We start from the raw sequence: 69,395 nt of genomic DNA, 5'->3' as shown, positions 1-69,395 counted from the left end.
TGATAAGCCAGAAGTGAAGTACATCCTAAAAGAACAATCTATGATTGAAGAAATACAATTAACCCACATGATTCTGAAAGTCTCACTTGGAAGTTCACAGTGGGGCCTGGTGTGCTAGCCTAGCGTCTAACGTCCTCACCTTGAATGCACCACGATCCCATATGGGCGCTGGCTCTAATTCTGGTGCCCAACTCCCTTCCCTTCTCTTTCCCTTTTTCCCCTTCTCCTGCCTCTCCTCTATCCTCTATCTTGTCCCTTCACCTGCCCTGACAGCCCCCACCATGGCAGGAAACATTTCCCTGTATATTCTCTGCCCCTCCTCTGCCCCTCCTGTTCCTACTCTGTTGAAATAAAGGAAATTGAAAAATTTAAACAAATAAACTAATTCTGGTGGCCCCACTCCCCATCCAGCTTCCTGCTTGGGCCTGGGAAAGCTATGCAGGGTGGCCCAAAGCTTTGGGAATGTGAACTCACTTGGGAGACCCAGAGAAGCTCTTGACACCTAGTTCTACATTGGCACTGCTCCAACCACTGCAGCCATATGGGAATGAACCAATGGATGTGAAGATCTTTGTGTCTCTCCAATTCATAACATGTAATCTGCCTTTTCAATCAAAAATAAATAAGTAGGGCCCGGCGGCGTGGCCTAGCGGCTAAAGTCCTTGCCTTGAAAGCCCCGGGATCCCATATGGGCGCCGATTCTAATCCCGGCAGCTCCACTTCCCATCCAGCTCCCTGCTTGTGGCCTGGGAAAGCAGTTGAGGACGGCCCAATGCTTTGGGACCCTGCACACGCGTGGGAGACCCGGAAGAGGTTCCTGATTCCCGGCTTCGGATCGGCGTGCACCAGCCCGTTGTGGCTCACTTGGGGAGTGAATCATCAGACAGAAGATCTTCCTCTCTATCTCTCCTCCTCTCTGTACATCTGCCTTTCGAATAAAGTAAATAAATCTTTAAAAAAAAATGCAAGCCGCTCTGGTAGTTGGGTCCCTGTCTCTCTTCTGGGAGACATGGATTGAGCTTCAGACCTCAGCATTACCTAGTCCCAGCTGCAGGGAGCTCATGGCAGAGGGAACCAGAGGATGGGAGATCTCTCTATGTGTGCTTTTCCAACCACTATCCTTTGTCCAGTAACTGACCATAGAATAACCACATAATGACCAAATGTAATTGATTTCAAAATGTTTGTATATATGTATTTATTTTTATTGGAAGGCAGATTTACAGAGAGGAGGACATCGAGAGAGGTTTTCCATCTGCTGATTCACCCTGTGAATTGGCCCTAAGGTGATCAGAACCTCTTCCGGACCTCCCATTCAGTGCAGAGCCCAAGGTTCTGGGGGCATCATTTGCTACTTTCCCAGGCCAGAAGCAGCAAGCTGCATGGAAGTGGAGCAAACGGAACAAGAACAGGCGTCCCATTAGGCTTGTTTGGGTTTTTTAAAGATTTATTTTATTTATTTTTATTGCAAAGTCAGATGTACAGAGAGGAGGAGACACAGAGAGGAAGATCTTCAGTGCGAAGATTCACTCTCCAAGTGACCGCAACAGCCAGTGCTACACCAATCCAAAGCCAGGAACTCTTCCAGGTCTCCCACACGTGGGTGCATGGTGCCAAGTCTTGGGTCCTCCACTGCTTCCCCAAGGCCACAAGCAGGGAACTGCGTGGGAAATGGAACTGCTGGATCTAGAACTGGCGCCCAAATGGGATCCTGGCACGTTCAAGGCGAGGACTTTAGCTGCAAGGCCACCACACTGGGCCTACCCTATCGATTTTTCAATGCTCTTTGTTCAGTAGCAGGCTCAAAGAGGTGACCTGGTGATCTAGTTATTTAGAAGGGAAGCAGTTGGATTTGGGGACCTGGCTTCATGGCCTGCTTTAGGAATCTAGGGCCTTGTTTTGCAGCCTATTCATGGGATTAGTATATGTGCTTTCAAAAGATTTGTTGATGGAATTACTTGAAAGGCAGGATCACAAAGTGAGAAGGGGAACCCCTGTTCACCTGTGAGGACCCTCAACGATCCTGGACTTCCTGGCAGCTCTTTCTTTTTCGCGGAAAGCCCTCTTTTCATCAGAGCTCTCTATGCAGGTGGCACGCAGGGAAAAGCAGTTGCTGCTACAACCAACCATCTTGTCTCTGCTTCCTTCCCGAGCCTGGACACCCAAAACCCTACACACGAACAAATGCATCTCAGCCTCAACCTGAGCACCCAGCTTGTAGCCAGAAGCCCCTTCTGGGCTCTCTACCCACATCCAAAAAGACACAAGCAAATGTAGAGCAAGGGATGTGCATCTTCCACAGCTACTTTTATTGAACATTTCTGCAGAGCTGAGGGGCAGGAAAGGGCTCCTGAATTCCAATGTCCCCACAAGGCCCAGACCAAGACTTGTCTGCCGATTTCAGCTCCACGCAGGAAGTCAGGCTTTCATTATGGGTCGAGAGAACTCCGGTGAAACAGAATGCAGCAAAGCGAATTCAAACCAAGGAGAAGCAGAAACCCAAGAGTAATGGCCAGGTTCATGTTGCTGGGAAGAGGAAGCTTGCTGAGGATGGACTGCCTTGCAGGTAAAACAACAGCAAGGTCGTCCTCAGTCAGGGGCCGGCTCTGGACACACCGCAGCATCTTGAGGCCTGGGGAGGACAAATCCGAAGCTGAGAGAGGGCTCAGGACAGTGGCACCGATGTAATCCAACACCCCTCCCTCAGGGACATTGTAGGTGAGAGAGCCGCCTTCTCAATGGCCTCCCCAGGTGACCCATGACCACCTGCCACCACCTTCTCCCTGAGTCCCATTATGCCACACAAAGACCTGAGGCCTTCCTGCTTCCCAGTGCAGAGCCAGGAGCAGCTGATTCCAGTCTCCAAGACATCCTCCTATAATGCCATGCAGCTCAGCCAAGAACCCTCCACCTTGCACAACTCAAACAGGGAGACCTACCTTGGGCCCGAACCGATGAGTTGGGGCTGCCCACTCTGCAGATCATGTCCATCACCCACTGGCGTGCACGAAGTGGTCCAACGACACTGACCCGTGTCCGTCCGTGGGCTGTGAACCACCTCTCCAGCTGGATGAGGGTGTGGCTGTTGACTTCAATGTGGTGAAGGGAGGCATCTCCGGGACCTGTGAATGTAAGAAGTGACCAAAGGGCTGAGTCATCCACCTGCACCTGGGGGAAGGATCCTCGGCCACCAGGCCATGGCAAGGCAGAGCAGGCTGGAAAAGCCTCAAGAGAGGGATGGGAGAGGAGGCTCACCAAAGAACACCTACCAAATATTTGCTCCTCGTGCTCTTCTTCGATGTAAAGCACAGACGGTTGTTCATAGAGCTCGGGTGCCATCCACCACCACGGCCTCTGGATGTCGACGCTCCTTTCCAGGTCATACATGGTTCCCAGCTGACTCTCCACAGGGAGAAATCCAGGAAACTGCCGCCTCAACAAAGCCTTTTATAAGAAGGGCCCACGACCTGCCTAATATATAGTCCTCAAAGAACCCACCCTTGGTCCCACCCTACAGAGACAACACATTCCTGCAGCCTCTCCCAACAAGATCCACTCAAGCCGGGCCTGCCTTCATCCTAAGCATGTCATTCCTAAAATGACAGGACCAATGTAACACCCATGTATATTAAACTCTGAATGTAAATGGATTAAGCTTAATCAAACATCATAGAGTAGTACACTTGATTAAAAAAACAAAACCCATCTGCTTATTGTCTGGAGGAGACACACTTCAACAAAGATTAGCGGAAACTACAGCACATGGGTTTTGTTATTCTCTGTTAGTTTCATCTCTTCAAAACACTTCCTTCTGATTAAATCATTCAATGACTCATATATCATACGGTAGCATCCTTTTCTTCAAGAAGGTTCTTAATTTTCATTTCTTCAGCTACACATTAGTCATTTAATAGCATGTTATTTAACTTCTTGGTGTTGTAAATTTCTTTTTTCTTCCTGTTGTTGATTTTGTTTTGCAGCTCTTCATTTAAGGGGATGTATAGTAGCTATGTAATGGAGACTGTCATATCTAGTAACATGTCATTTAACTTCATGGCATTGTAAATTTCCTCTTTTCTTTCTATTGTTGGTTTTGAAACATGATTTTTCATTTAAGGGGATGTACAGTAGCTGTGAAATGGAGACTAACATTCAGATGTGAGGATGTAGTGTGGTATGCATTTCTGCTTCCAGACAAAGATGGACTTACAATGAAACTGTTTACTATATCTTGACAATAGGATTCTGGACTCTCTGCCATTGTCCAGGCCCGCAATGATGGACATATGACTGAATATGAAGAACTATATGTTAGTAATGATATAGAGGAACTGAGGAGGGGGGAGGAAACTGGGGGGGGATAAGGGAATATGAAACTGTACTATAAAATAATAATAATAATAATAATAATAATAATAATAAAATGTATAAAAAAGAAAATAATAAAATAAAATTATAAAAGCGGCTAAAACAATTACATTTTCTATATTCCAAAAAATTGCAAAGACAGGCTAGCCTTTGAGGTAACAATAACTATATTTATTACCATAGCAGTTTAAGCCCTCATTCCCATCACTTGCATTAATAATTAGGATATTTTCAAGCCCCCTCCCAGAAGGAATGCTACATGTCTGGGCCAAATTCTGAGGCAATGGTTAAGTACCCAACAAGGTGTCCAAACATGGCATGGGCTTAATTGTGCCCCTGTGTGTAAATTCTCAAAGGTCCACTCACCAAGATATTATCAGTGACACTAACTCTCAAGCTGACATGGTTGTAAAAACCATCTCACAGGAGCAAACAACAATGCCTCAATAGATTACAGAATTCTTAGTGGAGTGCTTGAGTGTCCATGTAACCAGGGGGTGAAACAGCATCAAGGTGGTCAGAGAGACATCCACTGGGCCTTGCCAAACACCTGGAAGCTCCCCTGGGCCATGCCAAACAGGGGAGCTGTTCTCTTCACACCTTCATGTCATCGACACCTGCTGCTCAGACCCCAGCAACAGAGGTCTCCTATTCTGGCTCATGTCTCAGATAGCTACAATGCTACAATTGCTGAGATTGGAAAAGCAGAAGCCAGGAGGCAAGCGTTTCATCCAGGTCATTAGCAAGAGGATGGATTGGAACTGGAGCAGCTGGTCCACAATAGCATGCTGGCCCTGCAGGCAGTGGCAAAGCAGCCCATGTATTTTCAGCAGTCAGGTCATGGCAGGATTGTGATGCACCAGTAGGAAACAAGGCAATTCTGAAACTATGTTTGAAATCAGTAGAGTCAATGACACTCTGCAATCCAGACCTCATTAATCTTCCCATTGACTAGATGCGAGCACAAATGCCAGATGTTCCCATTTTTATCCGTGAATCTCAGCTTCCTTAAATATTGCTTGGAATTCATCAGTCAAATCCTGTAATAGACTTCCCTCATCCCCCACTGTGAGCCCTATGGTTTTGAGTTGTCTGGGCGCTAAGCAATCCCACATGTGTAGTCACTTACTGGCTGCTGCAAACTGTCCAAATCTAGGGAGCCCACTCTGGAGCCTTGCTGCTCCAGTGCCTTCTTAATCCCCTTCTATGGTGAGAGCAAAGTAGGTGAATTCCAAGTCCTTTGAAGTTAGAATGAAGTGGGACCAGATGGGTGCCAGATTCCGGTCCTGGAAGCACTGCTTCTTACCTAGTTCCCTGCTAATGTGCCTGGGAAAGCAGTGGAGGGTGACTCAAGTGCTTGGGAGACATAGATGAAGTACGGGTTCCTGGTCCCTGGCCCAGACCCAGACATTTTGGCCATTTGGGGAGTGGGTTAGAGGATGGAAGATCTTTGTCTCCACCTCCCCTTTGTAACTCTCCCTTTCAAATAAATCCATCACTCTTTTTGAAAAAAGTATGTAGAATGAAAAAAAGGTTTTGTCCTGGACATTAGCAAGGGCATCACTGATAAGCAAATTAACTTGAGATGAAAAGATCAAGCTGAGAACTGGCAACTACTTTCTTGGGTTTTGGGCGGAGCTGCAGTGATTGTATAGTCTCAGTAGAGTGGGTCAAGGGTGGGGAGTTTGAGGCCTATATAAAGGACAGTCCTGGGCCTTTCTTCACTATTGCGAGCCAGCTAGCTGTCAACTAGCTTCCTCTTCGCCTTGTTCTTTGTCACGTGAGAGCAGTGCAGGACGTGGGCATGAGCAACCTCAGCAGCCAGCCGTGGTGGATGGTGCCTGACAACTTTAATGCTCCAATGGAATTGTACATTGAAGAGGAGCAAGAGGAGCAAATATTTGGTAAGTGTCCCTTGTCCACACCTCCCCCTCTACCCAGTTTCCAAACTTCCTTTCCCCCACCCTGCTTGTCGCAGATTCCAGCCTTTAGACCTCTGTTTTCCCAAGTACTGGTGTTTTAACATCTCTTCTCCAATTCTGCTCACAGGTCGCGGTGACATGTACCTTCGCAGCATTGAGGTACACAGCCAGAGCCTCATCCAGGTGGAGAGTTGGTTCACAGCCCAGGGACAGACTCGGGTCAGCATCGTTGGACCCCGTCATGCACGCCAGTGGCTGATGGACATGTTCTGGAGCTTGAGGCATATAGACTCCTCCCAACAAGCACAAGGTAAGTGCAAATGAAATTGTAGTTGAGGTATTTTTGAAAAAAAAAAAAAAAAACATTTATTTTGGGGTAAGATGTATTTCTTTATTTTAAAGGTTTATTTATTTTATTGGAAAGGCAGATCAGATTTACAGATAAGAAGAGATAAGGGAGAAAGGTCTTCTATCTGATGGTTCACTCCCTGGGTGACCAAAATGGCTAAAGTTGAGCCTATCTGAAGCCAGGAGCCTCTTTCAGGTCTCCGCTGTGGGTGCAGGGTCCCAGGCTTGTGGCTTTCCCAAGCTAGACAGGGAGCTGGATCAGAGTGGAGCAGCTGGACATGAACTGGTACCCAAATGGGATTTTGGCACATGCAATGTGAGGAGAGGATTTTGTCCTTGAATCATTGTAGCAAGCTCATAAGATGTATTTTTAAAAAATTTATTTGAATGGCAGAGTTCCAGAGAGAGGAGAGAGAAAGAATCCTTCACCTGTTGGTTCACTCACCAAACGGCTGCAATAGCCCGAGCCAAGCTAGTCCAAAGCCAGGAGCTTTGCCTGGATTTGCCATGTGGGTGCAGAAGCCCCCAAACTTGGGCCCTCCTCTGTTGCTTTCTCAGGCCATTAGCAGGGAGTTGAGTGAGAAGTGGAGGAGCAGGACTTGAACTGGCACCCATTGGGGATCCCTGAGTACCAGGCATAAGCCTAACCTGATATTCCACATTGCTGGCCCTGGTAGATTTTATCTCAAAAGCAGAGATCCAGAGAGAGCAACAGAAGATCTCCATCAGCTGGTTTACCTCTGAAATGGCTACAACAGCTGAGGCCTGGCCACAGTGAAGCAAGAAACCAGGAGCTTCATCTGGGTCTCCCTTATGGGTGGCAGGGGTCCAAGCTCAGGCACATTGACAGCATTACGGCAGAACTGACACAGCCAGGACTTGAATCCTAGTGTCTCGGGTGGCATTTCTTTTAAGGTTGATTTTTTTTGAAAAGTGGAATTTGAGAGGCACAAGGAGACAGCGATCTTCTGTCTGTTCGTTCAGCCTCTGAAATGGCTGCCTGGTTAGGACTGGGGCAATCTGAAAGCAGCAGCCTGCAACTCCATCCAGGTCTCCCACAGGAGTGCAGGCGTCCAAGGGTTTGGTCCATCTTCTGCTGCTTTCCCAGGTGCATTGGAGGGCAGCTAATAGAAAGTGGGGCAGCCAGGACTTGAATCTGCACATACACAAGATGCAGTCGTTGTAGGCCATTCTTAAACGGCTATTCCAAAACACCAGCCCTGAGTTGAGATCCCGATGGTAGATTCCTAGCAGAGTTGTATGTTGCTGTATAAGTTGTTGAAGAATTCATTAGGTGACTGAAGCCCAGATGTTCCCTGAGTCCTTTGGGAAAGAAGGGGCCAGCAGCCAGAGGCATTCATGAGTCCAGAAATCACTCAGGGAGGAGAACATACAGAGCAATTACACAACTGGTCAGCTGGGAAGAGCACGGCTGAGGCAGGTCACTTTTCTGTAATGTCGCTGTGGCAGTGCTAGCCTGCTGTGGAGTGGTCCTTGTTAACTATGGGCTTCCCTTCCCCAGGCCTCCAGATGCTGCAGCGTGTCCGGAACAAACCACTGACCAAGAATGACTTTCGCACCTCTGTCAGGATGCAGCCCAACACTGGTGACTTCTCTTTGGCCTCCAGATTGAGTGGGACCGTCTCTCTTGATGTTCCACCAGCTTCCAGTTTCCCTTGGAGTTGTTGTTTTTGATTCCACTCAAGTTCATTGTATCCATTATGAGAAGTGATATTCCATAAGAAGCTGAAAGAGGGAGGGAAGGTTGTGGCATTACCCTTGGCCAAGATGTTTGATTTTTAGGTACTCCCTTTCCCGCTCTTATGCTGTGCAGTTGTCCAATAAAAGCAGCTATGTGATTTGAAGTGTTATGTGTTTGATTGGTTTTCAAAGCCTCAAAGAGGTTTCTGTGGACAAACTGACTTTAAAAATGAGTTTCCTGAATACCACAGAACCCTAGTGGGGCAGGAAGGGGTGAGAGAGAAGTCCAGACACAGTCAGAAGATGGTCCCAATCAACTGCCTGGTGCAGTAGGTCCCATCAGACCCACCACTCCTGGAGCTCATGGTCCCGGGTACCTATCACCTCCAGACTGGCATGGCCCACTTTACCTCAGCATTGACCAGAAAGTGCTCTAGCCTGGCTTGGTCCAGCCTGCCTCCAGTGCCAGCTCCTAATTGGTGCTGCAGCCTCTCCTGGCTCAAACAGCCCCCGTCCTGGCTTTGGTGTGAACTAACTGGTTGCGGCCCAACCTGGCCCCTCCTGCACCTCGTCCTGGTTCTCACATCTGCCAGTGGATGTTGTGTGCTGGCCTAGCCTGGTCCACCCTCCAGGCCTGCCCCACATGCATGCTGGCCAGTACTGTAGCTTGGTCTGGTTTGGGTTGCTCCCAGCCTTGGTTCTTGGGCTCACCTGCAGGGACTGTGTCCTGATAGGAGTTCCCAAAGCTCCTCTATCAGGTCATCTCCCTGTGGCACACATTGGTGGGTCCTTAGCCCAGGTTGACTTTGTCTACCTCTTGTTCTGGCAAAATAGTGTCCTTGCCCAACTTACCCAATCCCCTTCTAGTTTTCACTGTTGGGTGTTGCAGCCCAGCCATACCTGGTCCACACTCAGACACAAACCCTCATGCAGTTCAGCAGATGAGACGTAGCACGTTCTACAACCCCCTGGCTCTCATGAGTACCAGTGGGTGCTGGAATCTAGCCCAGTCTCACGCTGCCCAGACCCAGTACCCATCCATGCTCAGGGAGACTGCAACCACATCCAGTCCAGCCTGCTTATCTCCATTCTGGCTCTTGTGCTCACCAATGGGAATCCCAACCTAACCAGAGCATCCCCTTAGCTCTCCAGGCAGACCTGTTCACAGCCACATATCTTGCACATGCCAATGGAGATTGCTATCCCACATGGCTGAGTCCACCTGCCCCACCATGAGTTCTGCCCCAGACCTAATTCTCTCATGGACCAGCCTCACATTACCTGTTCCCTGTCCAGACTCTGACTGGTGGGTTCCATGATCTAGCCCTGCAAGTACATGGAAGTACAGTGGCCTTGTACATGGAAGATCCTCAGAAGTTGTTTCTCACCTGGACATGAACCCTCAGGTCTCTGCTTGAGCCCACCTGTGCCAATCCCCAGACCAAATGTAAGTTGTCATCCGCAAGTTCCTAGAGTACACCGCCAGGCTTGAGGGCTTTGTCTAGTGCCATTGGTGCCCAGGCTGTCCAGGGCCTCCCCTGCCCCCGCCCCAGGGAGTCACTCTGCCCAGCTGTCCGCACCTATACCCTGTTAAGTAGTTTTCACAAGAGTAGTTACTAGACAGTATTTAGCTGCTTCAAATTAAATGAAATAACTGGGAAGCTCATGGTGGTACAGTGTTGGTTTATCACTAAATATGAATTATCTTTAAACAAATTTTTAAATTTGTTTAAAACAAATCTCTCTCTGTCTAGGCCCTTCCCCAGGCCTCCAGATGCTACAGCGTGTCCATAACCAAGCACTGACCAAGAATGACTTTCGCATCTCTGTCAGGATGCAGCCCAAAGCTTGTGAAAGTTACAAATGGTGGTTTTACTGGCTACACCACAACATCTATCCCTCTCCTTTAAAAAACATTCGAGAGGCAGAGACCAAGATTCCAGTTTCTAGTTCACTCTCCAGTTATCCAGAAATGTCGGCCGTGGGCCAGGGTCAAAATTGGGAGCCAGGAATTCAGTCTGTCTCCCACTGCTGGAACCCTCCTACTTGAGTCATTAACAGTCTCTCCTCGGGCCTGCTTCTCTGTGATGTGTATAATAACAAAATGTACTTTAAAAATATCTTTGTATATAGCCATGCCCTCAAAATCTGAAATGTCTGGAATATTAACTGACATAATGTTTAAGTTGTATGTGAAATGTGTTTATCATTAGTTAATGAAATGTCACTGTATGTAACTTAAAGAGGCATGTCAGGACTTGTTTGTGAACTAGGACTGGTTTGTAAGGGGCTGTAAAACAAGATAATGGTGACCTCCCCCCTACACACACAAATTTGTAAGGATGGGATAGGAGAGAAGCTAAAGAAGAGATGAGCCCCAGGGAATATAAAAAGGGGCTCAGTCAAGCAGATTGCTCTCAACTGGCTCATTGAGCAGGAGTCTGCTGTGCTCTCACACCGTGCTCCAATGCCACCTGGTCCTGAAAGACACTGCCTCTCTTACTCCCTCCAGGGACCAGAAAGCAAATGGGCATGACCGCCTCAGGACGTGGCGTCAGGACGTGCGTGGCGTCAGGACGTGCCCTCCACCTGAGGCTAGGAAGTTCACAGGACCTTCAGGGTAGGGGGATGATAAGAGACTTGGTGAATGTGTGAATCACAGTGTGTGTGTGTGTGTGTGTGTGTGTGTGTGTGTGTGTGATGATGTGTAATTTGAATTGGTGTGCTGTTTGTGTGAGAATGAAGCCTTAAAATGGAAGATCATGCAAGTCTCTTTCTTAATTGTGCTCCAAGGTAATAAAACCACTCTTGACACTCTCATTTGGAATGCAGACTTAAAAATAAATAAATAAAACTTATTTGAAAGGAGACAGAGGGAGAAAAAGAAATCCATTTGTTGGTTCTCTCCCCAGTGAGCGCAACAGCCAGGGCTGGGACAAGCTAAAGCAATGGCCCGGAACTCCATCTGGACCTCCCTTGTCACTGCAAAGACCCAACAATTGAACAATTTTCTGCTGCCTTCCCACATACATCAGCACAGAGCTAGATCATTACTGGGGCAGCCAGAATAAAACCAGCTCTCATGAGATGCCAGTGTTACTGAGTGGTAGCTTAATGCACTGTGAGACAACATGGGCCCTGTGGAAGCAAACCCCGTCACAGTTAGGCGAAATGCCCAGCCTCTTCTTTCTTAATTGTACAATGAAAAATATTTAGTTTGGCCCTTTTTTTAAAAAAAATTATTTACTTTTATTGAAAAGGTGGATATACAGAGAGGAGGAGAGACAGAGAAGAAGATCTTACATCCAACTGTTCACTCCCCAAGTGGGCGCAACGGCTGGATCTGAGCCAATCCAAAGCCAGGAGCTATTTCGGGTCTCCCACAGGGGTGCAGGGTCCCAAAGCTTTGGGCTGTCCTTGACTGCTTTCCCAGGCCACAAGCAGGGAGCTGGATGGGGAGTGGGGCTGCCGGGATTAGAATTGGCACCCATATGGGATCCGAGCACATTCAAGGTAAAAACTTTAACCACTACGCTATCACACCAGGCCCTAGTTTGACCTTTTTAAAAAGGAGAATGAGATATTCCCCAGTGCAACAACAGTACCATGTTAAGGCAAGAAAGAAGAAGAAGAAGAAGAAAAAAAAAAAACACATGAAATTCAGTCCAGATTTTGACAGAAGACAAATGTAGATAATCTGATGTTGTTTTCTGCTGCAGAGAATAAAAAGTGGCTAAAAGATCTGAGAGAATAACTTGCCTTTAGACCAACTGTAGGGCCCAAATTTGAATACCATATAGATAGTCTAGCTCAAAAAATATTCTCACTTCTGGTTAATTATCATACCATGCAATGTTTCAAATCTCTTCCAAGTAAGCTAACAGTCCAGATATTTACTTTTGAAATATTTTCTGAAATCCTGAAAATGTTCCCTGTCACATTTTCTTTCTTTTTTTTTTTTTTCCTCCTTTGAACCCTAAGGCTGGGGAGGTGACAAAGCGGACACTCAAGGGGACGCGTCCATTGTGGTTAATGAAGGTAATCAGTAAATGCATGGAGAGCTGTGGAGAGGCAGGGCACAGGGCTCAGAGAACAATCAGGCACCAAGTGAGATTCCAGCTGGGTGAAACGCAGCTGTGCTGAGTGCTTGCAGATGCCTGGCCAGCGTGTACAAGGTCCAGCAAGTCTGGGCCAACCTTCCCCAGCCTTGCACTAGCTGGGTCATCTTCTTGGGTCCCAGCCATGCTGTGTGGGTCTTAGTGGCCATACTTTCCTCCCTCCTCACGTGCCTCACTGCAGGACATCCCTAAGATCAGAGGTTCCAAGGGTCTCCCCTTGCCCCACTGTCCCTTTCAGTGTCCCACACACCATCAACCTTCCTGTCACATGCAGCACTACTGCCAATTTTACAAATCCTTAGATGCATGTGACTCCCAACCAAGCTGGCAAGTCAAGTCTCTGCTGAGATTACAAGGCTTGCCCCATGCTGCCCCAGGGGCACTCGAGTCCACCAGGAAATTGGACAGGAGTAACCACACAGGGTCAGCCAAGCCCACTGGAGAGCCCTTTTCCTGCTGTAGCAACACACCTGCAAAGTAAGATACTTCAGGTAGCCCTCAAGATTGTGTACACATTTAAATGTGAATCTCTGAATCCCAGGGCAGTGACGGACCCCGAGGTAATCCTGGGACAGCCGAGTGGAGAGGCGGCTGAGCAGGAGCTCTCAGTCAGCGCTGGGTGTGCCACCCTGTCACGCTCGTTACTCTGGGACCTGAGGGTTCCACTGTGGTTAAACAGCCTTATTAAAAAGACTTTCCTGAACTATGCCTACCTTCCACTTCCTCTCCAAAACTCCAGTTCTACTGTCTGGTTACCTCTGGGTGGAGCTTCTCTTCAGCACGACTGTTTCCCATGACCATGGCATTTGCCCTTGGGTAAGTGATTAGATTTTTTTAAAAAACCAAACTGCTCCAAGACAGTTTTTGTTTCTTTTTTGTAATTTCAATACCTTTCACAAGTTTGTTTCTCCTTGCTGCTGAATGAAAGGTGGAATGAAACGTTTTCCATCACTGATATGCGTGGAATGCATGGCATATTACCGAATTTTACTTTGGCTATTTTCATTCACAGTCTCTACTGGAATAGTTTTCTAAAGAGCTCTGCCTTTAGGACAGAATACTGCATAGACTTAAAGAGCAAGGGCAGCATTTGTATACTAGGGTCACATCACAGAATCAGGAATCAGAAGTGTTTAGGTTACATTCCCACACACAGGCATTCAGTCACCTGGTTCTCTCAATGGTGCACTGCCTAAGGGTGGCTGCCACTGCTGAGTGCACAGAACAAACACAAGCAAGAGGGCCTGAGACACGGAGGCCTCACCTAACAGATCAGCCAAAACAAAGGAGGAAAGCAGCAGTCTCCTAGGCTGCTGCTAGAAGTAGCAGCTTTCCAGCACCTCTAAAGGCTAAGTTGCTAACATCTAGCTGGTTTCCCCTTTAGGACCAGCAATTCTGCAATTGGAAACAGCTATATACTTTCAAACTTTTTTTTTTCAAATAATGGCATCCCATGTATTCACAACAACTCTATGAAAGCAAAAGATTGGAATTCTAAGAGCCCTCATGTAAAAATTAAATGGAATGCCTGGGGCCAGTTGGATGGCATTAACAGGTAGGACCACCACCTATGATGCCAACATCCCAATATGGGAACCAATTGGAGATCCAGCGGCTCCAATTCCAAACCAGCTCCCTGCTGACAGCCATGGAAAAAAGCAGTAGCAGATAGCCCAAGTGTGTGGGCACCTGCCAGCCATGTGGAGACCTGGCTGAAGTTCCTGGCCTTTCGTCATTTGGGATGTAATCAAGCAGAAGGAAGTTTATGCTTTCTCTTTTTCTCTAACTTTTTCAAATAAACAAAAAAATTCGGGCCCGGTGTGATATCATAGTGGTTAAGGTCCTTGCCTTGCACCGGGATCCCATATGGTCGCCAGTTCTAATCCCGACGGCCCTGCTTTCCATCCAGCTCCCTGCTTGAGGCCTGGGAAAGCAGTCAAGGACAGGCCAAAGCCTTGGGACCCTGCACCCCTGTGGGAGACCCGAAACAGCTCCTGGCTTTGGATTAGCTCAGCTCCAGCTGTTGCGCTCACTTGGAGAGTGAATCATTGGACGGAAGATCTTACTCTCTGTCTCTCCTCCTCTCTGTATATCTGACTTTGCAATAAAAATAAATATTTTAAAAATTATTAAATAAATTAATTAATCTTTAAAATTTTTTTGAAGATTTATTTATTTTTATTGTAAAGGCAGATATATAGAGAGGAAGAGAGACAGTAAGTGGGGCTCATCCTTGGGTAACATTAAGCTAGTCCTATGGAGGGAAATTATATTCCCCTTTCTAGCAGCTCCTTAACCACCAGGAAATGAACCTTACCTACTCCAATCCCACTTTCCCTTTGGACGACTAAGGTGTGATTCAAGTGTCGGTGAGAAATGAAGGGGTCTGAAGGGCTCTCTTCTCCACATCCTCCGGTCTGCGTTCTGTGTTAACAGATTTGTGCTGATGGATGTCCCTTCAGCTTGAGGGTTTTGATTAAGGATCAAGCAGCCCCATCCCACAGCACCTCAAGGTTAGCTGCATTTATTTCCAACCCAACACAATGTCAAAGAACTATTCACTTACGTAAAACTTTATTCTTCGATTAACAATTTTGGAAAGCAATATTTGTGTCAACACCCAGAGCCAAGGCAAGGACAGCCAGAACAGCTCGTTTCTCCCTCAGGAGGCCCCAACAGGCTCGGAAACCCTGCCCCAATCACTCCAGCTCTGATTACAACCTCAGCTCTAACGCTGGTCCTAGTCATTCGGCTGGAAGTTGGCTTCAGTTCATCCAAGGACTTAGTTCCAGACAACTCATGGCTTCCTCGAGTTTGAGCATCCCTGCGCCAGAAAGAGCAACAGCAGGGTGAAGGTGTGAGGGGTGGGGTAATGGGGGGGGGGCATCAGGGAAGGAGCTGAAAGCATTCTCGGCCTCCTTTGGGGGTGCATTTCTGGGACCCCTGAGCCTGCGGTTCTTGGGAATCTTGGAACGTAGACCCAAGGTTCCAAAAGGCTTGAGGGAGGAGAAGTTAGATAACTTAGCCAAGGAGTCCTCAGCCCAGGTGTCAGGGAGGCAGGATAGCGGCAGGGAGAGGACGCCCGAGGGCAGTACAGGGTCACCGAATCTCTCACCACGCTCCTGCCGCTGGCGGTGCCACTCAGCCAGGGACTGCAGCATCCACTTGGTCCGGAGCTTGTAGTTATAGTTGCCATAAACCACCACTTCGGTCAAGTCCGAAGATTCCAGAGCCTTCAGCTCAAGCATGGCCTTGCTCACTTGCTCGAAGTAAGCGATTCGAGAACCGTCCGGGCCTGCTGAAGGGAAGGAGCTGAAGCCTCAGGTCACTTGGACCGAATGGCCTAGCTCTGAAAAGGGCACCCGGGACCAAACTGGGCACACTCACCAAATATGGCCTTCAGCAGCCGCGTCTGAACCTGCAACACCTCGGGGTCTTTCAAGTCGTCCGGAACCTTCACCCACGGAGGGATATCCTTACGTCTCTGGAGAGTTCCCATCTTGGCTTTGGAATCAGCCACTACGGGGGACCTACCGGAGAACTAACTGCGCCCCTCAGCCTCCATGCGCGGGAAGTCCTCACCCCTGCGGCCCCGCCCCTGCACGGCCCGGGCCCAATCCTACGCCCCCAGTGCCGTGTCCGGCCGGCCCCCTCCAGGCCATAGGGTGACCTTCTCCATCACTTTGTGTGACCTCGGAGACTCCGCCCCCAGGCCCAGCTGTAGCTGGTTAGCCTTGGATGTCCACCTGCCTGGAGCTCCTTAAGGCCAACTGAAGCCCGAGGCAGGGGCGAGGCCATGTCCACTCTTCCCAACTAGTTGGGCCTGAAGTCCAGAAAGCAGGAATGTAGGCTTGAGCATCCAAGAACTGCCCTGGAGCTGCCGATAGAAAGCCTGCCTCTCATGTTCCAATGGAAGGCCCCTCTGCCTTTGGCAACAAGGAACTGATCCTGGGCCTGCACTTGGCAAACAATCCTGACGCCTCGGGAGTGATTGAGCCACTTCGCAAAGAGGCAACGGAAATTCCAAAAATCCATTCTCTCACTTGAAGGGAGCGGTTGGGGCCCCAAACTCCTTCCTCCAAGCCCCTAGACCTGAAGCTTTCAAACTCACGTTGGATATCCAAGTCCATGGGTACCATCCTGCCTGACCACTGTAGCCCAACGGTCCACTCACCCAGCTCCCCTCTAAGCAAACTTAAGATCGTTCCTTTTTAAAAACCATTGTTTGAGGAGACTGTTCATGAAGGACATTCGTTGTAAAACTGGAGAGGAAACCAATGGGAAAGGCAAAGGGATGTTAGGGGAGGGCACGGGCAACCCCAGAACCTATGGAACTGTATCATAAAACAAAATGTTTAAAAATGAATAAATATATACCCTAAAACACAAAACAAACAACAACAAAACATTGTTTGAAGTGTTGAAGGTGGCCAGGATTCACTCAAGGGTCCCAGCTAGCTGGAGATGGAGCTGGCTTCTCCCAAGTCCCAGGACCATCCAACTTGCCCTCAGCTGACTCTTGTCAGGGATTACACATGCCTGCTAACATTCGGTGGGGGGAAAAAAACACTGTGTTCTTTTACAACCTAATCAATTTAGGAAGGCTCACCAGTGGCTAAAATTATAAATTCAGAAAATTGTCTTAAAAAATAGTTATCAGTGGCTAAAACTGTCAGATGAAGGTTGAGAAACTAGATGATTAGAGAGCCTGGAAGTCCTAGCCCATAGCAGATGTGAAATACAAAGGAGAAACTATTCCTTAAAGACTTAACAAAGACCAAAATTTGCATCAGCAGTGATTGAACAAATGGACAGTTAGTTTGTCCACCATGAAAACTAAAAAAAAAAAAAAAAAAAAAAAAAAAAGCTGGAACACTATTAATAGACAGCAATAGAGCCAAGTAATACTGATTCAGAGGACAGAATATTCCAGAACAGTGGGGAACATTTTAGTAAGGACCATATTGCAAATACTATTTTATTATTATTTAAAATCATCTGAAGTAGGATAACTCACAATTATGTACAAGAGTCTTTCTCAGGAGAAATGTGAAAAAAGTAGAGTGAGTTGTATTAGCTGCAATTTGCTTCCAAATAATTAAAGGCTTTCTCTCGGGCCCAGCACAATAGCCTACTGGCTAACATCCTCACCTTGCACGTGCTGTGATCCCAAATGGACACCAGTTCATATCCTGGGTGCTTCACTTCCCATCCAGCTCCCTGCTTGTGGCCTGGGAAAGCAGTCGAGGACAGCCCAAAGCCTTGGTACCCTGCACCCATTTGGGGGACCCAGAAGAGACTCCTGACTGCTGACTTCAGATCAGCGCAGCTCTGGCCATTGTGGCCACTTGGGGAGTGAGCCAGCAGATGCAAGATCTTTCTCTCTGTCTTTCCTTCTCTCTGTAAATCTGACTTTCCAATGAAAATAAATAAATCTTAAAATAAATGAATAAATATATATATATGTATATACTTACCCTCAAAAAAAAAAAAAAGGCTTGTGTATGGCCTTATAGAAAAAAAAACAAAAACAAAAAACAATGCGTCAAATGTCAACTGTTGGCTCCAAGTAAAGGACAAAAGATACTTACTCATGGAATATTCCTGTAGTTTTGACACTTAAAACAAATGCTATGTAATTGGCTATTTGGCAAGAAATCATAACTTTACTAATGAAAGAGATAGTACAAATTTCAAATAAAATTAGAATTACTGTTTTCAAAATCCAAAAATGCTTTTAAAATTTCATTGATATCATAATGGCATTTATATGTTATTTCTATTGTTCTTCGGGGCTCTGATTGGATCTGTTCTTGACGCATTTACTTGTAACATTGACTGTTCATTTTATTTTATTTGAAAGAGTTAAAGAGAAAGGGAGAGACAGAAAGATGTTTCATCCATTGGTTCACTCCCCCAAATAGCCACAATGGTCAGAGCTGGGCTGGTCCAAAGTCAGGAGGAGGAGCCTCCTCTTAGCCTTCTGTGTGGGCGCAGGGGTCCGAGCACTTGGGACCCCCTCTGCTGCTTTCCCAGGTGCATTTGCTGGGAGCTGGATCAGAAGGGGAGCAGCTGGAGTATTAAACCGGCACCATATGGGATCCTGGCAACACAGGTGTTATCAGCAAAGCTTAGTAGGTGCTTAGCTCAGCATAGAAATAAAAAGCTGGGGACCAGTTGCAGACAGAGAAGTTTTATTCACAAAGGAAACAAGTGAATGTGAAAAGAAGGAGGAAAGCACCTCCCGAGATGTCCCGACTACAGGACACCATGCTCAAACCCTGAGGGTGGACTGGGAATGCCGGGCTGGTAGCCCCAGGTTGCTGGCACAAGAAACACACGGACACTCGTACTTGGTGGAAAAAAGTGCCTTCTTCTTTATTTTTACTCCTCATATATATACCTTCTTCTCTAGGGGAGGGGGAGAAAGGGAGGGGTTTCCTGGGAGTAATTATCTTCACCTAAGCAGGGAAGGAACGAATCATCTATATTGAAACAGGGGAGGAACTAATCATCTGAACAGGAACAAGGGTGGAGGTTCTAGTCTGCTTGCTCTACAGAGGATGTTTTGGCCTAATATCCTGCTTGCTGTAGCCCTGCTTGGAGGCTTTTGCAATGCAACAGGCTGTCAGGTAGGCCAAGTCTAAGGCCCATAAGTCTGTGGCTCCTAACACCGAGAGGGACTGGGACATGGGGCATTTCCTGAAAGGAGAGACAGACACGAGGGTTTCAAGAAGCACCTTGGTTTTTAAGAGTGCCCTGCCTCCTCATGTCTGGTCCTTTAATCAATTAGGAAACAGCTGTGCCATTCCTGTGTTGCCCACTTGATGGTGTTATTTTGCTGGTCACCTGATGAGAGACAAGCAGAAAATGACACATGGTAAGTTTCCCAAAAAACAGTGCACATGCTGTTATGGGGTGCAGCCAGTGATAGCCAGCACCCATTGACAGTGGGCAAATGAAACTTGGCTGTGTCCCCCAACCTCTGTCCTGAAGGTGGGTCCTAACAGCAATGGTTAATTCCATCCTCAACCACTTCCCCCACATCCTAAATTAGCTAGGATATTTCAAGTCCAATTAGTCTAGGCATTTTTAGTGCAAGCCCAGTTCCTGTTCCTGTCCATCCTAATGAGCACTAATCAACTCTTCAGCCCACAACACTTAGGTATTCCCTCCTGCCCATCTGTGACTCACCTATCAACTGAGAGGGGACGGTATGGCATTGTGGTGCAACCACTCCCCTCACAAGCCCTTTCAAAAAGGCCCAAGAAGCAGGGGCTCTCACTCTTTCTGGCCAGGTGCTTCTGTTACTCTGGCACCTCGACTCTTGGCTGACCCAGGACAGGTAATCCCCTGAGCATGGTCCCTGTGTGCTGCTTAGATGGGGCAATGGTTATAATAATGTTGTTTCTGGTCTGTGTACTATCTGGAGTTCCAGGAGGGGTGAGGCCTAGCAGTAGTAGAATGTGGGCAGAGAAGCCAGGGAAAGGCGAATGTCTGCAGCTTTATAAGTGTGTCCAGGTTCTTTGTGAGTGTGTCCAGGTTATTCGTTGCATGTCTCTTAGGATAACTTATATTGTTGGGGAAGCTGGGACATAGGTCTTCAGCTTAATGGATGGACTTAAGGATGATGACTATTTGTTTCTTTTGGGATTATGATTGGTTGGATTATGATTAGGTAGATTGCTGTATGGACTTGTAATTTGCTATTGTGCTCTGTTGTCTTCAAGCTTGATTAATAAAGACTCCTTAATAAACCTTAGACATGTCTGGTGTGATCTTGCTCACACTCTGCAACAATGCAAACATGGGGCAGTGAGATGATCGCCCAGGGAGAATGGCCTCACAAAGTTTGGGCCCGGATCTAACATAAAACTTTGGTGAGCTTGGATGTCTCAGCAGGCAGAGGCTTAACGTTCTTATGCCACAACAGCAGCCCCCTACATGAATAATTTATGTCCTTAACCTCCATACATATTTCCTCAACCTCTTCCTCTTCACCCACCTCTCTGTACACTTGGGAACATTATGGAATCTTTTCCCTCCAACTCTAACACTGCTTCATCCTGGCTAGATTCTGTTCTAGATTCCATCCAAGCCTGGAGCAGGGATAACTCCTGCTCCCTAGGGAAGAAAGCTTCCGTGGCCTCACCCAGCCTGCATCCAAGGGCAGAGAACCCATATAGAGAGAGTGGAGGCTGCCTTATAATTGTCTTAAGAAAAGTAGATGAAGTATTAGTGTTAGCTGATAGCTCACAAACATAAGACTTTGTGGGGGAAACAATGTATCCAAACGCCACATGAAAAATTTCCCACAGGGCTGGCACAATGGCTCAATTGGCTAATCTTTCATCCACTAGCATCAGCATCCTGTATGGGCACCAGATCATGTCCTCACTAATACACTTCCCATCCAGCTCCATGCTTGTGGCCTGGGACCCTGCACCCTGCACCTCCCTTCTGGGAGACCCAGAAGAGCCTCCTGGCTCATCACTTCAGATCGATTCAGATGATTCAGGTCCACTTGTTGCAGCCACCTTGGGAGTAAACCAGCAAATAGATCTTTCTGTCTCTTTTCTCTATATCTGCCTTTCCAATAATAAGTAAATTATTATTTTTCTTTTTTCTGTCTTTTTTTTTTTTTAGGTACAGGGCACAGGCTTTTCTGAGGTGAGGAACATGACAGATGGGCTAAGGACTGAGACTGGGGGAGCTAGAATCCTGGAAGACTGCAGAGGGCTGGGAAGCCCCTCTGGGGGTGGCATCTGCTCCCAATCACTTAGACTAGCCAAGGACCGCAGGAACTGCAGGTGCTTTAAATCAGCTTTGTTTGAAAGTCAGAAGGAGGAACAGTTGTCAGTTTAGCCCATTGATTAAAGCCCAGTGTGTGAGTCAGATTTAGTGTTCATCTAGGTGGATATGCATTAGAGTTACCAAAAAAGCTTTAAAAAAAAATTTTCTTTATTTTTATGGAAAAGTCAGATTTGCAGAGTGAAGCAAAGAAAGGGGAAAATATTTTTTTTTTTTTTTGCTTTCGTCTCATTTCTTTTTTTTATTGTATTTTTGTTGACAATATTTACATAGTTAATTATGGTAAAAAAAAAAAAGGGTTCAGGGGGTATAGGGAAGTGGGTAATAGTATTACGTCCATATTGTTTCCATCATGTATCTGAGGTAAAGGGGGGTATTGACGGAGAAGCCCCACCCAGTTTCCCACCCACCCCAAGTCCTGGATGTGGGGTATGCTCTGAGAAGGGGAAAATCTTCAGTCTGCTAGTTCACTCCCCAAGTAGCTGAAATGGCCAGAGCTGAGCTGATCCAAAGCCAGGAGCTTGGAGCCTCTTCTGAGTTTCACACATGGTTGCAGGGTCCCAAGGTTTTGGGCCATCCTCCACTGCTTTCCCAGGCCATAGGCAGGGAGCTGGATGGGAAGCGGGGCAGCTAGGATTAGAACCAATACCCATGTGGGCTCCCGATGCTTGCAAGGCAAGGACTTGAGCCACTAGGCTACCATGCTGGGCCCAACAAAAAGTTTCTTGAGCTATTATCATTGTACATGCGAACATCCTATTTGGATGAGGACACAGATTTCCTCTTTGAGTGGTCACATGGATATTTTAAGTCATTTACTTTTGGGAGATTGTCTTCCTCAGTGGGAAAAATGAACAACAATCACCTTTCCCTCTACCTAGCCTGACATGCACATAACCCCCCAAATTAGAGACTCGGTATAAATGCTTTGCTTTCTTACCTCTTTCAAGACATAAGGCATATAAGGAGCTATTTATTAGTTTAACCTTTTGGGCAGAGGACCTGGTGGAAATGCTTTTGTTTCCCAAGTTTCTGAAAGGTTATTGTTGCATCTCTAGCCTTTAAATTTCTCTAATCCAGCTACTTGTTTACATCTATTAAAAAAGAGAGAAAAAAAATCCCTTACCATACAATAAATCATACCCCCTCCCATCTCTGATAATTAAATATACCCAAGTTTGATATTAATTAATCCATGTGAGAGACAACTCCCATGTACCAGTTCATGTCCCAAATGCATGAAAGCCACGGCTAGGGCCTGGCTGGCATCAGTGCTCTATCTAGGTCTCTGATGCAAGTGTCAAAGACCCAGCTGTTCTGAGGAATTTAACACATAAACACTCACACACACATAAGGTGGCTTTGGTTCTTGCCTCACATGAAAGAAGAATCTTCATGTGGAAATAGCAGTGAGCCAATCAAGGTTTATTAAAGGAATCTCCTGATGCAGCATGAGGCAGGAGGCTCCATGAGAGGAACACTGGGCAAGATGGTGAAAGTTGTATCTTTTAAGTACAACGTGGGTTTGCGCAACAGCTTATATCAACAAGAGTACAGGGACAGAACCCATCAGAAGGCCAGAATCGTAATCCTAACTTAGCCTGATAAAACTCCTCCTGCTTCCTGATGACAAAGCCAGGCAGCTTTGAGGAACCACAGTGTCCTAGCTGAGGTTGGTGTGCTTGGGGAAGCCCTGGAGACAATGGCTGTGTCTTGGCTGTGACTGTCTTAGCCACTTTTGTTGTGGCCTTTGCTGATGCCTGTGGCCATGCAGTAGTGCAGAGACAAAACTTTTTTTTTTTTAAGATTTATTTATTTGGGGCCTGGCGGCGTGGCCTAGCGGCTAAAGTCCTCACCTTGAAAAGCCCCGGGATCCCATATGGGCGCCGGTTCTAATCCCAGCAGCTCCACTTCCCATCCAGCTCCCTGCTTGTGGCCTGGGAAAGCAGTCGGGGACGGCCCAATGCATTGGGACACTGCACCCGCATGGGAGACCCGGAAGAGGTTCCTGGTTCCCGGCATCAGATCGGCAGAGCACCAGCCCGTTGCGGCTCACTTGGGGAGTGAATCATCGGACGGAAGATCTTCCTCTCTGTCTCTCCTCCTCTGTGTATATCTGGCTGTAATAAAATGAATAAATCTTTAATAAAATAAATACACTGACTACATAAAATGTTGTACTTAAAAAAAAAAAAAAAGATGCATTTATTTGAAAGGCAGTTACAGAGAGAGGAGAGCCAGAGAGGGATCTACCAGGCACTGTATCACTCCCCAAATGGCTAGAACCACCAGTGCTGGGCTGGTCAAGAAGTAGGAAGCTTCTATGCTTCCCATGTGGGTACAGAGGCGCAGGTATTTGGGTCACCTTCTGCTTTCCCAGGCACATTAGCAGGGAACTGGCTCAGAAATGGAACACCTTGGGCCTGGTGTGATATCCTAGTGGCTAGATCCCTGCCATTAAAGTGCCAGGATCCCACATGGGTGCTGATTCATGTTCCACTGCTCCACTTCCCATCCAGCTCCCTGCTTGTGGCCTGCAACAGTAGTCGAGGACGGCCCAAAGCCTTGGGACCCTGCACCTGCGTGGGAGACCCGGAAGAAGTTTCTGGCTCCTTGCTTCAGATCAGCACAGCTCTGGCCATTGCGGTCACTTGGGGAGTGAACAGTGATTTAAACATCTATCACTGCTTCTCTCTGTAAATCTGACTCTGCAATAAAAAGCAAGCAGCAAGGAAAGAAGGAAGCAAGGAAGGAAGCAAGGAAGGAAAAAGAATCAGCTGGGACTCCAACTGGAACCTACATGGGATGCTGTTGCTGTAATGGCTGCCTAACCTGCTGTGCCATGGTGCCAACCCACTCACTGCTTCTCAACAATTACCTGGACAGAATTAAAGCTTTTAAATAACTTTCTATTTCTTTTATTATTATTGTTGTTGTTGTTGTTGTTTTATGGCATAATTTAATAGGCACTGGGATTTCCTGCCCCCTACCCAAGATCCTTGCACCGCCCCCCAATTTCCACTCTAGTTTTACAATGGGCATCTTTCAAGTAACATTCGTAAGTTCATCATGCTGCCATTGAACTGCTTCCCTTTGAATAACTTTTACTATGGCCCAGTTACATTCAATTTAGATTTTGTCAACTTCTTATTTACAGTCTCTCTTGAAAACACCAGAATATCCTGGTTCATTAATCATAATTAGAAATATTTTCTTTGTGTAGGATAGATGCCAAGCGAATGAATTACAGGTAAAAAGACAAAACTTTTATTTATCTTTTAAAGATTTATTTTATTTTTATTGGAAAGGCAGATATACAGAGAGGAGAGACAGGAAGATGTTGTATCTGCTGGTTCACTCCTCAAGTAGCTGCAATGGCTGGAGCTTAGTCAATCCAAAACCAGGTGCCAGGAGCCTCTTTCAGGTCTCCCACGCGGGTGCAGGGACCGAAGGCTTTGGGCCTTTCTCAGCTGCTTTCCCATGCCACAAGCAGGGAGTTCGATGGGAAGTGATGCCCATATGGGACCAAGGCGAGAACCTTAGACACTATGCTTCTGCGCCGGCCCGAGAGAATTGTAATGCCCAGCAGAAAGCATCTCTCAGCAGGTAAGTCTACCAGATAGATTCAACTCTTCTCACCCCTGTAGAAGCTGGTCCTGCGGTGATTCCCGCAAGGTCGCCCCGCCCTCCTGGACTAAACTGGCTTCAGCCAAGTCCCAACTCCAGCACCCAAAGGAGAACAGCAGATTAAAGAAAGCAACGCTTTAAGCCAAAACTGCAAGCAAAAGAAGCGTCCTTCAACGGGTAACTTAGAAAAATGGAAGCATCAAGTTTTTTTTCCAAGGAATCCTCTCTGCATGAATTTATCTTGCATCTCTTCATCATGCATGAGTTCATCCAGGCACTTGTCCTTGCCAGTGCTTGCTGAGCTGGGGCAGGGGACCTGGAAGGAGTTCAGTGGCTAGGATAAGGAACTCACCTTAGTCCTAGAAGTAAAATACCTAGAGCCGCTGTTCTTATCCTTTTGAACGATACCATCTTGCTATTCTTTTCCTTCTCCAGGACTGCCTCATCTTCCCGATCCTACGGTTATGACTCCCACAGCTTCCCAGGAGGTGCCGGGAGCCCAGCGCCTGTGCTCTGCCCTTCTCGCCGAGCGCGCAGTGTAGCGGGGTGCGTCCGGATGCTGTCGGCGCCTCGGGAACTCTCAGAAACTCAACTGCCTCGTAAGGAAGAGCGGAGGTCCGGGGTCCAATGAGGAGGCCGCAAGCGGAAGGGGCTGGCCCAAGGCGCTAGAAATACAGCCCAGGCCCGGGTCGTAGCTCCAGCTGCTCGCTTTCAGCGCACCTCCGGGTTTGCTGCGCGCCAGCCCAGTGGACTCACTCCGCCTGCAAGGCTCCTGCGGCATGGCCACTTCCAAGCGCTTTGAGACGCTTCTGCAGCTGCAGCAGCGGGAAGGAGAGCTATCCCAGGTGCTGGGGAACCTCACCAAACCGCCCAAGTGGTTCCACTCCGAATTCCTCAAGAGTCCGAAGGCAGTCCGCCTGGAGGCTTGGTTGGTGGAAGCGATCTTTGGTGAGTACGCGGGAGGAGGGAAGCAGGCAACCCAAGCGGCTTCCTTCGCCCTCTCCCACCCACAACGCTGGGCCGCCGCAGCCTCACGCCCGTGCTCCATCCCACCCCCCACAGCCTCCGCGCTTTACCCTTCCACTCCCCAAATCCCAGGAGCCACCCCAGCTGCTCACTACCTCCCTGCTCCCCTCGCAGGCCCGGGCGGAGAACACATCCCGCACGTCGAGTGTGTGTCCAACACCCTCCTGCATGTGAACCAATGGGACCCCGAAGGCGACGCTGAGATCTTGATATGTGGACGACCTTATTATCAGAAGGACGTATCCAAGCTCATTATGAACTTGGCCGACTATCACCGCCAGCTCCGGCTGCAAAGTACGGGAATGGGCGGGGCTACTCAGAGCCAACCCCGGCTCCTAGGGAGGGATTCGCGTGCTTCCTGGCCGCAGCTGGCCTGAGAGGTCTCTGCCAGAGATGTAAAAGGCCAAATTGAATCCCGCGTCCTGGGATTCCGGCCCCTCAGACAGCTGGGTGACTAGCCCATGGGTGGAGAAGGGTGCTGGGGACACAGGTGCAGCCTCCCCACACGGGGTTCTCCTCCCAGGCTCCAAGAAGGCCGGAAGACCGCAGTCTCCTGTGGAAGTCCACGGGGTCGGAGCTCCGCCATCTCCCACCCAAGTCGGCGAGGCCAGCACGCGGCAGTCCCAGACCAAGGTCGATGAGGCTGGGACACAAGGGCCTCCCAAGTCTGTCAGCCGCTCGATTACCAGGTTATGAAGACATCTGGGGCCAAGAACGTGAAGCTGGGGAGAGCAAATGGGTGGTATTTCCCATCACATGCTTGTGAAAACGCGTTCAAGGAGCTCTAATAAAAAGTTGCATTGCCCGGGCCTCCATTAGTTGCACATTCCTCCAGCAGCCAAGGTCTGCTTCACGCCGCCCCTTCCCCACCAGGTGAAGCCCGTGAACTTCAGCCGCTCCGGGTTGTGGGTTGCCATCAGCTGTTTCCCTTGAGTCTTCTAACCCGCAGCATCTGACTTTTTTGGGGACGACGTCTTTCCAGCTTGTTCAGCCAGTGCTTTCTGGAAGAGCCGCCTCTTGGGATGCGAACACCTGCAGAATACAGGCTGCGTTCCTGTTGGATTTGGAAGTCCCTCCTGGGTGTCTAGCGGAGTGCCCGCCTGCTGTTCCCACTTGTGGCCACTGATGGGAGGTGGAGGAGGAGGGGTACGGGGGCTCCTTACTCCGCAGCCCTTTACCAATCCAGGTGCTTGGGCTTTTAAAAGGATGAGAAATGATGGGAGCTGCGATACAATAATATCCCATGTAATGTCTGTTACATTTCCCCAAATTCATTGCTAAAACAACTCAGGAAACTTAATTTTAAAACTCGGAGGGGGGTGGGAGTTGGAGTGACAGATTAAGCCACAGCTGTGATGCTGACATTTAACATCAGTGACCCAAACTCAGCTCCTTAATGCATTCGGGAAGCAGGAGTTGTTGACCCAAGTGCGTGTGTCCCTGTTACCTACGTGGGAGACACGGAGTTGCTAACTCAGCCTTGGCTGTTGGGCAGTTGGGAATGAACAGGAGGGCAGAACAGTTCCTCCTCCTTCCCCTCTCAGGAGAAAGGGCAGAGGAGTGATAGAGTGTCTCTCTGAAGATCCTCCCAGCTTTAAATAAGCAGTGTTCTTAAGAAGGAAATAAGGAAATTAAAGCCATAAAGTTGTATTTGCAATGAGTTAAGTGATCATCACTGCATTAAAATAGCTGACTTTAATTTTACTAGAAACAAGGGCAAAAGCCTCAGAGGGGGTGGCTGTTGTTTTTAAGGGCGTCCAGTGAGGCCAGCTCCCAGCAGGAATGGGGGGTGGTCTTGTTTCCCTCTAGCCTAGTTCTCCCGCCACATCAGGCTATCTTCTGAGAAGAGGTGAGTGAGCATGTGCAGATCTGCCTATTTGAACATTACGTTGAGTGCATATGCAGATGGAGACGATTTTTATGAAAACAAAGCAAATGCTACATGCAATTCCTTGGTTGGAGAACAGAGTGAGCAAAGAGTAAAGGTTCAATGTTAGTACTTTTTAATGTAAAAATCTGTATGCAAATACATCTAATTTTTTAAAAGATTTTGGGGTCCGGCGCGGTAGCATACTGGATAAAGTCCTCACCTTGAATGCATCAGGGTCCCACAAGGGCACCGGCTCTAATCCCGGTGGCCCCACTTACTATCCAGCTCCCTGCCTGTGGCCTGGGAAAGCAGTTGAGGATGGCCCAAAGCCTTGGGACCCTGCACCCACAAGGGAGACCCGGAAGAAGCTCCTAGCTCTTGGCTTGGGATTGACTCAGCTCCAGCTGTTGTGGTCCCTTGGGGAGTGAATCATCGAACGGAAGATCTTCCCCTCTACCTCTCCTCCTCTCTGTGTATCTGACTTTCAATTGGCAGTCTAGATCACTTTCAGGTAGAGCAATTAGTTTGGTTGAGACGGCCCAGCACAATGTCTCAGTTGGCATCAATTCACGCGTGGATCCCATGTGGGCACCAGCTCATGTGCTGGCTATTCCAGTTCCCATCCAGCTGCCTGCTTGTGACCTGGGAAAGCAGTGGAGAACGGCCCAAAGATTTGGGACCCTGTACCCACATGGGAGAACTGGAGAAGGCCTCCTGACTTCAGATCAGCTCATCTCCAGCCATTGCAGCCATTTGGGGAGCGAACCAGTGAATGGAAGATCTTTATGTCTCTCCTCCTCTGCAAATCTGCCTTTCCAATAAAAATAACTCTTAAGAAAAATAAGCCGGTTGAGAGAAAAATCTGTTCATAGATGATTTCCAAAGATTCTGTTTTTTTGTTTTTTTCTAATATTAGAGCTCACTATATACTTTGAACCACATGTGTTGTATTTACATGGAAGAATATATTTTGCAAATTAAGAAGATATAATGGGTGTTTGGCCCAGAGCTAAATTGCTGCTTTGGGCACCCCCAGGTGTCTGGGTGTAGACCCTACCTCTGGTTCCTGAGTCCGTCTTCTTTCTAATGCCCACTCTGGGAGGCAACAGTGATGACTCAAGTAATTGGGCCTCTCATATCCAAATGGAATACCTCGAGTAGCATTCCTGACGCATAGGAAATAGGTATGTCCTTGCTCCTCAGCCCACACACACGTGCCCTAATGGACGGAGCAGGCATTTAGCATGGGCGTAAAGAAGCCTGCTTCTCAGTATTAAGGGTAAGATTCTGTCCTCCTTCTTCTGACTCCAGCCTCTTGTCAACGTAGGTCCATGGAGGCAGCTGTGTGGCTCAAATAACTGTGCTCCTGCTTGCCTTGTGGGAAAGTGGTTCCTGCTTCTCAGCTCTGGTCCCAGCCCAGGCAAGCCCAGGTTGTTTTAGGCATTTCAGAAATGAATCAGCAGATGGAAATACTGTCCACCCCTTTTCCTGTCTCTTTGATTCTAATAATTTAAAAGAATTTATTTGAAAGAGTTGCAGATGGAGGGAGGGAGAGATATTGTCCACCCACTGGTCCACTACCTAGATGGCTGCAGTGGCTAGGGCTGGGCAAGCCTTGGCCCAAACTTAAGCCAGAAACAAGGCGCTCCTTCCAGTTCTTCCACATGGGTGGCAGAGATACAAGCATTTCTGCCATGTTTCCCAGGCCGTTAGCAGGGATCTAAATGGGAAGCAGGGCAGACAAGACTGGAACCAGCACATATATGTGGCATTCTAGCATCGCATGTGACAGCCTAATGTGCTATGCCATGACACTGACCCCAATTTATTATTATTATTATTATTATTATTATTAAAGATTGGCAATTGTTGGTTATGTGGTCCTTATTATTTAGTTCTCAGCCTGCATGATTTCTGTTTGGGAACAGAGACCTGAAGAATTGGTTGATTTTGTTGTTCTGTTCAGGGCAAGGAAAATGCAAAAAGCAAGAGAACTGGCTGCTGCAAAAACTCAACAGAATACTGAATTGCAGAGCAAGGTGATGGCATGAGACAGGTAAAGGCTGGTGCCAGGTGGGTAGGGGATCCCTTAGAGCAGCCTTGTACAGTAGAAATATGATGTAGGTCACATATGTAATTTTAAATTCTTTAGTAGCCACATTTTAAAGCATGAAGCAACAAGTAAGAATGCTTTTAATATATTTTAACCTAGTATAAACAAAATTTCAACACATGGTTATATAAATATTGAGATGCTTTATAAGACTAATCTTAAGTATAGGAATATATCTATTCAGACTAGCCACATTTCAGTTGCTTAGTAGCTGCAGGTGGCTTAGTGGCTGCCATTACAGATTTAAAAAAGGTCTTCAATTTGGGGAAGATCTGAAATGGCAGAACTAAGAATGGGGGAACAAGCTCCCTCAACGCCCACTTTGGGGGGGTTCTAGAAAGAGCTCTGGAGACTAGCTGCCACCACCAATAAGAAGCCACAGGGTAGAAACAGTGCAATTCCTCTGAATTCCAGTGGCCCAGGCCAAGTGACTCAGTTTCAGGGAGTTTCCACCTGAATGACCTGGGTGTTGAAGTTCATTGTTTGGTCTATTGCAACGGCTGCAGTTAGGAGAGAGCTCTTGCCAAAAGGAGCTAGCAAACCATGAGCTCCTTCTAAGCTGCTTTTCTCCATCGACTTCATCTCTACAAATCACGTGTTAGCCCCCAACTCCTCAGTCTCCAGGAATGACGTGAACTTTGAGACCTTGATAGAGGCTCAGGAAGCTAAGAGTTGAGCTTTGCCAGATGTAACCCATCCAGTGGCCCACTCACTTGTCTTTCCTCATCTCATCAGAAGCTGATGCAGGATTTTTCCACTCACATATATAAGACATGAAATCTACACTTGGAGCTTCACCTGTTGCTGCAGCAACCTTGGAAATGAAAACTCTATCATGCTGAAGCTGTAGAGATGATCAACCCAAGCCTGAATAGCCCTGTCAGTCTTTGGTAAGAGGAATCTCTTCATAACTTCAGCTGTTAATAGGCCAGAAATACAATAAACACTAAAGCCCAAGAGTCAAAGATTCTGAATATTTTCCATGTGTGTTTCACACCCTGACACTCAGCCCACCATCTTCCAAGGATACCCAATCCAAGAACCTAGTCATCTCTGTGCTCCAAATGATCCAGTTTGATCTCATCTGATGCAAAATAAGAACTGGGACACTTCTATTCTGGCCACTTCCTAGAGTCAAAAAATGATTTGGTCAATTAACTCTTCAAGTGCAAGAAGCTTACACAGAATAGCCAATTTCATATTGTCAGGGAACAAAGACAACAAGTACTTTAGTCTGGAAATGGTGACTGCGTGTGCATGCAGGATGTACAAATAGTTTTATTGTGATGGGGAAAAAAAGTCTTTCGAAGCTGGGGCCATCTTCTCAAATCCGTTTCCCAAATTCTGGAAACACAAAGCTTCAAAAAGGAAAAAATAGCATGCCAAAACTTGGAAAATTTGTTTAAAAGTCAGCCAGATAGCAGTCAGAATTCATAATGGATTATACTATTTATAAGCTTTCATATAAAAAAAATGATATTTATTGTGGGCAGTTGCTTGACACATCCCATATTAGAGGGCCTGGTCGAGTCCCACTTCTCACCCAGCTTCCTGTTAATGTGTACCCAGAGACAGCAATGGTGGTTCAATTACCTGAGTGGAAATCCAGATGGAATTTCTGGATCAGGCTTTGGCTGGCCCAGGCCTGGCTGCTGCAAGAATCTGGGGAGTAAACCAGCTGGTTAGAGATCTTCCTTGCTCTCATTCTGAGACCAAGAGCCTGGAACCCTATGCATGTCTCCCACGTAGGTGGCAGGGACCCAAGTGTTTGCTCCACCATCTGCTGCCTTCCCAGGCACATTAGCAAGAAGCTAAATCAAGAGCAGAGCAGCCAAGACTCTGATACAGGCCTTCCAAATGGTGACTTAACCTGTGGAGCCACAATGCTTGCCCTAATGGTGCAGGTTTTACACTTTTTTTTTAAAGGGGAGTATGTGCACTGAATGAGATTTAAAGACAAATTGGTACCGTGGTTATAAGTTACCTTAAAATTAAATTAAAAAATCAAAGAAGGATATTTGGCAATAGTTACACATTTGATTACTAGGAGGGCACAATGGTGTTAGAGCTGTGGCCCGGCTCACATATCTCTAGAAAATCATTGAAAGGTACATATTAGAACCTTTATTTGAAAGGGGTTGAAAAGGTGTTCTGTCTGCTGGTTCATTTTCCAAGTACATATAGCAGTGAAGCCAGGGCCAGGCAGGAAGCAGCATTCAGGAGTCAGGTCTCCACTTGGGTAGCAGACACAGCTGTCACAGCTGTCACCTACTGCCTGCCAAGGTGCACATTAGCAGGAAGCTGGATTTCAGGGCAACACCAGAACTCCAACCCAGGCACTCCCATATGTGATAATGTGAGGAGGGCATCCATGCAGCAGCACAATCAACCACTGCACCAAATGTCCGTCCCAACATTAAAAACCTCAGGAGACATTCAGTGGTCTTGTGAAATTCCCACCGGAAAAAAAAAGTTGAAGGAATATTTCTCAGGTTTCTACATCACAGAATACAGCTGCTCCTAAGCCTGACAGCAAAGAATGGGGATGCAGAGACAACAGAGCAAAGCAATTGACTTAACCACATTAAGTCTTTCATGTGTAAAAAAGTTAAAAACGTAGAAAATATAATGATCACTTTTTTTTTCTTACAATAAATCTTACATAAAGACTTCAGAGTAGAAAAGAAATCCTGATAGAAATAAAAGCAGGAAATTGTAAACTAAAATAATATTCAACGTCACCTGTAATCAAAGTAATACAATTCAAAATGTGAGTATAGAACTCTTGCAAAGGGCTAGACCTCATTATTGCCAGGGGATTAAGAAACAGCATGAGTCAAATCAATTCCAACCCCCCATTTTGTTTGAAGCTCTTGGCATCCTCTGACCCAAGAATTCTGGTGCCTAAGAGCAGCATTGGTAACGGTGGGAGCTCTTTAAGATTTATTTTTATTAGAAAGATTTACAAAGAAGGAGAGACAAAGATCTTCCATCCGCTGATTCACTCCCAAGTGGCTGCAATAGCTGGAGCTGATCTGATCTGAAGCCAGGAGCCAGGAGCTTCTGGTTCTGCCACATGAGTGCAGGGTCCCGTCCTTGACTGTTTTTCCAGGTCACAAGCAGCAAGCTGGGGAATGAGCTGGGAAGCTGGGAGGCACAAGAAGTGAAGCGGCACATGCAAGGCGGGGACTGTAGCCACTAGGTTACCATGCCGGCCTTAGGGGTAGGAGCTCTTTAGTACAGATCCATCACTGCTGTGCAATGGGTAAGGAGAGCAACCCCACCTCCAAAAGGCACTAGTGCAGCAACACAGACTGACCAAACAGCCAGCTCCAATGCAAGGGACCCTCTGGTGGCCCAGGGGCTCAAAATCCTGGCTCTTCAGAGGGAAAATGAAGTGCCAGCGCCTGGGTTGGTGTGTCGGAGTGAGGCTCCACGCTAGGGAAATGTACCTGTTGTTGAGGTCAAAGTCAGACTTCAGGGTAGCTTTAGCATTGACGGGCGAGCTTGTTAGAAGCATGAATGAACAGATCCTACCCAGCACAGTGAATCAAACAGTGAACAAAGGACACAGTACTGTGATACAAGCTGATCTGTGTAACATCAGCAACCCTTTCAGAGTGCCACTTTCAGCCCCTACCAGTTTCTGGCTTAGCCTCAGCCATTTGGGAAGTTAACCAGCAAATGAAAATTCTGTTTTTCACTTTCTGGTACTCAGGACATCAAGTGAATCTTCCTTGGGTTAAGGATCCTCCTGTGACATCAGAATTCCATTTGTGCCAGTTCACATCCCAGCTGTTCCATTTCCAATCTGGCTCCCTGCTCAAGTGCAGAAGATGGTTGGCCTGAGTACTTGTACCTGTGCCACATACATGGGAGACCTGGATGTTCGAGCTCCTGGCTTCAGCCTAGCCCAGCTCCAGCCGTTATTACCACTTGGTGAGTGAATGTGTGACTAGATCTTTGTTCTTCTCCATTCCTCCCTCTTTAACTCTGCCACTCAAATAGAAATAATCATAAGAGAGTTGGGAGTTGTTTTCTGTTTACGATTTATTTTTATCGGAAAGGCAGATCAGATTTATGGTGAGGAGAAAGAGTAAGATCTTGTATCTACTGCTTCACTCCCCATATGACAAAGCCAGAGCTGAGCCACTCCAAACCCAGGAGCTTCTCCAGAGTCTCCCACCTGCATGCAGGGTCCCAAGGTTTTGGGCCATCCTCTCCTACTTTTTCCAGGCCATAAACAGGGAGCTGGTTGGAAAGTGTAGCAGCCAGAACACGAACCAGCAACTGCAAGGAGCCCAGCATTTGCAAGGTGAGCATTTAGCCATTGAGTCACTGCCCCGGACCCAGGAGTTCTGAAATAGTAGAAACTAAAGGGGGAAAACCACTACTTTGTCAGACTTCTACCCACCCACATCAACGCATAAAGGAACACTCCATCTTTTGTAAATTTGCTTTATGCAAACAAAGATCTTTATGCCACTGGACAAAAAAAAAAAATTTGGTCAAATAGCTCTGTAATTACATTCACAACAAAAGTATCCATCAAGACCCGCGGGGGGGGGGGGATTTTCAGAGATTAGGGACACCTGCTTCTCTTCAACTTTAGCACCAGAAGTCAGGCTTGCGTAAGGAGCATGTTGCAGGGGGGGCATCTGTCCCTGAAGAGCGAGTCTTCAGAAACTCCTCCAGCTGTTTCATCTTCTCAGCTGGAAGAGAAGTCAGCGGTATCAGCCAGAGCCCAGGAAAAATGAGAGCGTTTCCCACCTACTCTGACTGCCTGTGGGGGAGGGGTGTTGTGATGCAAGGTAGCTTAGCTAAGGTTCACTCGGGTACTCAAAGCTTAAAGTTTAACGCCTTGCTTTCTCAAGGGTGGGCGCCCCCTCCAGAAGGGATTCCCCCAGGAAGTGTGTGTAAGGTTTGGAAGAGACAAGTTACAACTAAGGGAGGCTGGAAGCGAGCCAGGTAAAGCCAGAGAGGTCACCCAAGGTTTCCTCCGCAAGCAGGTTCTCCATGAGCCTCACCTCGTCCCGCGCGATACTCTCGGAGCCAGGATGCCTGGCTCAGGAGAATGCTCTTCACCCGGTTCTGCACACGCGGCCGTCCGTAGATCGTGACCTCCGCTAAGCTCCCGGCATCTAGGGTGTCCACACTCAACAGGACCTGGCTCATCCACTCCATTTCCGGAATCACAGCTCGGTCTTTCCCTAAACAGGAAAAAAAGAGACAGAAGAGTCACATGAGGTTGTATATCAAAAGGAGCTAGAATTTTTAAAATTCACTTTTATTGGAAAGGCAGAGCAGATTTACGGAGAGGAGAGACAATCTTTCATCTGCTGGTTCACTCCCCAGGTGGCCGCAACAGCCGGAGCTGAGCTGATTCCAAGCCATCAGTTTCTCCTGGTCTCCCACGCAGGTGCAGGGTCCCACGGCTTTCGGCTGTCCTCAACTGCTTTCCGGGCTACCAGCAGGAAACAGGATGGGAAGTGGAACTGTCGGGATTCGAACCGACATCCATATGGGATCCTGGCACTTTCAAAGATTTAGCCACTAGGCTATTGCACCGGGCCCAGAAGGAGCTAGCTTTAAAGGTAAAGATGGCCCGGGAATGAATTAGCCTGCGCATCTCAAAAAGACAGGAGGAGAGAGTTGGGGCGGGCCCCACACCCACCCACCCACCCACACACCCACCCACACACCCACACACACACCCACCCACACACACACACACACACACACACGGGGCGGGCAGGGAGGGGTGAGAGGCTCACCAAAGATTGCATCCGCCAGCCAGGCCTCTATGTAAAACACCAAAGGGTCGTCCAGTTCCTGTACTGGAAACCACCACGGCCGGATGCGAAGGCGCGGGGGCGGCAGACAGGGAAGCCTAAGTAGGTCATCCCGGCAGAGACACGGCTTCAGTTTGTCCTGCTGGACCTCAGCAACTCCTACGTCCGCGTCCATGGTCCGCAGAGCGCGTTCTGAGCGGCCGCAAGCTGCTCCAGTCGGTGTTAAAAGCTGCCTTTTACAGCCCGGGAGAGGTCCGCCCCTTCCGGCCGCAGCAGAGCCCGGAGGAACCTGCTTGGGCGTGAGTCCGCTCAGTGCCCTGACCGAGACCCCGGGCTAGGCTTCTTCCCCCCAAATTAGTATTGGTTTGAGATGTCTTTCGGTCTCAGATGCTCTGGGTCTATCTCCTCCGCCTCTTTCTTGCCCTGGGCCCACACCTGGTTAACCAGTTGAGAGTGAATTCTCAACCTTGACCCTGAGTCTGTTTCAACACCTGCCTTACCTTCCAAAGACAGGCTAGGCCCAAGCTCAAGTCGGTAAGGTTTTCTCTAATGCTTGTTATCTTGTGACTTTTGATGACTGCCATTTCAAAATCAGTGACATGTTTCTTTCTTTCTCTAAGAATTACTTATTTGAAAGATTACACACAGTGAGTCCTACCCACAGGGTCATTCACCAAATACCTGCAACACCTGTGGCCGGGTCAGGCCGAAGCCAGGAGCCAGGAATCCGTCAGGGCTTCACACATGGGTGCAGGGGCCCAATTACCCAGCCTGTCTTCTCTCTGCTGTAACAAGGAGCTGAATTGGAACTGAAACAGCTGAACTGGAACCAGCGTTCAGGGCATGCTGGTGGTACAGGTGGCAGTTTAATCTACTGTGAGACAACCCAAACTACCACCTTTCATATTTTTTTTCTTTCTTTTTTTTTTTTTTAGGGGTTGGGGTGGAGAGGTTATTTATTTTTACTTGAAAAACAGTTACAGAGAGGGAGGGAAAGAGACAGAGGAAAAGAGATCTTTCATCCATCAGCTCACTGCCCAAGTGGCTGCAGGGCCAGGGCTGGGCCAGGCCAATGCCAGGAGCTTCTTCTAGGCCTCCCACATTGGTATAGGGTCCCAAGGACTTGGGCCATTAGCAAAGAACTCGGCCAGAAGTGGAAGCTTTGGGACTTGAACCAGTGCCGGTAATGGGATGCTAGTCCCACTGGACAAGGCTCAATCTGCTACTACATGGTGCTGGCCCCTATTGCACATTTTCTACTGCTTCGCTAGATATTGTTTGGTTGTTTAACAATAAATATTTGTAACATCTGCTATAAAACAATTTTAGTATGACTATATATCTGTTTTTAAATCTTTCATATAAAAATTGTATGTCACTTACATAAGACTCTTCATATAGTGACTGCCCTCATCCAGATCCTCTAGGCTTCAGTTGTATAATAGATATCTGATGCTAATTTTAGTATTTAACTCCTATTTAATTTTTAAGGTTTATTTTTATTGGAAAGGCAGATCTGTAGAAAGACAGAGAGGAAGATCTGAGCTGAGCGTAGATGTCTTGAGCTGGGTTTATCTGAAGCCAGGAACGTCTTCCAGGTCTCCCACGTGGTTGCAGGATCCTAAGGCTTTGGGCCATCCTCCACTACCTTCCCAGGCCACAAGCAGGAAGCTAGGGAGGAAGTGGAGCACCTAGGACATGAACTGGCACCCATATGGGATTCTTTTTTATTTTTTTTAAATTTATATATTTTGGGGCCTGGTGCCATAGCATAGTGGTTGAAGTCCTCGCCTTGCACGCACCGGGATCCCATATGGTCACTGGTTCTAATCTCGGCGGACCTGCATCCTATCCAGCTCCCTGCTTGTGACCTGGGAAAGCAGTCGAGGATGGGCCAAAGGCTTAGAACCCTGCACCCATGTGGGAGACCCAGAAGAAGCTTCTGGCTCCTGCCTTCGGATTGCTCAGCTCCAGCTGTTGCGGCCGCTTGGGGAGTGAACCATTGGACAGAAGATCTTCCTCTCTGTCTCTCCTCCTCTCTGTATATCCAACTTTCCAATAAAAAGAAATAAATCTTAAAAAGAGAGAGAGAGACTATTGGAAAAAAAGATTTCTTTATTTTTATTGCAAAGTCAGATATATAGAGAGGAAGAGAGAGACAAAGAGCTTCCGTCTGATGATTCACTCCCCAAGTGACCACAACAGTCGGTGCTGCACTGATCCAAAGCCAGGAGCCAGATGTTTCTCCTGGGTCTCCCACATGGGTGCAGGGTCCCAATGCATTGGGCCATCCTTGACTGCTTTCCCAGGCCACAAGCAGGGAGCTGGATGGGAAGTGGAGCTGCCGGGATTAGAACCAGTGCCCATATGGGATCCCGGGGTGTTCAAGGCGAGGACTTTAGCTGCTAGGCCAGCCGCCGGGCCCCATCCATAATCTTCTGAATGATTGCAGGAGTTACTATTGTCACAGTGCATTGGAAGATTTGCTGTATAGGAACATGTAGGGCTTACTTTAGTTTAATCGACTTATTATCTAAATATAAATTAGCTGTAGATGTCAGGTGTCCCTGATGAGCTGGGAAACCTCAGGGGTGTCTTCATTGTTCATTAAGATAATTATGCATGGATATAGTTATAAAAATGAGATTTTTTCCCTTTGAATTTTTTTTAAAAAGATCTTATTTGTTTGGAAGGTGATCTGCTGGTTCACACCCCAAATGGCTGCAACTGCTGGGGCTCTTGCAGGCTGAAGCCAGGAACCTAGAGCTTCTTTCAGGTCGCCCATGTTGATGCAGACTTTGATAATTTTTTCATAATTTTTTTGGTTCTTACTTTTTGACATCTGTTAATTGATTGCTAAATTGGCTCTTGCATACTTACTTCCCTTGATTTTTTTTCCTATTTGTGTCTCTTTTGTTCTTCGAAATCCTTTTTAAAAAATTCTGCTGTAGAAAGAAAAAGGAAAAAATTAATAAAAAGAAAAAATCTGCTGTATGCTTTTTGAAATTCCCTTCTTCTCACGATATTGCTTCTTTCCTCCCACAGGTTTATTTTCCGTTAGAGATGTCTATAGAACATCTGCTTTTAAATATGGCAGCCCCTGGGGGGGGTAATGTTTAAGTTAGGATCCCTGCCAAGACACAGCCCACGTAGGAGCACACTCCTGGGTTAGAGTACCGGGCTGTATTCCGGATTGTAGCTTCGCTGCGGCTGTGCGGTGGTCCCCACGCCAGCCCAGCCCGAGATCCCAATGGCAAAGTGACGCCACAAATACTCCTCGGTCCTCCTCAGAGCTGAACTATCCGCTGCTTCATTAACTGAGTGCCCCCCCCACACACACACACACCATCCCTATCGCCCCTCAGCCCCCCACACACACACTCCACGGGTATGGACGACTCCAAATGATGGGTTGCAGACCCTGAAAGCTTCAGACATGCGTGCTGCACTGGCTTCTACCTGCAAGCCTTCCTGGAACTGGGGTGCTCTCTGGACCAAGACATCCTGCCATCACGCGCAGCTGGGGCTTCTCAGGAAAGCCCATAGAGGGGCCCTTCCTCTCCCCTTCCGTTTCCCCCATAAATACTTAGGGCTGGCAACTCCCGAGTGCAGGGAAAGCTAGGGGATGGGGAGCTGGCGGGGGAGGGGGAGGGAGGGCTCGTCCGCCCCTATCTGCTCCTTAAGCTTGATGATGACCTTGACTGTTTTGCCTCTAACCACCTGGAGAAGCGAGGGAGAACAGGTGTAGCACCGAGTTCTGACTTGAAGAGTACAGACGCGGATGCGTGAGTTTCAGGGTACAACCTTGAGTGCCAGTGTGGATGTCCTCTCCACGAGCTGCTCGGACCTAAAGAAGCCCAGAAAGCTCGATCAGGGGAGGGACTCAGCCACGTTCTCGGCCCAGGGTGAAGCGACTTGCCGGGCGCGCAGGGCTAGGCGCTGCGGGTCCAAGGGCCATCTGTACCCCGCTTGGAAGATAGCGAAGAACATGACAATCTGCCTTGCTTGGCCTCTCCTGTGTTGGAAGAGAGAAAGGTTGATCTTTCCCAGAGATGGGTGGTGGCAGGGAGGTGTGTGGTAGTCCCTGCCACCCAAATGTGACGGCTGAGGGGTCACCAACGCGCCCACAGCCTGGCTGGAGGCCGAGGAGCCGGCAGAGCCAGCTCTGTTCCCACCCGGCACTCCCCAACTCGCGGGTACCGACGCAGTGCAGAGCCCGCGTGGAAGTCCCTAGAGAGGTCACGATTTCTCTTAAAACCTGGCGGCCGCAGAAACCCAAGGTGGAAGCTTCCGCAGGCAAACCCGAAAGCTTCGTCAAATCGGGGCCCAAACCGCTAGCGAGCTGTGAGAGGGTCAGACAGGGCTAGGACGCGGGTACCGCCTTCTCCCGCCCGCCAGGCTCTGGTACTGTCGCCAGCCCCACGGAGAGAAATTGCGGGCCCCCGGACCTTCGACTCCAGAATAAATGGGGAGCAGTCCTGACTTCGTGTGTCGGAGACATTAAGAGAAACAGCTGGGCGCAAAACAGGCTCACCTCGATTTGTTCCAAGAAAGGGGATGGAAAGAAGAGGAGGGATGCTCCTAAAATCACCTGTAGTCTTGGGAGGAGAACTGGAGTTTCCACGCTTGGAATGACTCCTCCCAGCCCCACGTTTAACAGGATTAACCTGGGATTCTAGTTAGTCTGTAATGGTTAGCATGGCGGTGTGAGTGAACAGCGATTCCTTCAACCCATCTCCACCTTCCTAGGGTGGAAACAAGCTGCTGGTGGCTTCCTCCTGTGTCCCTGTCCCCTCCTCTCATTTTACAGGGAAGCCGTTCTGGGTTTTCAGAAGACACTTACTGAGGGAGCTAGGTAGGATAGGAACCTCTGCATCTTTCCCTCTGTCACTTGGTCATTCTGATACAACAAATAAATCTTTACCACACTATACCCCGTAAATATGTACAAAAAAAAAAAAAAACTAATGAGAATAGGGCCTGGAACAATGGCTCAATTGGTTAATCCTCCACCCTTCAAGTGCCAGGATCCCATATCGGTGCCAGTTCATGTCCCAGCTGCTCCACTTCCCATCCAGCTCCCTGCTTGTGGCCTGGTAAGCCAGTCTAGGACAGCCCAAAGCCTTGGAACCCTGCTACCTATGTGGGAGACCTGGAAGAAGCTCCTGGCTCCTGGCTTCGTATCCGCACAGCATTGGCCATTGTGCTTACTTGAGGAGCGAATCAGAGGACGGAAGAGTTTCCTCTGTCTCTCCTCCTCTCTGTATTATGAAGTCAGATATACAGAGAGGAGGAGAGACAGAGAGGAAGATCTTCCATCCGATGTTTCACTCCCCAAGTGAGCTGCAATGGCCGGTGCTGCGCCGATCCAAAGCCGGGAAGATCTTCCTCTCTGTCTCCCCTCCTCTCTGTGTATCTGACTTTCTAATAAAAGTAAATAAATCTTTAAAAAAAATCTCAAAACCTTTTTAATTTTTTATCTCAAAGCTTTTCTCATACCATGGCTCTCTATGTATATGTACATACGATATAAAATCTAGATATAGTGGCTGGCATAATGTCTCAACAGGCACATCCTCCACCTGCATGTGCTGGCATTGCATATGAACCACCAGTTAGTGACCTGGCTGTTCCACCTCTGATCCAGCTCCCTATTTATGGCTTGGGAAAGCAGTGAAGGAGGGCCTCAAACCTTGGAACACTGTTTCCACGTGGGAGACCCAAAAGAAGCTCCTGGCTTCTCTTAAAAAGCATAGAATCTAGATGCCAGGGCCCAATGTGATAGCTTAGTGGCTAAATCCCTGCCTAGCATGTGCTGGGATCCCATATGCTTCACTTCATATCCAGCTCCCTGCTAATGGCTTGGGAAAGCAGTGGAGAATGGTTCAAGTGCTTGAGACCCTACACCAATGTGGGAGGCCTAGAAGAAGCTCCTGGCATTGGCCTGGCCCAGCCCTGTCCCTTGTGGCCACTTGGGCAGTGAACCAGCAAATGGAAGATCTTTCTGTCTCTTCTTCTGTCTGTAAATCTGTCTTTCCAATAAAAATAAATCTTTTCAGAAAAGTAGATGACAAATAATGTAGCAGCCACACATTTCCTTTAAGGATTTATTTATTTGAAAGAGTGACAGAGAGAAGGAGAGCTCTTCCCTGTTTGTTCATTTGCCAAATTCCCAAAACAGCCAGCCTTGGACCAGGCTGTGCCACAATGCCAACCCCATTTATTTTATTTTATTTTTCAAAAAAGATTTATTGGGCCCGGCAGCGTGGCCTAGCGGCTAAGGTGCTCACCTTGAACGCCCCGGGATCCCCTATGGGCACTGGTTCTAATCCCAGCAGCTCCACTTCCCATCCAGCTCCCTGCTTGTGGCCTGGGAAAGCAGTCGAGGACAGCCCAATGCATTGGGACCCTGCACCCGCTGATTCACTCCCCAATGGCTGAACAACCAGAGCCACACCTGTCCAAAGCCAGGAGCCAGGAGCTTCTTCCAGGTCTCCCACATAGGTGCAGGGTCCCAAGGCTTTGGGCCATCCTCGACTGCTTTCCCAGGCCACAAGCAGGGAGCTAGAAGGGAAGAGAAGCAGGGATGCTGGGATTAGAACTGGTGCCCATATGGAATCCTAGCAAGTGCAAGGTGAGGACTTCAGCTGCTAGGTTACTGAGCCAGACCCAGGCTTTGAGGATTAAAATATAGATATAGATATAGATATAGATATAGATATAGATATAGATATAGATATAAATATAGATATAGATATAGATAGATATAGATATTCATTTATATTTGAAAACCAGATTTACAAAGACAAAGTTCTTCCATTCACTGGTTCACTCCCCAAATGGACTCAACAACTGGAACTGGGCTGGTCCAAAGCCAGGTACCTAGAGCTTCTTCCGGGTCTCCCTCATGGTGCAGGATCCCAAGGCTTTGGGCTGTCCTCTAACACTTTCCCAGGCCACAAGCAGGGAGCAGGATCAGAAGTGAAGTGGTTGGGACACAAACATACCCATGTGGAATGCTGGCACCACAGGACAGAAGATTAGCTTGATATGGCACAGTAACAGTTCCTAATATCTTTGTTTTCAAGATAAAAAGCATGTGTGTGTGTGTATATACATGTATGATATTTACCTGTGACATGAATCTTAAAACGTTTCTTAAGAAAGAAAGCAAGCTGATGACCTGGAGAGGAAATTGCACCTTTGATATTCTTTCTGCTGGTTCAATTCTGGCTGAAAAGCAGCTATTCTTGCTTCCATTTTACATGTGTAGGCTACTAAGAGCCCCTTCTAATAAACCTTCCACTGAAGACCATCATTTCCAAGTGCCTTTATGTTCCATAGGAGGAAAAAATGTTCATGAAAGCCAAAAAGAGACTTTCAAAACATTCTGCTGTTATTGTCTTTCATGTTGATGCCAGTCCATAAGGAGCAGAATTGGCGATTTCTCACACTGGCCTTGCTAGTGAGAGAGCCGCAGGAAACGCTGACTGTAGGCGGAGAGCCTGGGGGTTTACACAGCTGACTGCACCCTCTTTTGCTTGCACATTGAGAAGGTCAGAGTACTCCTCAGGGCAGTGAGGTGTGTTGATCTTTCAATACTTTTGTTAAACCAAAAAAAACTTGTCCCCCCCAAAATGTATTTATTTGTTTATTTGAAAGGCAGAGAGAGGCCATCTTCCATCTTGCGTTTCACTCGCCAAACGGTAGCAGTGTGACTGGTGGGCTGATAGGTAGTCAGGGTCAGGTCCTTGGTGAAATGAGAAAAGGGGGAGTCCAATGAAACTGTTCACTATATTTTGACAATAGGATGCCAGACTTTCTCCCATTATCTATACCTACAATGTCAGGAAATACTTAAATAGCAAAGTGATGAGCTGTGCCTTACTGAAGGACCCTACCATTATAAGAATATAAGGGAAATCAGTGGGGTCATGGGCAGAGTGGAAGGGGAAATCTCTGGGCCTATGGCATTGGTTTTTGTTTTGGGGGTTTTGTGTGTGTGTGTGTGTGTGTGTGTGTGTGTGTGTTTAAGATTTATTTATTTTGGCCCAGTGCCATGGCAAAGCGGTTAAAGTCCTCGCCTTGAAAGCCCCGGGATCCCATATGGGTGCCGGTTCTAATCCCGGCAGCCCTGCTTCCCATCCATCTTCCTGCTTGTGGCCTGGGAAGGCCGTAGAGGATGGCCCAATGCTTTGGGACCCTGCACCTGTGTGGGAGACCTGGAGGAGGTTCCTGGTTCCCGGCTTCAGATCGGCGCAGCACCAGCTGTTGCGGTCACTTGGGGAGTAAAAAAGGATTTATTTATTCTTATTGGACAGTCAGATACACACAGAGGAGGAGAGACAGAGAGAAAGATCTTCTGTCCGATGATTCTCTCCCCATGTAGCCGCAACAGCTGGAGCTAAACCAATCCAAAGCCAGGAGCAAGGAGCCTCTTCTAGGTCTCCCACAGTGGTGCAGGGTCCCAAAGCTTTGGGTCGTCCTCACCTGCATGCAAGGAGCTGAAAGGGAAGTAGGACCGCCAGGATTAGAATCAGTGCCCATATGGAATCCTGGCATATGTGAGGCGAAGACTTAGCCACTAGGCTATTGCGCTGGGCCCTAATATTTTTGTTTTTATTTTCATTTCTTCCAAATAGTTACTTTTCTCTTATCAAATGCTTCACTGACTCATAGATCACAAAGTAGCATGATTTTATCCAAGAAGCTTTTGTGTTTTCTTTCATTTCTTTACCTATACATTAGCTATTCAGTAACATGTTGTCTGACTCCATGATGCTGTTTTTGTGATAACTTCATTTCTTCTTCTTTTTTTTAATTTTATGGTACAATTATATACAGTCTGGGATCCTCCCCAAATTCCCAAACCTCGACTAATTTTCCTCATATTGTTACAATAGTATAGTCCTTCATAACAAGTTATAATTCCGTCAGTCTGATATTTAAGTGAGGCCTATGACATTGTATCATAAAAAATAAAATTTTAAGGGCCTCTCTGTCTCTCCTCCTCTCTATATTTGACTTCCCAATAAATAAATAAAAATTTTTAAATAAATAAGTAAAAGAGAAAGAACAAGAGCTCTTGTCCTCTTGTTAGCTCTTGTTCTGCTCACCCACACTGTGTTTTAAAAAAACCACTTAGAACGTGTTTTCATGTTTTCCTCTCCAAACATCCCCTCACCCCTCACTGCTGTGGCAGGAGATACCTGACTTTAATAAATCTCATTTTGGGGCCCAGCGCGGTGGCCTAGGAGCTAAAGTCCTCCCTTTGAATGCACCAGGATCCCATATCAGCGCTGGTTCTAATTCCGGCTGCTCCACTTCCCATGCAGCTCCCTGCTGTGGCCTGGGAAAGCAGTTGAGAACGGCCCAATGTGCTGGGACCCTGCACCCACGTGGGAGACCTGGAAGAGATTCTAGGCTCCTGGCTTCGGATAGGCACAGCTCTGGCTGTTGCGCTCGCTTGGAGAGTGAATCAGTGGACGGAAGATCATCCTCTTTGTCTCTCCTCCTCTCTGTCTTTCCTCCTCTCTGTATATCTGACTTTCTAGTAAAAATAAAATAAATCTAAAACAAAAAAATGAACCTTACTTTGATCCCTGTGCTGTCCCTGTGGAAATTCTTTCATGTAAGGCAAGAACTGAGTTTGCTTTTTTTTTTTTTTTTTTTTTTTATTGTTTTGCTGGGAAAGCAGCTGCTGACCTGTGTGCTCCTGTTTCCACATGGGAGATCTGGAGGGAGCTCCATGCTCTTGGCTTTGTCCTGGTTCTTGTGGCCATTTGGAGAGTGAACCAGCAGCTGAAGGATAGCAGCTGATAACCCGTGTGCTCCTGTTTCCCACCTGGGAGGTCTGGTGGGAGCTCCATGCTCTTGGCCAGTGCTGTGACAGAGCAGGCAAAGCTGCCGCCTGCAACATCTGGGCACTAGTTCAATTTCTGGCTCCTCCACTTGTGATTCAAGCTTCCTGCTAATGTGCAGAGAAAGCAGTGAAAGTCCATCCAAGTACTTGGGCCCCTGAACCCAAGAGGAAAAGCCTGGAGAAGCCGCTGACTCCTGGCTTCAGACTGGTTTAGTTCTGGCTCTTGTGGCTAGTTCTGGCTCTTGTGGAAGATTGCTGTCTTATTTTATTGAGTTCAAAGGCAGAACTTCCTGTTCCTGGCCCCAGTCCTGCCAGGTCTCGCCAGCATAAGAATGATCACTCCAGGGATTGATTGAAGTTGATATTGCTAGGATTTGATAAAAGTCTTTCTGTGGATTTTAGCCAGAGGCTGTTCTCGGTACTTTATCTCACCCCCTCATTACATTCCAGCCTTTGCAAATATTTCTGAAGTTTGTATTGATTGCTTTGTAACAAATTATAGCAAGTTTGGTGGTTTACAACAACTGTGTGATCTCACGGGTTCTGTTGGCAGGAGTCTAGCGTGCTAAGGCCTCCTGTCGTGGTGGGTGCCTTCTCATCTTCCAGGGCCTTTCAGGTTATGGGACAAATGCCGTCAGCTCCTGGAGGCTACCTGTATCCTGTCTACAGGCAGTTTATAATATGGCTGCTATTAATTATTCCTTCAATTCAGCAGAAGAAACTCACCTTTTTAGGCTTTTAGTCTAATTAAGCCAAGCTCCCCTGGTGATTCTTTTTGATCAACTAAGAATTATCTGATTTGGACCCAACGTACATACTCAAAAATCCCTTCACCCTTGTTACACAGCACCAAAGGGCAGAGAACAGTGAGGCCATCTTGGAATTCTACTCATCATTCTCTCTACCTTTGCGATAAATAAAATTAAAATACCTCTTCCGTTGATGAGCTTAAAATAAAGCTGAAAACGAAATAGGCTGAATGGACGAACCCACAAAACTTGTCCTTGGCCTACTGTTGGTCCCAGTTTTATACAAGGCAGAGGTCACCCATGGCAATGGCCCTGGCCCTTTGCAATGCAATGGGGAGCTAAGACCGCCAGGCACGCTGGCGAGACCTGGTAGGACTGGGGCCAGGAACAGGCAGTGTGGACGCGGGGAACGAAGGAACGGCGGTTCCAGGGGCCCAAGCACGGGCGTCGTGATGCTGGGGAGCCCGAGGAAAACGGGGGCAACTCGCGGGGCTCCCCCGCCTCAGGTTCTGCGAGCCGCGGCGCCAACGAGGTCCGAAACGGTCGGGACCAGCCGCGCCCCGCTGCCGGCGCTCTGCCGGACTGAGCCCCAACTCCGAGCGCAGGGGTCCGTGGTGGCGCAGGAGGACACCCCAGGCACCAGTCACCACTGGAGGACTCCTCCCCATGGGCTGAACCTGCCGCCTCGGCTGCCCCAACGGGACGCCGTCTCCGACCCCGGTCCCTGGGGCCCAAGCAGTCAACCCATCCGGGGCTCCTTCAGCACACCGCCCAGGCTCCTGGTGGAGGTCTGAGTGTCAGTTTTGCATTCCCGTTGCACCCCGACCCTGAAACCCTCAGGACCACGAGGGCAGCCGGGCCACTGGAGGGCCGCCCTCCATGTCCCTCTCACCTCCCTCCCGGGTTACTACTGTGAGCAGATCCGGACCACGGATGGAGTGGCCAGACCTCGGCTCCGGCCGGGATTTGGTCACCGTCCAAAGATCGCAGCGGCTCACGCACTGGCCGGTGCGGGAGGAGCTGGGAGAGTTCTCCCTCCTCCGGGTCTCCTAGGGCCCTGAGCCTGACTGCAAGGGGAGATAGTGTAAGTAGGCGCTACATAGGAACCGAGGGAAAAAAATTTCCTCACATTTTCATTGGAAAAATGAGCACTACAACAATGAATACAGCATGGGCCTTTTTCCTTTTGCATGCCAACACCATTTTTATGTACCTATTTATATAAATGTTTTATATAAACTTTTTAATATATAACATCAGAAGCCAAGAACTTCTTCCATGTTTACCACAAAAACGCAGGGACCCACGACCCTGGTTCATCCTCCAGTGCTTCCCAGATCATAAACAGGGAATTGGAGCAGCCAGGGCATATGGAATGCCCTGAAATCAGAAATGAAAGAGGGGAACCAGCATTGTGGAGTGTGGGTTCAGCTGCCACCCACAATGCCTGGTATCCCATATGGCACTGGTTTACATCATTGCTGCTCCACTTTCTATGCAACTCTGACAATATGCCTGGGATAGCAGTGGAAGATGGCCAAGGGTTTGGACTCCTGAATCCATTGTGGAAAATTAGATGAAGTTATACTCTTTGTCCTGGCCCAGCTCTGGCCATTAAGTCAGCAGTGAGCCACCAGATCAAAGATCTCTCTCCTCCACTGCTTTCTCAAACGCGTTAGAAGCAACTGGTACTCTAACGTGCGCTCCCAGGGGGGATGAGGATGGAGGCGCTTAGGCGGCTCCAGATCCGGCAGAGAGAGCTAATTGGCGCTCTCCGGAGCGGCCGTCTTCTCTGCCCTTGCACTTCAGAGCTCCAAGGGTTTGGACCTTCTGGTTCAATGACCTCAGGCTCCCGGTTCTCTGCTGGCAGAGGACTGGTGATTGTGGACTGAGCCGGTTCCTTTGCCCAGGAGTCTAAAGATTGGCATCCTGATCCGACCGAACATTTGCAGCAACTGTCCAAAGTGTAGCCTGCAAGGATGGGGTGGTCCACAGGTGCGCTGGACTGGGAGCTGGACAAGAAAAAGAGGCCTAGAGCTAGTGTCAGGGAAGATCAGGCTTCAACAGGCCCGGCAAAGGGACACTTCAACTAAGCACTCACTAATGATCTTTTCAACCCGCTAAAACGGTGGTATTTTGCTGGTCGAGAAGGACGCGCAAATTTTTGCACGTCCCGTTCCCCCGCAGCTCCCCCGCCACCCCACCCCCTAGCCCCGCTTTCTTAGGCGTTTGTTGCCCTTCTACCCCGTCCCCGGGAGGCTCTCCCTGCAATCCCGGGCGTTTTGCAAGCACCGCATACTCAGGCAGCGCCCAGCTCCACCGGGTCGCCGCCGTCCCGAGCCTCAAGCTCCATTCCATAGCGCCGAGGAAGCCCAGTCCTCCGGAGGAATAAACGATTTCGTCGTTTCGTCGTGCGAGGTTCTTCACCCGCGCTGGACTTCGCAACGGCATTTCTGCTTTCAGACCTTTGGGGCGGTCCTGGCAGGGAAGGCCGGAAGGGCAGCGTGGTGCTATCCTCTTAGTCGTTGGCACCAGGGGCTCCTAGTCCCGCCCGTGGGAAACTTAAGCTTGCTGTGAAACAGCACGTTCACTCTTTGTTTCGGATCTTTTGAGGCTAAATGACAAAGAGCTTATCCAGAGTCCGTTTGCGAAGACGGGGTGCAAGTCCACACCTTCCTTTTTAAGGTACCTCATGCCCCCCCCCCCCCCCCCCCGCTGTGGCTCAGTGGGTTGGCCCACCATTCCTTAGGAGCTCAGGTACCTGTCCCTTCTGCTCCAGTTCTGATCAGCTCTCCAATGTGTCTGAGAAAGCAGCGGAAGACGGCCCAAATGCTTGGGCCCCTGCCACCTTCTGGTTTAGGATTTACCCACCATGGCCAATGTGGCCATTTGTGGGATGAGATCGTTGATGGAAGATTTTGCTCTTTCTCCATAACTCTGGTTTTCAAATAAAGGTATAAATCTTATTAATAATAATACTAATAATGGGCGTACTTGTAGCAGCTACTCTGGTACCCTGACACCAAATGGTTACAGCATGACCGAAGTCATGTGAATTTTAATTCTGGCACTATCATCAACTGCATTTGTAACTTTGAACTCAGCTTATCTATTCCTTTACTCCCTCATATGTGAAATGTGTGCAATTAAAAACTATCAATACTTGTAGGGTGGTTTGGAAAATTAACAAGTAATGTGGGTCGGGCGTGACAGCTCAGTGGCTTAAGTCCTTGCCTTGAACACACTGGGATCCCATATGGGTGCCAGTTGTATCCCTGCAGCCCTGCTTACCATCCCGCTCCCTCCCTGTTTGCGGCCTGGGAAAGCAGTCTAGGACTGTTCAAAACCTTGGGACCTTGCACTCATGTGGGATACCCAGAAGAGACTCCTGGCTCCTGGCTTCGGATCAGCTCAGCTCTGGCTGTTGCAGTCACATGGGGAGTGAATCAACAGTTGGAAGATCTTCCTCTGTGTCTCTCTACCTCTCTGTATATCTGAGTTTGCAATAAAAATAAATAAATCTTTAAAAAAGAATAAATGTCATATGGTCATATGTTTATTAAATAGATAATCTTAAGCACCAAGAGATATTCTCTGATCAGGAAACTTGAATCTTAAAAAAACAAAAAACAAGCAATGCACGGAAAGGGCTTAGACAATTATTGGCTTATAGTCTTTCCTAACTCAATAATTATTTTCGTTATATACCATGAACTACTCATGCTTTTATATTGTCACTAGTAATCTGTAACCACGCTCTAAATTCTGGATTCTGCCCTCAACTCTCACGTTCCTACCACCACAACTGAGTTGGTGCAACCTTGAGCAAGATTCCTACCTACCCCTTCCCTAAAGTTTTCATCTATAAGTTGCTAACAATAACAGCACCACCATCCTAAAATTGTAGAGATTGGGTGAGTATATACATACAAAAGACCTCCAAAAAGTGCCTTTACTACATGTTTTATGAAAAAACTATGCCTGAAGTTTTTTAAAGTAAGCACTGAGTTTATTTTTAAGTTCTGTCTTACCATGACATTATCAAAGTACCCGCCATTACAACCTTTTAAAAAAAGGATTATTTTTATTGAAAAAACAGATATACAGGTAGACCACGATATAGAGAGAAATATCTCATCAACTTGGGTTTCTTTCCCAAGTGTCTGCAAGAGCCAATCCAAAGCTAGGAACCAGGAGATTCTTCCAAGTCTCCCACTGCGTTACAGGGTCCCAGGGCTTTGGGCTGTCCTCTACTGCTTTTCCCAGCCCACAGGCAGGCAGCTGGGTTGGAAGTGGAGCAGCCATAGGGGACATTGGCGAATATGAGGACTTAACGATTTGGATATCACCCCAGGCTCTATCTACCCTTACAACTCTTAATTGTTTCAAGCAATGCAGGTACTTAGCAATCAGCTGCACAAAGAACACCTCTGTGCTCCTGCCTTGGCCCCCTGCCACCTGTATGGAAAACTGGGATGGAGCCGGCTCAGCCCAGTCCCTGCGGTAGTGGTCATTTGGAGAGTGAATCAGTATATGGAAGATCAGTCTCCCCCCTTCCCTTTCCTAACAGCTGTGCAACTCTGCCTTTCTGATAAATAAATCTTAAAGAGAGAGAGAAACCTCTGTGTGCTGATTTAGAGTTTAAGTGTCCATGTGTCTGTGCTTATATAACAAATTTCCAGAAAGACAACAAAAATTTAATTAAAGCAGTGCTGAAGAACATATAGACTATTGCTTTTTGAGGATAAACAGACCCAAATAATGGCTCCCAAGGTTGCCACCATAAAACAATACAGTTGTCACAAAATCGCAAATAAAACTTCTCAGTGGAAAACAAAATCCTTAGTCTTGTTCTTCCAAATGAGAAGTCAAAAGCAAATCATAAATATTTATGAATAATCCTATTCATATTGATATTATAACATTGTTATAACAACAGATTATGCTACCTAGTTAGTGACCTGATGCCCATTTTCCTAGTGGTGGAGGTAGAGTTGAACCACTTCGGTTCAGGAGAGAGTGACTCTGAGCATCACAGGTTCTAGCAGTTTGCCTGGCTTCAAAGGACCAAAGGTGACCTCAGTGGACGACCTGGGCATCCTGGAACCCAGTCCTTGGGGAAGGAGGTGTCTCAGTAAAACAGGTGCATTGTGAAAAACAGCCGTGGCTCTTAAGACCATCGCTGACATACTCTGCTGTGGGACTTTCTTAAAGCTGCTTTTCCCTGGAGAAGGAAGCAGATGTTGTAACCAGGACACCCTCCCTCACTTCTGTGTGCCCTGCCTTGCGCAGTGATTTAGACTTCACCTTATTTGTGATTGCAGCAGTGATCACTAGAGCTAAGAGATATAATTTTACTGTCTTAAATTTTATTAATTTGAATTTTTTTAAGATTTATTCATTTTATTACAGCCAGATATACACAGAGGAGGAGAGACAGAGAGGAAGATCTTCCGTCCGATGTTTCACTCCCCAAGTGAGCCGCAACGGGCCGGTACACGCCGATCCGAAGCCGGGAACCTGGAACTTCTTCCGGGTCTCCCACGCGGGTGCAGTGTCCCAATGCATTGGGCCATCCTCACCTGCTTTCCCAGGCCACAAGCAGGGAGCTGGATGGGAAGTGGAGCTGCCGGGATTAGAACCGGCACCCATATGGGATCCCGGGGCTTTCAAGGCGAGGACTTTAGCTGCTAGGCCACACCACCGGGCCCTAATTTGAATTTTTTACACTAACTTTCCCTAATAAAGACCACAATGATGTCTCCCCCCCCCCCCCCCGCCGCCAAATTACCCAATTACGTGAGATCCTGCTTAGTTAAACATTTGAAAATTCTACTATCATAGAAAAGATGTGGGGGAGAGTGGGAGAGATATCTTTCATGTTGGCTAACTCTCCAAATGTTCACTACAGCTATCACTGGTACATTGGGCCACTGGTACGCTTGAGCCAGCACCTGCTCAGTGAGCTGAGCGCTCATTGGAGTGGGAGGTAAGCAACCACTTTGCTAAATGCTTGCCATCTGGAAATGTTTATTTCACAAAACCTAATATGGACTCCCAATAAAACTGTTAAATATATCTTTAAAAAATGTTTTTATTGGAGAGGCAGATTTACAGAGAGAAGAGACAGAGAGAAAGATCTTGTGTCTGCCAATTCACTCCCCAAGAGACAACTCCAATTTGAAGCCAGGAGGCAGGGGCTTTTTCCTGGTCTCCAATGCAGGTGCCGGGTCCTATGGCTTTGGGCTGGGTCCTCGACTGCTTTTCCAGGCTACAAGAAGGGAGCTGGATGGGAAGTGGGGGCAGCTGGGACAGAACTGGTGCCCAAACGGGATCCTGGTGGATGCAAGGGGATGACTTTATCCACTAGGCTACTGCAATAATTGTTGATGTTGTTCCTAAATATATCTTGACAAAAGGATGCTGGACTCTGGCATTTCCATACCTACAGTGTCAGGACCCACTTAAACAGAAGGATGGATTTAGGCCTATTTATGAAGGGCTATACTGTTGTAATATAGTAGAAATCAATTGTGGGGGAAGATTTGCAGAGTGGAAAGAGACATCCCAGAGTCTATGGAAATGTATCATTAAGTAATAAAATTAAAACATTTTAAAAATAAAATCCTACAGCAATATACAGTAGAATCTCAGATATTTGCCTATAAAACAGCTCGGAGTAATAAGGCTACAATCTCTTTGCAGGCAGCATATATTATTTATAGCTACTCTAATCAAGGAATAACTTTTTTTTTTTTTTTTTGAAAGACTGAAATCCTCCTCTTTTTGGAAAAGTTCCTTTCACCTCACAAAAGGTTTCTGGAACTAAGGGGGAGAGAGCCTGGACGGTTGTAGGTGCGCAGCAAAAGCGAGTGCCATTCTCCCGGACCGGTTGCAACGTGAAGCCTTGTGGCGTGTACTTTTAAAAAATCAGGGTTCTCCTGGAAGTAACACTGAAGTCTGCCGAAATTCTGGCCGCCCCAGACGCGACGCGCGCAGTTCGCGGTCCCCCTGGTGGGGACGTGGCTCCAGGGCTTGCGCTGGGCTGCATGCAGGCCACCCTCCCAACACGCCCTCCTCCCTTCGGGCACCCTCCCGTCGCGCACTCCACCCCACCGCCACCCGCCAACGTCCTGCGCCGAGGCTCGCCCCGCGTCCAGGCGCCGAGCAGCCGCAGCGGGAGGTGGCCGCGCCGGCCCGACGGGGCGAGGGGAGCATCTCGGAGGAGCAGGCTGGTCTCCGAGAGGCAGAGAGGATCCGAAAAACCGGCCTGGCTGTGAGAGAGACGCCCGAGCTCGCCTTCGAATATTCACCAGGTGGAGGGGAAATGGCGCCCGGGAAGTGGGGCGACTCTGCGAACCGCCCGCAGGCAACCCCGTTGGTTACGCCCGAAGTAACCGTGCGAGCCAGTGTCAAAACCGAGCACAGACCCGAGGGACTCCGAGGTTAACACCGGGCGTGAACTTTTAATCTTGTTTTAATCCTTTTCCATTGCCGGAGGTGGGTGGAGGGGGTAGATGGGATTCAGAGGCCTAGAGCCCTAAAGGTTTTCCTTTCCTTCAGTGAAGGCGCTTCTAAATCCTACGCCACGCAGGGAACTAGGATAGAATTCTGCCGCGTTTTATCGCAAAAGTCTCGGTGTCACAAATCGAGAGAAAATACATTTTGCCGGGAAATTGAAACCACGAAAAGGTGCATTAACTGGAATTATTTTAAATATTTCATCGCTCACGAAATTTAAATCAACACCACATACACAACGAATTAGCTGATCTGGTTAAAAAGAAACAAGAAATGGAAAGCTTGACAGTCAAACAGTTTTTAAAAGGTCCTATTTTAGAGGAATCTTTGGCTCACAGCAAAAACTGAGCCGAACGTTTTTAGCATTGATTTCTCTGCATTTCCTTAACATGTAGCCTCGGCAGAGGGTTCATTTATGACAAAGGATGAACCTGTGTGGCTCACCATTGTCACTACCTTATCATTGTCCATATCTTATGTTGTTCAGTCTCTGATGAATCTGGTCTCACTTTGCACATTTTTTTTCCTTTTCCATTTTCTGGAGGATATTCTATGAAGTCAACCTTTCCCTAATACCAAAACCAAACAGATAATTACAACAAAAGATCCTGATAGGATAATAGCAAATCTAATCCAAAAGGTTTCACCGGAAATGGCTAATCCTATCAGATGAAGGATTAGAGACGGAGGATTACATGGATAACAGTCCTGTGATGCTTTTACGTATTTCCCAGGTGCTCCAATACTTTTTTGTTCATATTTCTCCAGAGATGATCGCAATTGGATATGTGTTAACCCATTTGCCCTGGGATGGATCATGTCTTGTATTTGTTTACATTTGGTGGCTCTGTTACAGTTGCTGGACAGTGGATAGTTGTCTTAAAGCAGGGGCATGCTCACCTGCCTTGTCCAGGCGCAAAGCACGGCCGGAATGAGGGAAGGGCTTCCGGCGTTTATTCAGTTTTTTTTTTTCCTAGCTCTAAAACTGCATCATCAATTACAGGTGATAGTTTGTGAAGGATCCAACCATATTTCCCAACCCAGGGATTTTCTTAGTAGATACTGAGGGTGTAAAACCCTAAAGTAGACTTAAATAGATCTAATTGTTGCCCCTGTACAAAGTTAAACACTGTTTCTTCGACCTCTGGTTTCAACATTTTAAATGTGTGAGTTGGGTGTCTTCGTGAGTGACTTGGGTTTTTTGAAGGATGTATAGAGAGGTCTGCGACGCACTGAGATGTGGGGACCCGGAGGTGCGCGTTTAAGTGGGCCTGGGGGCCACGTGGGGGCTGGGGACAAATCCCACGCAGCAGAGCAACACTGTTGGCGCCAGTTTCTTCCTGAGCCTGTTAGCACGAGCCGGAGGGGATTGGATTGGCCGATGGGGGAGGTCCTGCCCAGAGCGCTCGCCAGCCAATGGCGAGAGCAGGGCGGGCACAGGGAGGTAGTGCGGTGTACCAGGCAGAGCGGAAGGACGTCGGAAGCGCCGGATCTTTTAGGGATGGCTACCCAACAAGCTAGGTCCAACGCCTCTACCCGGGTGGTTGCTACCCGAGCAGGGTCAGCTGCACAGCGGGCTTCGGGGAGGAGGGCCAAGGAGGAACCAGCGCGAAGTCAGGGAGGTAATGGGAGCAGCGGAGGAAGAGGATGGAGAGAGGACGACGGGGGACGCGACGTGATCATTGGTCGCAGGGAAACCCCTCTTTGTTTCAGCTTAAAGGGCGAATTTGTCGGCGTGGTGATCGGTAAGAGCACGGGGGAATGGTTGAGGCAGGCTGGGTCTGGGGAGGGAGGAGGTTGGGTGGAGAGGCGGGCGAGAGGCCTGAGCATGGGCGCTCCCCTCCTCACTCCGCTCGCCTCCAATTAGCTGTCGCTCTCGGAATTCTCTTAAGACTTTCAGGTGCTACCATGCTATATAATGCAACTTAAAAGAGATTTTATATTGGTGACCTTTTGGAGGAGATCAGTTGGTAGAAATCGGGATTGAAGAGGGTCGCTGAAGGATGCTTTTTTTTTTAAGATTTATTTTATTTTTATTGTAAAGTCAGATATACAGAGAGGAGGAGAGGCAGAGAGGAAGATCTTCCGTCCAATGATTCACTCCCCAAGTGGCCGGCCGGTGCTGTACTGATCCGAAGCCAGGAGCCAGGAACTTCTTCCAGGTCTCCCACACGGGTGCAGAGTCCCAAGGCGTTGGGCTGTCCTCAACTGCTTTCCCAGGCTACATGCAGGGAGCTGGATGGGAAGTGGAGCATCCAGGATTAGAACCGGTGCCCATATGGGATCCTGGGGCGTTGAAGGCAAGGACTTTAGCCGCTAGGCCACCGCACCAGGCCCTGGACAGCATGAAAACCAAAATCAGTGTTGGGATGTGGGACGATTACAATTTAGAGCTGTCAAAACATACAGGTTGTGATATGGCTAGCCAGAGAGCTTTGCTTATGTTCTTTATCTGGCAGAGAAGTGATTGCGGGTTTTAAGATTGATTTATTTGTATTGGAAAGTCAGATATATATATAGAGATAAAAGGAGCCGCAGCGGCTGGAGCTGAGCCGATCAGAAGCCAGGAACCAGGAGCTTCTTCCGGGTCTCCCACGCGGGTTCAGGGTCCCAAGGACTTGGGCCATCCTCTGCTGCTTTCCCAGGCCACAAGCAGGGAGCTGGATGGGAAGTGGGGCTGCCAGGATTAGAACCGGCACCCATATGGGATCCTGGCACATTCGATATAAGGACTTTCAGCCTCTAGGCTATCACGCCAAACCCAATTTTTAAAGCACTTGTTGCGTCTCAAATTCCTTTTAGAATGTATTTTTGAGAATTCTCTTTCAATGACTTGAATAATTGCTGTGGACTGTTGAATGACTCAGTTTTATAACAGCTCCCTGAGTATGGGAGATAAAATTTTACTTTTTAAGCTTGTGCTGAGAAAACAGACAGATTTTGTGATGTCAGCTTTGGAGGAGTACAGGAGAAGGCCTGTGGGTAAAGTGGCCAGATTTACTGCTTGGTTCTAGGGAAAACTACGAGATTTGCAAGAAAAAGCCACACTTCCTGAGCTGGAGCCCCTGTGCGGTACAAGCTGCAAAGCACCCCTCAGGTTGGATCTGGATCCGATGGGTCATTTTCCTACTTAGTATGAAGTATTCATTATACTATTAATGATGAGCCCATGTTGGAGTTCCCCCCCCCCCAGATCTTTAGATTTTTGCAAGACTAAAACTCCTTGTTCAGTTGCCTATTTTTCATTTCCTCTCTTACTGGCAACCACCCGTCTTCATTCTTTGGTCATCTTAGATTCTAGGTGAAGAATTCACCTTTACTTACTTGAAAGGAAAAGTTAAGAGAGGGATCCACTGGTTCATTCCTCAAGTGACTGCAACAGAGCTAGGCTGGTCTAGCTCTAGGAGTCAGGAGCTTCCAGGTCTCCCATGTGGGTGGTAGTTCTAACTGCTCCAACTCCAGCTGGGGTAACACCTCCCCCTTTTTTTTAATTGGAGATCAGTTATACGGAAAAGTTATACAGATCTTCCACAATGGCCAGTGTTGAGCTGATCCAAAGCCAGGAGCCAGGAGCTTCCTTGGTCTTCTATGCAGGTGCTGGGTCCCAAGATTTTGTACCATCTTCCACTGCTTTCCCAAGGCACAGGCAGGGAGCTGGAAGGGAAGTGGGGCCACTGGCACAGGAGCTGATACACATATGGGATCCTGGCGTGTGCGAGATGAGGACTTCAGCCAACTTGGCCTACTGTGACAGGCCCAGAAATAAGCCCTTTTGTATCCTGTGATAGGATTCCCTTTTAAAGTGCTGTGTCATAATCCCTTGCTGTGCTGTCTGCCATTTTGTTCATCCAAGTATCCTCGGGTGGCCACTTCAGTGATTCCTGCCTCTCTAGTAGTGGTTCGTGCTGAGTGAACTGAGGCTTCAGTCCTGGAGGTCCCAGGGATTGCAATCTCCATCTCTGGATCATATGGTAGTTGTTCATGATGGGGATACCTGGAGTCTGGGTTAGAATATGTAAACAATTAGTAAACCCTTGATTTTCTTTAATGATTTATTTATTTCAATTGGAAAGGGAAATTTACAAGAGAAGGAGAGACAGAAACATTCCAGCGCATGCAAGGCAAGAACTTTAGCCACTTGACTACTGCGCCGGATAGTAACCTGAAAACATGCCTATTCAAGAGCTGAAGGATTTGTCCAAAACCTTGGCCACTGTTGGGACTCAGTTTTCCTGTGGGCTCTTAGAGAACTAGTTCCCACTTCTCTGGGAATGGAGCCTCAAACCTTCCAGCAAGGCTGGACCGCATACCTTGGTGCTTTGTTTTTTCCGAACAGAAAATGATTACTGTGCCTTGGGAGCCATTTTTTGCTTAGTTTAGAGGAAAATATAAAGGTGGTATTGTTTTTTGAGGAAAGTACTCTTTATTAATTTCATTGTTTTAATTTGCAAAACAGGTCGTGGTGGGTCAAAAATACAAGAGATACAAAGTTCAACAAACACCAAAATAAAAGTAAGTCATCTGTGCCTTTTTTTTTTTTTTAACGAGCAGTTCTTCCATCAGCTGGTTCATTTCCTTATGAGAGACCTGGATAGAATTTTAGTTTCATAGAGGTGAGTGGTTGTTGACAAGCACACTTCAAACTCAACTCTTTCCCTTTCCATCTAGATTATTCAGGAAGAAACAGATACTGACGCGGAGGTAAAAATATTTGGAAACAAAGCAATGCAGACCAAAGCAAAAGCAGTAATAGATAACTTGGTTAAGAAACAAGAAAATTACAATCGAAGTCGCAGCAACGTCAATGTCGGTACGTCTTTTTTGTCTACTGAAGACCACCCGGGTTTTTTTTTTTTTTTTCAGTATGATTGAGCCATTGTATCTTGTCCCTTTCTTGATCCCAAGGTTTAGTTGTAGTCTCAGTGATTTCTATTCCTTAACCTCACAATACATTTTCCCTTAAATTATAATTATTATATGGATAAGAATTATTCATTATCCACAGGTAAATGAAATTGAAATAAGCTTTTAATGTGCTCAGGTTAGCTAAGGTGGTTGTTTTGTCCTGAACTCCTGGATCATGGATTAACAATGGTAATTCCTCAGTGCCTTGACCCCATATCAGTTTAGGCCAGAGAAAAAGCCATTATAGAGCAGTAGTAATTAGCATGAAAATAAGAACAAACTTGATTTTTGCAACTTGGGTTGCCTCTAGGTGTTTCACACAGGAAGCCTAACTCAGATGAAGAATTCATGTCTTCATTTGCTTACATGGGAGATAATGTAATGGGTGTGACAATACTGAAGCATGCAGTGTTCTCAGTGTTTTCCTTCTTCAACAGATGTAAGAGTTTATAAGTTGCTAAACGGCAACAGAAACCATTAGCAAGACTGGCATAGTACTGTAATAAGAAAATAGAAAAATTTATATTTTAAGCATTCTATTAGAAAATAGTTTTTGAATTTTTATAGTGGCAATTTACTGTGTAAATTATTTGGTGAAAATACTTTATAAACAGATATTGTGGCCTTCCAACCCTCTGAAAAAGAGGTAAACACAGATGCCAACGGTGTTAAAGCTCGACCGTTAATAGACTGGGATCAAATTCGAGAGGAGGCTGTGAGATGGGAGAAAAAAAAGTGGGAAGGTCAGTGTTGTATGCTAAGATTTGCATGTGTTTCTTTTAACTGTATTTTTTTATATATATAGCAACTGAATTTTTTAAGATTTTTTTTTTACTTTTTTTTTTAGATTTTATTTATTTTTATTGCAAAGTCAGATATACAGAGAGGAGGAGAGACAGAGGGGAAGATCCTTCCATCCAATGATTCACTCCCCAAGTGGCCGTAATGGCCAGAGCTGAGCCGATCCGAAACCAGGAGCCAGGAGCTTCTTTGGGTCTCCCACGCGGGTGCAGGGTCCCAAGGCCTTGGGTCGTACTTGATTGCTTTCCCAGGTCACAAGCAGGGAGCTGGGTGGGAAGTAAGGCCTCCGAGATTAGACCTGGCGCCCATGTGGAATCCCGGGTATGCAAGTGAATCAGTGTAGGAAGGATCTCTGTCTCTCCCTTTCCTACTCTCTCACGTTCAACTAAATAAATGAATCTAAAAGTTAAGTAGGAAACCAGGAGTGGGGGAGCCTGGAGGGTATACACATAGAACTGATGACTTTGCACTGCTGCTGTGCTTGAACCAGAGTTGGCCCCAGAAGATTCTAGCCAAGCAGAGCAAAGCAGGACCTTGAATCATAAGAAACATACTCATTCTTTGTGTATGAGTTTGAATTTTAAATAAAATTTGTCACATGTCATGAAGGACAATTTTTCATAGCAGATTAGACTAATCTTAGCTATCAGGCTGAAGTAAAGATAGAGCAACTTCTATAGACCATTTAAAAACTAAGGCATTGATACATTGTGGCTGAAATTTTAAAAAACTTTTTAATTTTTAGAAGTTTTGATGTTTACATAGTTGATCAGGGTAGGAAGGGTCAAGTGTTAGGGGAAAGTGGGTTAGACCCTTGTTTCCGAATTTTCTTCCTCCTGTAACTGGGAAGGGGAAAAATAAGGGGAAAAGCCATACCAGCCTCCCAACCGTATGGCTGAAAATGGGATGGTTGTTAATGCCACAACTGGTCAGCATCTATACATAAATTCATAGAGCAATCTTGGCAGTATGGGATGGAAAACCTGGACTGGAGATAGGGAAGAGAATGAAGATTGGAAAGCTGGTTTTAGATAGTAGAGTAAGGCTTGAAGTCCAGTTTCTTAATGGGATGGACATTCCAAGAAAAGGTAAATGTTCTGCTGTTTTTAAAAGTAGATTTGTCAGTTACGAAAGACAAAACTAAAATTTTTAGGTTGACATAAGCTTTGGTGGCAAATGATAAAACTGTCTACAGTTATGGAAAGAGTAAATATTTCTTTTTTGAGTTTCGTATGGACAGCTTTTCACAAACATTAATGTAAATTCTGGTTTTTTTTTTTTACCTTTGTCCCAGATTTACTTCCAATTAAGAAAGACTTTTATGTAGAATCTGAGAATACAAAATCAATGACGGAAGAGCAAATAGACAAATGGAGGTGGGCCATTTTTATTGCATCAGTAAATGTATTTTTAAGATAATTATTACAAATACATTTAATTACAGCAGATAAATATAAACTGAATACAGTCATGTATTGTTGGTCAGTGTTTGTCAGTGGGGAACCACATCTGTGTTAGTGTTCCTACAGGATTATAATAAAACTGGAACCCAGTAACCATGGGATTTGTGCTAATGGGAAACCCATACAGTCTGCTATTGATAAAAGTATAGGATATAACCTTGAGACACAATATGATACTTGTTAATGACTGTATACACTTACTATACACTGCTGTAAAAGCTGCCACTGTTATTCTGACATTTCTCACTGTTATTTCTCCAGTAGTTGAAAATTATCTGATATCTGTACTAGCTTGTAGATGCTTCAGCTCCACTTGTTATGAAGGTTCTATTTTTGTTCTGTTGTTAAGCACTATGCATCTAAGATAGAATGACATATGGCTCAGACCTTAGGCAACTAGCAGATCCTGTCCAAAAAGACGTGTTCTTGCATCAGTTGCTGGTTGAGGATTAAGGAAATGCATGGAACGCTGTATTCTCTAGTTTTGCCAAATCTGATGATCAGTGTTGAGGCAGGAATTTTCTTAGTTTGGCTTTCATATTTCATGTACCAAACTTATTGGCTCATTCACGTATTTCCTGTCCAACTCTTCTTGGATCAGGGAGATGAGTTGCTTCCACACAGTACATCCCAGCTTTCATGGATTTTCATGTAATTTTATCTGATTGTAACCAGATGGGATTTGATTTTCCGTGCATGATCTGACCTGATTGGGTACCTTTCTGAGTGAAGTACCCAAAACCACTCAATCTGGTTCTGCTTTTCTATAAAGGAAAGAAAATTTTAACGTAATGTGTGATGACCTGAAAGAAGGTGAAAAGCGTCCTATACCAAATCCTACCTGTTCGTTTGAAGACGCTTTTGAAGCTTATCCTGAAGTGATGAAAAATATCACAAACACAGGATTTATAAAGCCAACACCAATTCAGGTATGCTTTCTTATTTATTTATGTTTTTATTGAATGTCTCCACCCCCATTCTCTTCTAACAATAAACAGCCAAGTCAGCAGAAGCAACTCTTCTGAGCACTTCACCAGCACCTCCTGCCTCTGCCCACACTTAAACTGTTCAGTGCTGAGAGGATAGACAGAAAGAGAAGCCAACTTAAATGTTCTTCCTGTTTCAGGCGCAGGTGTGGCCTATCGTCCTCCAAGGAATTGATGTCATTGGAGTGGCCCAGACAGGAACTGGGAAGACCTTGTCATATTTAATGCCTGGATTTATTCACCTAGATTGCCAGCCAGTGTAAGAATTCCTATGCCTGAGTTCTCTTTTGGTAGTTTGGTAATTTAACTTTTCTGTGGTGTTGCTGATAAGATAATACTAAATGGTGCCAATTAAAAAATGTGTTACAAAATAAGCAGTGTCTACTACCAAGTTTAGAAGAAACATTAGAGAGTGCTTGTTTAAATGATCATGTTTAATGTAGTTCTAATCAGTGACAAAATGCACGGTACCTTAAATGTATTTAGTGTAGCTTTTCTGTATTTCCACATTCATTTTCAACTTAATTTTTGTAGAGAATTTAGAAACTAAACTTTGTCAATTTAAATAATTTACTGAATAGGGAGACATTTTGGCATTTCTACCCATTAGTAAGCCAGTCTATCATGTGGTTGGGAATTTTACTCATACACTTCACAAACATGCTTAAGTCAGACAAGTTATTAGCATTGAATAAAACAGATAATTTAATACTAATTTTTCTCTCTGCCATAGCGAAAAGAGACCAAGACCTGGGATGTTAGTTCTTACACCCACTCGCGAATTAGCACTTCAGGTTCAAGCAGAGTGCTCGAAGTATTCATACAAAAATCTGAAAAGGTAAGTCATTTCTTTGGACATTAAACAGAGAGCTGTGTTATTGCTCAAGTGGCCTCAAGGGTTGGGTCTAGGCCAGGCAGAAGCCAGGAGCCCCGAGCTTCAGCTGAGTCTACCATGTGGTAGACACAGGCCCAGGCACTTGGGCCATTTTTCATGGCTCACTAACAGAGAGCTGGGTTTGAATTGAAATTGAGCAGTCAGAACACAGACCAGTGCCCATATGGGATGTCAAATGGCATCCCACACACATTTTTAAGTGACTTGTTTATATAATCATTGTTTTATACAGAAACAGAATGGCTCAAGATAAATACATATTGATCCCATTCTTGATTCAGTAAACCACAAGGAAAAGAAGCAAGGTGCAAAAAAAAAAACCACGGGTCTTGATAGAACGTATGGGGTGTTAGATGTGGGCACTTCTCAGAAAAGGACAAATAACACTGGAATCATTATAGAATTAGTGCTTAGGAAAATTGAGATGGAGTTTTGATGTAATAAATTTAGCCTTAACCTCTGAATTTTCTCTTAAAGTGTGTGTGTTTATGGTGGCGGCGATAGAGATGCACAGATAGAAGATATTTCAAAGGGTGTAGATATCATTATTGCAACACCCGGAAGACTGAATGATCTGCAAATGAATAACTTCATCAACTTGAAGAGTATAACTTACTTGGTAATTATGGAGTAGGGGGTTGAAATGCTGGGAGGAAAATGAGCCCTTTTAAAAGTTTTCCATTCTAAACTTATTACAAAGATGAGATCACAGAACAAGTGGGTTATATTCAGGAGTGGGAGAGGTTGGAGAGAGGAATGTTTAAACTATCTACCCACCTAATCCCATTTTATTCTCCCACTGAGAGATTTCTTGGGCTGTGGAAAGTGAAGATTTATTATATCTTCTGTAGTTACTTCCTTTAGCATGTTAGAATAAAGATTAGAAAATGCTTAAGTGCAAAAAAACTTAAATCATTGGGTTTTTTAGATTTATTCTATTTTTATTGGAAAGGCAGATATACAGAGAGGAGAGAGGAAGATCTTCCATCGGATGGTTCACTCCCCGAGTGGCCACAATGGCTGGAGCTGAGTCAATCCAGAGCCTCTTCCTGGTCTCCCACATGAGTGCAGGGTCGAGGACACTTTGGGCCGTCCTCAACTGCTTTCCCAAGCCACAAGCAGGGAGCTGGATGGGAAGCGGGACTAATGGAATTAGAACCGGCACCTGTATGGGATCCTGGTGCATACAAGGCGAGGACTTCAGCTGCTAGGCTATCACACTGGGCATGGGTATTTTATATATGTAAATTTTCCTGAAATAGGCAATTGAAAAGTCAACTAAAATAAACCAGTGTTCCTTGTAACTATGGATAGGTTTGTTATTTTTACCTATGTGGAGAAATTAAAATAGTAGTTGACTTAGTTATAGGAGAGGTGGGTGTTAAGATATTTCCCAAATATAACCCAGTGACAATTCATAATTATTGCAGGTGTTGGATGAAGCTGATAAGATGTTAGACATGGGGTTTGAACCCCAGATAATGAAGATTTTGTTAGATGTACGCCCCGATAGGCAAACAATTATGACGAGGTAGGTATGCCTAATTACTACATGTAAAATATGTTATGGTTATTCTCCAACTTATCTATGTTAGGTTATTCTCCGAGGTTTGAAAAATGACTTGAAAGTGATATGACTGACTACTGTATAGATTATAGATTATAGATTTCTATAGAACAAAACCATATGTCTAGAATGTTCTAACATTAGAAATTAGTTTTGGATACAGAATGTATTTTTGCCCAAGATAAAATTGAGAAGTTTAAATCCAGAGAAAAAGAAAAAGGCATAAAGAATTTTGTATAATATAAAGTCATATAATTGAGTAACATGCTAAAGCAAAAAATCTGCGTTTTAGTGAAAATTAAATATATTAAATTACCGTGAAGACAAAAAATAGGAAACATATATAGAGGAAATGTGTATATATTCTATATTATATGTATATGTATTAGATGTGTATACCTATATATAAAATCCTTTAGAAAAGATACACTAGTAACTGGCAAAATGCACACTTTGTTTTGCCTTATGACACTGTGGTTATAGGATTTTTGTGGTTTTGTATTTTTCTCATGAGCAAAATGATAGTATACTTAAGGAAATTTAGTAATGTTTGGTATATGAAAAGTTTTTAATGTTGCATTTTTATTTACAGTGCCACCTGGCCATATGGTGTTCGTCGACTTGCACAATCATACTTAAAAGAACCAATGATTGTATATGTTGGAACGTTGGATCTGGTCGTAAGCATCTTTTTCTATTAAAATGTTAGGGATCTACAAATTACAAAGAATCTGTTAGAAGCTATATTAAATTTTAAATTTGCAATGTTAGGGAAATTTAAGAACATAGCTAATTTTAGCATGCTCACTCTTCTTAGCCCGCAGTTTTAGAGCAAATCCCAGATTCAGGTGATTATCTAAATTTCCATGTATGTATAAAAGATTCCTTTCAACCTAACCAGTGCTGTTATTTGACTTCTAAGTTTCATAACTTGTAGTACCACCAACTGTCTGATCATGTTTCCTATCTGAGGTTAGGAAGATAGGGTAAGCTATTGGATTCAAATATCAGATTCCTCCATTGTGAAACTAGCTTCTCTTTTAATCAATAATTTTATACCTTTGTTTAAATTTAGTATTTCATTCAAAATTGTGAAAAATAATATAAATGATTTCTCTGTTTATCAAAATCTTATCAAGAAAGACAAGGTTTTGAGTCAAAGAATGGTCTCATTGCTATTTAGTTTCAACCCATGATTATATCGCTGCAATGAGAATTAGTTATTGTCAAGTATTTAGATATTGTCAGATTATTCTGTATGACTAAGTAAAGTGAAAGGGTGAGCTACAAACCTTCAGCAGAAATAATCAATTTTGTTGTGATGATGGCCTCTGTTAGAAATTCTGCAAAGATTATTTGGAATTGTGTGTTACTTTCAATCATCTTTTTTTTAGGCTGTAAGTACAGTAAAGCAAAATATAATCATCACTACAGAAGAAGAGAAACGAATGCATATACAGAAATTCCTAGAAAACATGTCACCTAAAGACAAAGTGATAGTTTTTGTCAGCAGAAAATCTGTGTAAGTAGTTTAAGTAGTTTGAACTTTGATTATAATCGAATTATGTACTCATTTCACAAAAGGGTGACTTATCTGATATTCAGATTTTTGCTGAAAAAAAAAAAAAAACACTGGATTGATAGTCTTAGAACAATCACCTGGACTGTCAGGTGTGCTGGCTCCATTATTTCTCTTAAATAAATTCTGCTATCATGGTTACTATTAAGAACAAACAAGGATACATACATGTACATAACATCACTGACAACATTCTTTGCCTCAGGGCTGATCATTTGTCAAGTGACCTGGTTCTCCGGCACATTTCAGTAGAATCTCTGCATGGCAACAGAGAACAACGTGATCGGGAGAAAGCCCTGGACAACTTCAAAACAGGTATGTTGGGAACCAGGCTTGGCTGCGCAGTGGCGTCTTTTCCATGGTGCGTATAACTGAAGGATCAGGTAGCCAAATTCCTAAAAGACAAATGCAAGTATTTGACTATCGATATAATTTGTAAATGAGGTTATATCAGTTTAATTCAAAAAACTTTGTGACATGGTTCAGAAACCACTTTAACTTGTTTTTAAACGTCTCAGTTGTTAAATAGCTCTAAGTGAAACATTTTAAAATTAGCAATAGTGGTTTCCCTGATTGGATAAAAATGGTAACTACTCTCTTGGTGTCTTAGTTCAGCTTATGTCAGAATAATTAATTTTACTTTGCTCCTCATTAGGTAAAGTGAGAATATTAATTGCTACAGACTTGGCATCTCGTGGATTGGATGTTCATGACATAACACACGTCTATAATTATGATTTTCCACGAAATATTGAAGAATATGTCCACAGAGTAGGACGCACTGGGAGAGCTGGGTAAGTAAGCGTGTTCTACCCTGGAAATGGCCTGGTTTCTGAATTCTCATTGTTTATATGTAGTTTGTGTGGATTTCTCCTATTAGTATGACTAGAAAACAGCATGACATCTGCTTATGCTGTTCAGCAACTGCAAATAACAGGCAGTTATCTATACCGATAAAAGGACTCGGGCATCTGAGGGCCTTGGTATTTCGAGGGGACTTCCCTGGAACTAGTCCCTTCTGATTTGAAGGATGACAGTCTGGGTTACAAATTGCCATTTTGTGTCTGTATGTCAGCTAGTGAGAAAGTTGGGATCCCTTTTTTTTATTATTATTATTTAGTCTTAGCTGAATCATGAATACATATTATAAATCAACTAACATGATTTTTCCCTCTCCACCCCATCCTGAAGAAAATCTGGTGTATCAATAACTCTGATCACTAGAAATGATTGGAGAATTGCTTCAGAATTAATCAATATTCTGGAAAGAGCAAATCAGGTGAGTCTGCAATTCATTAGAAATCTACCTCTTTATCACATGTACAGTTTTTCAGCAGTATATTATAAAAGGTATTAGTGCAAGGAAGAAATGTCTGAGAAGATTTAAAATATGGTATGAGGGTTATGATAAAACAAACTGTGGCAAACTATGGCATAGACAAGGAACTATGCCACCATATGATTGAGGAATCTATTCTAACATGGGCGTGCAGTGGAAGCTCTGAGAATAAAAAAAAATGGGTGCAAGTGTAACAAATGAAGCCAGGGTAATAGGTAAGCAAGCCCAAGGTAAGAATATGTCGGAAATATTATGAGAAGTTAGTGTAGGGTACTGGGAAGCAGTAGAAGGCCTATGCAAGCAAAGGGGTAACCTGACTTGGGGTCTTTTGAGATCCATTTAGTTGTAGAGCCTGCATGCTCAGACATTTCATTCTAATGGAAGGATACTGTGCAATGTGCATATTCTGAGTGAATGGGAGGGATTTTAACATGTTCTGGAAATAGGACTCCATCCTAATAACACATTTTTATTTTAGAATATACCAGAAGAGCTAGTGTCAATGGCTGAACGATACAAAGCAAGCAAATTAAGGAGAGAAACGGAAAAAAAGATGGCAAGACTGCAAGGGAAACCTAATAAGTTTTATTAATGATGTTTTATTGAAAAGTGATATTAGCCTAACAGGTAAAATGTTATCTAGTAGGCTTTCTAAATCTTTGTTTAATTATTAGGTGTCTAAAGTCTAATGTGTGTTCAGAATTACTAATTCAGAGTTGAAAAGTTGTATAGTAAATTGGTAAAATGTTGGAGAAACTTTAATGTGTTAATGGCAAACGCATACCTTTTGATAGAGCAGTTCTTTTAGGATTGTATTTTATAAATAGGTCTGTTTATAGGAAATTGAAAGCATTGTTTACACTAGGTTGTAACAAATGAATGTAACATAAATAGGCACTAGATGCCTTAACCAGTATATTGGGACTGCTATGCTATGAAGATCATGTGATGCATCTTTAAAGATATCTATTAACAGCAGAAAAACAAAGATATTAGGATGGCAGATTGTTCTTTCTGGAAATTCTAGATGTAACATTCCCAAAACTGGATGATGGATAAGAAGCAATGATTCTGTATGTTGTAAAACATTTGCATAATAAAAATAAACTGGCTAACCAATGGGTGTAGCATTAACATGAATTTTGCTGTGGGCTGGAGGAGGTGGGGAGTGAAAAAGTACACAGCAAAAACCCTGAGCAGGCTCAAGTCAGCCCCATACAGACAACTGAATGTCATGTTTCAAGCCAATATATTTTTTTAAAGATTTGTTTTTATTACAAAGTCAGATATACAGAGAGGAGGAGAGACAGAGAGGAAGACCTTCCGTGTGATGATTCACTCCCCAAGTGACTGCAACGGCCAGTGCTGTGCCGATCCAAAGCTGGGGACCAGGAGACTCTTTCTGGGTCTCCCACGTGGGTGCAGGGTCCCAAGGCTTTGGACCATCCTCTACTGCTTTCCCAGGCCTCAAGCAGGGAGCTGGATGGGAAGTGGAGCTGCCGGGATTAGAACCAGCACCCATATGGGATCCCGGCGAGTTCAAGGTGAGGACTTTAGCCACTAGGCCACAGCACTGGGCCCTAAAGCCAGTATTTCAAGCAAGAGCTTGCAGAGATCACTTACTAAAGTGGCTTTTGGTTTTCAATGTCTGAGTAGGGCAAGGGGAGCCCCCTGAACACTGAACTGAACACAAAAGAACTCTAACAAACTAGAACAGTGACCAGTGGTTTCTTCACCTTTGAACATGTTAAACCTTTTCTGAGCATTAAAACCTTTACAGAGAAGCCCAGATCAGATTGTGACCAAACAATTATAAATGTACAATCACCCTCCTAAATCTCTTTCAGTGTTGAGGACAAGAAAACACCTCTGCATGCACTCTTTGGAGTAAAGGTGCCATCCCCGAGGATTGGTACAAAAACTACCCAACATTTTAGCATGTGATCCAGCAGTACATTCAAAGTGTTCTATGGATTTATTTCTGGAATGTATGGACTAGAACAAACCACATTAATAAATGAAAAGAACTCCA

General features: G+C 46.1%; 5 protein-coding genes across 6 annotated transcripts; 3 read left to right on the top strand and 2 right to left on the bottom strand.

Moving 5' to 3' along the window:
* The first annotated feature begins 5,574 nt into the window (after window positions 1-5,574).
* LOC131481282 (KH homology domain-containing protein 1-like) lies at window positions 5,575-8,333 on the top strand. The gene is made up of 4 exons (XM_058669597.1): window positions 5,575-5,588; window positions 6,154-6,272; window positions 6,418-6,600; window positions 8,161-8,333. The coding sequence occupies exons 1-4, from the start codon at window positions 5,575-5,577 to the stop codon at window positions 8,331-8,333; spliced, it is 489 nt and encodes a 162-aa protein (XP_058525580.1).
* Window positions 8,334-15,014: 6,681 nt separating this feature from the next.
* DPPA5 (developmental pluripotency associated 5) lies at window positions 15,015-15,978 on the bottom strand. The gene is made up of 3 exons (XM_004580557.2): window positions 15,845-15,978; window positions 15,573-15,752; window positions 15,015-15,281 (listed from the first exon to the last, which is right to left on the bottom strand). Exons 1-3 carry the CDS (start codon window positions 15,954-15,956, stop codon window positions 15,223-15,225), a joined length of 351 nt encoding a protein of 116 aa, XP_004580614.1. The 5' UTR covers window positions 15,957-15,978; the 3' UTR covers window positions 15,015-15,222.
* A 9,510-nt stretch (window positions 15,979-25,488) lies between these two features.
* Window positions 25,489-26,641, top strand: KHDC3L (KH domain containing 3 like, subcortical maternal complex member). Its single transcript, XM_012925557.2, has 3 exons — window positions 25,489-25,843; window positions 26,036-26,215; window positions 26,445-26,641. The coding sequence occupies exons 1-3, from the start codon at window positions 25,675-25,677 to the stop codon at window positions 26,615-26,617; spliced, it is 522 nt and encodes a 173-aa protein (XP_012781011.2). The 5' UTR covers window positions 25,489-25,674; the 3' UTR covers window positions 26,618-26,641.
* A 7,845-nt stretch (window positions 26,642-34,486) lies between these two features.
* On the bottom strand, window positions 34,487-35,931 carry OOEP (oocyte expressed protein). Its single transcript, XM_012925556.2, has 3 exons — window positions 35,679-35,931; window positions 34,932-35,114; window positions 34,487-34,616 (listed from the first exon to the last, which is right to left on the bottom strand). The coding sequence occupies exons 1-3, from the start codon at window positions 35,869-35,871 to the stop codon at window positions 34,513-34,515; spliced, it is 480 nt and encodes a 159-aa protein (XP_012781010.2). The 5' UTR covers window positions 35,872-35,931; the 3' UTR covers window positions 34,487-34,512.
* Window positions 35,932-53,619: 17,688 nt separating this feature from the next.
* Window positions 53,620-68,503, top strand: DDX43 (DEAD-box helicase 43). Of its 2 annotated transcripts, none has more exons than XM_058671718.1 (16): window positions 53,620-53,752; window positions 58,285-58,340; window positions 58,497-58,638; window positions 59,348-59,476; window positions 60,829-60,910; window positions 61,770-61,926; window positions 62,124-62,242; window positions 62,717-62,821; window positions 63,356-63,497; window positions 64,309-64,409; window positions 65,038-65,125; window positions 65,840-65,967; window positions 66,230-66,339; window positions 66,680-66,818; window positions 67,216-67,303; window positions 67,842-68,503. In XM_058671718.1, exons 1-16 carry the CDS (start codon window positions 53,635-53,637, stop codon window positions 67,953-67,955), a joined length of 1,818 nt encoding a protein of 605 aa, XP_058527701.1. In that variant the 5' UTR covers window positions 53,620-53,634; the 3' UTR covers window positions 67,956-68,503. The 2 variants fall into 2 exon arrangements, with proteins under 2 accessions (XP_058527701.1, XP_004580611.3); XM_004580554.3 differs by lacking the exon at window positions 53,620-53,752 and adding an exon at window positions 55,275-55,573.
* Window positions 68,504-69,395: the final 892 nt, after the last annotated feature.

This window comes from Ochotona princeps, chromosome 1, assembly GCF_030435755.1.
Source record: "Ochotona princeps isolate mOchPri1 chromosome 1, mOchPri1.hap1, whole genome shotgun sequence".
NCBI classification, from domain to species: domain Eukaryota; kingdom Metazoa; phylum Chordata; class Mammalia; order Lagomorpha; family Ochotonidae; genus Ochotona; species Ochotona princeps.
The sequence above is the reverse complement of the archived record's forward strand: the minus strand, read 5'-3'. Positions and strand labels throughout refer to the sequence as shown.

Coding starts and splice junctions, on each gene's coding strand:
- LOC131481282 (XM_058669597.1), top strand. Junction 6,273..6,417: donor GCAAGAGGAGCAAATATTTG/GTAAGTGTCCCT, acceptor TTCTGCTCACAG/GTCGCGGTGACATGTACCTT. Junction 6,601..8,160: donor CTCCTCCCAACAAGCACAAG/GTAAGTGCAAAT, acceptor TCCCTTCCCCAG/GCCTCCAGATGCTGCAGCGT.
- DPPA5 (XM_004580557.2), bottom strand. CDS start 15,956: ATGGGAACTCTCCAGAGACGTAAGGATATCCCTCCGTGGGTGAAGGTT. Junction 15,753..15,844: donor GCTGCTGAAGGCCATATTTG/GTGAGTGTGCCC, acceptor TCCCTTCAGCAG/GCCCGGACGGTTCTCGAATC. Junction 15,282..15,572: donor CCGCCAGCGGCAGGAGCGTG/GTGAGAGATTCG, acceptor TTTCTGGCGCAG/GGATGCTCAAACTCGAGGAA.
- KHDC3L (XM_012925557.2), top strand. CDS start 25,675: ATGGCCACTTCCAAGCGCTTTGAGACGCTTCTGCAGCTGCAGCAGCGG. Junction 25,844..26,035: donor GTTGGTGGAAGCGATCTTTG/GTGAGTACGCGG, acceptor CTCCCCTCGCAG/GCCCGGGCGGAGAACACATC. Junction 26,216..26,444: donor CCGCCAGCTCCGGCTGCAAA/GTACGGGAATGG, acceptor TTCTCCTCCCAG/GCTCCAAGAAGGCCGGAAGA.
- OOEP (XM_012925556.2), bottom strand. CDS start 35,871: ATGGACGCGGACGTAGGAGTTGCTGAGGTCCAGCAGGACAAACTGAAG. Junction 35,115..35,678: donor GCTGGCGGATGCAATCTTTG/GTGAGCCTCTCA, acceptor TTTCCTGTTTAG/GGAAAGACCGAGCTGTGATT. Junction 34,617..34,931: donor AGAGTATCGCGCGGGACGAG/GTGAGGCTCATG, acceptor CTTCTCTTCCAG/CTGAGAAGATGAAACAGCTG.
- DDX43 (XM_004580554.3), top strand. CDS start 55,330: ATGGCTACCCAACAAGCTAGGTCCAACGCCTCTACCCGGGTGGTTGCT. Junction 59,477..60,828: donor GGAGAAAAAAAAGTGGGAAG/GTCAGTGTTGTA, acceptor CCTTTGTCCCAG/ATTTACTTCCAATTAAGAAA. Junction 65,968..66,229: donor TTTGTCAGCAGAAAATCTGT/GTAAGTAGTTTA, acceptor TCTTTGCCTCAG/GGCTGATCATTTGTCAAGTG.